The 63,532-nt window shown below is 41.8% G+C and overlaps 1 protein-coding gene and 1 pseudogene across 1 annotated transcript; one reads left to right on the top strand and one right to left on the bottom strand.

Annotated features, from left to right (window-relative positions):
* The first annotated feature begins 40,255 nt into the window (after positions 1–40,255).
* On the top strand, positions 40,256–40,837 carry LOC124077000 (DNA-directed RNA polymerases I, II, and III subunit RPABC4). The gene has a single exon (XM_046421195.1). The coding sequence runs from the start codon at positions 40,285–40,287 to the stop codon at positions 40,459–40,461; it is 177 nt and encodes a 58-aa protein (XP_046277151.1). The 5' UTR covers positions 40,256–40,284; the 3' UTR covers positions 40,462–40,837.
* Positions 40,838–61,910: 21,073 nt separating this feature from the next.
* On the bottom strand, positions 61,911–63,309 carry LOC124093432 (poly(rC)-binding protein 2-like; annotated as a pseudogene).
* Between the last annotated feature and the right edge of the window lie 223 nt (positions 63,310–63,532).

The raw sequence follows: 63,532 nt of genomic DNA, 5'->3' as shown, positions 1-63,532 counted from the left end.
TCTGAAATGCCCCTTCAGTTGCCCAGAACTTAGCCGAGTCAAGGGGACAATGAAGGCTGATGTGGACAATGAAGGCACTGTCTTTCAGGACATGGGCTTTCTCTCGCACATGTGGGGAATTCAGGCTGCTTTCCGGCACACACTGCAGGACAGATGCTCCATGGGATGCTGGTCATACAAGAAGCAAAGCAGACTAAGCAGACTAATGACGTCACTGCTTCTGCAGCCTCGCTTACGGAGTTCTCTCTGCAGAGACCAGTGAAGAAGTGCACAGTGTGGAGGCTAAGGGCTCATCCAGTCTGCTGCCAGGGACAGAGTGCCATGAAGGGGGGCGGTTCTGTTTTCTGGTGAACCGCCACAGCAGTGTGAGAAAGGAAGGTGCCACCTGTCATCCGTCACCACTTCACCTTCTGCAACATGGCCTCCCATCCCTGCCATAGCACAAGGGAACTCAGATGCCACATGTCAACACCCAGGATGGCCTTCTGCCTCCATGTGGGGGTACAGCAGTGATTATGGAAGTTAGGGACAACTGTGGGTATAGTGACACCATAACCCCCATATTGGGGAGGGTTACTGTCGCTCATTAGTTAGCAATGAGCTTTACAGGAAGGGAATGAGCTAAGATCACTGCAGCCACAGGCGGCCCCTTCCTGTAGCAGCACAGTGGGCTGAAGGAGGCTGAGCTGTAGGGAGCTGCACGCAGCACTCCGCCTCCCTCCCTCCCGCCTCCGTGGCTGACTCCTGGCGCAGGACTGGGTCAGGCCGGGCAGACTCCTGGGTGGGGTAAAGAGTCAAGGCTCCCCCTGCCACTTTCTCACCCTGCTTGGAATCCACAGCTGTGGCTGAGACAGTCAGCCCTGCCCAACTGTCCATCCCCGTGGATGCAAATCGGCTGTGGTGATGGTGGTAGTGGCAGAGAAATGAATGGGCCAGTGCCGGGTTTGCAGGGGCAGAGAAGAGGAGACCAATGGCCCATGCTGCCCCAGGCCTGGGCAGCAATCTCCATAAAGGCAGAGCTGTCTAAAGGGTTCTTACTGTTGGGCTTACCGTCCACCTCCATTCTGTATGGCCTTAAGAAAAGGCATCACTAACTACCACGCCCCCCAGGGGACATGTCAAGGAATCCAACTGGATCTTACAGGCCTTGCTATGTTGCTGTCTTGGTCTTCTCACCTAGAGAAAGCAGTTTAAATGCTGGTGACACATCCCCAAGAGAGAGGACAGCTCACCAATACCCCCAATTGCAAGGACCTGGGGTTCCTGCCAACCACACTGATTGGTTAAAGATAAGGCAGTGCCAGTTTCTGCTGTAGGTGAAGTCCAAGATTTCCCTCCCCTCCAGGACTACTCCCACACGGGTGCAGACCTCCCTATGGTAAGGTCCTGGCATCTCCCAGTTCCACACTCTGCAAGCAGAAGCTGGTGGGCCTGGGAGCCTGGGCACCTTGAGGCTTATTCCCAAATGCACACACCTAGAAAGCAATTGTGAGCCATGGACAAATTAATCAGTTCAAGAAGAATCTTGTGAATTGGGTGGTTCTAGCCACCCAATGGGTTTGGGTGGAGACCATGGCAGTGATATGGTAATAAATGAGCTATTCCCTTAGGATCAGGGTCACAGCTATGGAAGAGGCAGAGACATGATTCAGGGTCTTAGAAAAGCTGAGTGCTATATAGCTGGTGCTACAAGTTGAGACCACCACTAAGACTATTGCCAGCAGTGTGAGCACACATCTTCTATCTTTAGATGGTTGCTGGATTCTTTCAAAAAGCCTAATTCTGAATCACCACCAACAGGCACAGCTGCCCAATGGTGAGTGTATTTAAGCAGGCAGGGAAACCACACCAATATTCAGCCCTGTAAGTGCAAAGATATATAGTATAACACGCAGGTATACCAGTGCAAAAAAGGAGATGTTAGATGACACGCTGGAACCCACCCCCTTACCCAAGGTAAGAGAAAAGAGAGACCAGAACTTACCTGGTCTGTGGATGGTTGGACCAGAGGAATGGCTCTGAATTGTATGGCACTGGTGGTCTTCTACTGCCACCGTGTGGTTGAATTTGAAAAGTGCATGGAGTAGTCCTCTGTACAGAAGCAAGACTGCCAACCCAGCAGCTTGGCCAGGCCCTTGGCAATTTGGGATTGGGTTTTGTTTGTTTGTTTGTTTGTTTTAAGAGAATTATAGTTATACACAGCAGTTGGTTTCATTTTGACAAAATCACACATGCAAGAAATTTGGTTTCAGTCCCCATTCCCTCCCCATCCTCCTCTACTGATTTCCTTTGGTTCTTTTACTTAATCTTGCTTTTTACTGGTACTTTCTGCATATGCATAAAAGGTGAAATTCCACGTGGTATGTTTACGTATGCATGTAACGTGGTTTTATGAAATGCATTCTGTATCCTCCCCTTTCCCATCTCCCTCTGGTCTCCTCCTACTCCAATCATCTTTCCTACATTTTATATTTGAACCCCCACTATCTTCATTTCCTTATTTTGTTCTAACTTCTACATATGAAAGAAATGTTGAAGTCATATAATCCCTGCAGCAACCAGTGAAAGTAGGCAAGGAGCTGACCTTTAAAGGCTAATAAAAGAATGAAAATGAATATGAGCTTATGCCATGGTGCACACCTGACATCCCAGAGGCTCGGAGGCTGAGGCAGGAGGATCACAAGATCAAAACTAGTCTCAGCATAAGTGAGGTGCTAAGCAACTCAGTGTCACCCTGTCTCTAAATAAAATACAAAATAGGACTGGGGATGTGGCTCAGTGGTCAAGTGCCCTTGAGTTCAATCCCTAGTACACCACCTCCCCACACACATACACACAAAAGAAAATGAATACAAGAATTACTTGTTGAAGAATATTCATGGTCCTTTAGACATAATAACCCCATATAGCTAATAACCCAAATGCATATCAATAGGAAAATAGATAAAGAAAGATAAATGCATCATGCATCATGACTTCCTGATGTCAAAATCTATTTGGGATTAATATCATAGTTTTAAAAAATAGAAAGATAAAAATATTGCTACAACACAACACTATTTTTTCTCCTCCTGTCCTTTAGGGTACTGTTGCAAATCTGACATATACACAATAGAAATGTCCAATGCAGTGCAGAAAACATTTGTTTTTGTGGTTAGAGGTCTTCAAAGAAATTAAGAGGAGAAAAGCATCTATGAATGTTTAAGAGAAGACAATTCAAGGTTATAAATATTCACTGTTTCTCTCTTAAACTTCCCTACAGCTTTTGGAGTGGTGATTATTCCTCTGGGTCCCTATGGATATTGTCTATTTATGATCCACATACATTCATAACAGGGGAATTTTCTGTGGAGAGAACTTGTCCCTTCTTTACTGCCTCCTCCTCACTCTCTCTTTCCCTAAAGTATGTAATCTTTTTCTATCACAATGGTCTGGAGGACTTAGGGTTTATTCCCTGGGTTATCATCCAGAGATAATGTGATTCCATTTGGGGCTTGTGGAGGTCTTTCACTTGTCTCCTTTAGATTCCTCCAGTGTTTAATTCGTTCTGAGCCATTCTGCACCCCCCCACACACACACACACACTGTTACTTACTGCATGAACACATGATGGACATGTATGTGTGGTCTGTCATGTGGACCATGAATGACCATGGAAGGGTGGATGCTGAGTTCCCAGATGCTGAGTCAAGAGCGTAGGTAGAGAAATGAGGACGAGTCAGAGTCACTGCGGTGGCCAGACACAGGCACCCGTGGACCTGTCCTGCAGCTGTCAAGGCAGAGAGTCCACACACACGGCAGCCTCGGCTCCAGGTGTCAGCTTGGAGTGGGCCATGGTGGTCGTCATGGCAGAAGTTGTGTTCTTCCGAAGCCCAATGGGACTGGAAGTTGTAACACATAACATGGACACAGCTCATGGGGATGGCCAGGTGATGGGGCCAGGGAGCCATCATGTCCAGTTGGGGTACCCCTCCTGTTACACCTGAGGGGGCTGCTTCATTTGGTGTTCTGATGAGTTCATGGGCCTGGTGTTTCTTGTATGCGTTGGATACGCCCAAGCATCTCTGTGTTTCTGATTAACTTGGTATGTTCACAGTGATTATCTTTATTAGCATGGTTAATTTGTTCACTTCTTCCCTGTGGTTGGGCTAGGCAGATGGTGGCTGTTTATGTGGACAACAAACGGTGGCAATTTAGTTCTGAGGGAGGCAGGACCTCTGGGTCATCTAGAGCCAGATGTTTCATGTAGACGCTGCATTTGGGATAAAGGTAAGAGAACACACAGCGGGAAATGGAAGGGACGTGATCACGGCAAGAACAAGTGAAGGTGTGGAGCACTCAGACTCAAAATGCTTTGGCAAAATCCTGCTGTACAATGTAACAGGTTTGGGCACATCCTGGAAACTGCCATCACACCCACCACGGAGCACCTCAGAGGAGGCAGAACCTGTCCTTTAAGTTCTGTCCTTTGGGTTGATAAACAGCATGCTTGGGGGAGGGGGAGGTTGTCTTTCTTATCTTTTTTTTTTTTTAATTGAATCCTGGGGTAGTCTACCACTAAGTTATATCTCCAGCCATTTTTACTTTTTATTTTGAGAGAAGTCTCCCTAAATTGCTGAGGTTGGCTTCAAACTTGTGATCCTCCAGCTTTAGTCTCCAGAGTTGTTGGAATTACTGTCCACTAGCACTGAGCCCAGCAGGGTTGTGGTCTTCTTTTCCTTTGTCAGTCAAAACTTTTTTAAAAAATGAGAGAGGGTTCCCAAAGGTAAACAGCAGATTAGCATTGCAAAGGGAATACACCTGGCCATATTCAAAGATAATGAGCAAGGAGACGTTTTCAAAGGCAAACTGAACAGGATGATGCAAGTTGCTTAGAAATGATATCACTTGACTATAAAAAAAAAAGTGACAAATGTGGCATCTGTCCAAGGTTGTGCCCGCACTTGCTGAACAAAATCTTTAATTTTTAGAAAACAGTCTAAGCTTGTGGAAGACTGTGTGTAGGTTGTGTTCCTGGCAGGCTCATGACGTCCTTGTCACCAGGCATGAGTGTTCCAGGTCCCCTCTTTCACAGCCTCCTGATGCTGTTTATTAATTTATTTTTATTAATGACAATAACCCACACGTTTTAACAACAAATTTTGATTAGTTCCTTATAGTCATATGTGATACCAAGGTTCATTATGACATAATCACATAAGCATGGAATACAGTATGTTGTAATTCAGTCCCCAATACTTCCCTCTTCCCTCCTCTCCTCCCTCCTTGTTGCTTTTCCTCAACTCTATTGCTCTTTCTTCTATTTATAGATTTTTTAAAATTATTGCCTTTTGATATACATGAAGGAGAGATTCACTGTGGGACTAGGGTTGAGACAAGTGACTTCTTTTTTGTTTTTTGTTTTGGTACCAAGGATTGAAAACAGGGGTGTTTAACCACTGAGCCACATCCCTAGTCCCCCTGCCCTTTTTAAATTGTTATTTTAAAATTTTGGTTATGGTGAAACACATATAAAATAAAATTTACCACCTTGATCATTTTAAGTGCTCAGTGCAGTGTCATGAAGTCTATTTACATTGGGTTGCTACTATCACATACCATCCATCTACATCATTCTTTTCTCTTGCAAAATGAAGCTCTGTACCTACTAAGCAAGAACTTCCCATTCCCCTCAATCTCTGCAACCACCATTCCACTCTTTGTCTTTAATAAGAAAGACTCTAGGCATCTCATATTAAGTCAATCATATAATATTTGCCTTTTATTACTGGCTTATTTTCCATGCACAATGTCCTCAAGTTCATCCATGTTGTAACATGTGTCTGAATGTCTTTCATTTTTAAGACTGAATACCATTCCATTAAATGTGTTTACCAAAATTTGTTTACCAAAATTCATCAACTGATGGACACGTGGGTTGTGGTATGAGCCCAACCTTCTTTTATATTTTATTTTGAGACAGGGTCTCACTGAGTTGCTCAGGGCCTCGCTAAGTTGCTGAGGCTGGCTTTGAACTTGCAATCCTCTTGCTTCAGCCTCCCAAGCCACTGGGTTTACAAACATGGCTGCCATGCCCGGCAAGTGACTCCATTTTAAGGGAAAACATTCAGATATCCCCTCTTTGGTAAAGACCTTCTGCAAGATGGCTGCCCACCAGCTGGACTGCTGTTAGGTTTGACCAGGATGGACCTACCCAGATGCTGGTGTGGTCCCACATCAAAGGGAAGCAACTCATAATAGGCTTTGAAGGGGCTACTCACACTCTTCACCTGCAACCAACACGAGACTCAGCTCTGGCTCTTTGGAAGATACTGCCTGTCATCTCACAGAACTGGGCCAGCATGATAACTGCTGTTATCAGTTGAACTTTTGCAGAATTTTGATAGGGAACAAATACAAAGTTTAAAAGAAAAAAATATATACAATAAAACAAAAAGGAGTATACGAGACCAGTTTGTGTGATTGTTCTGAGTCAGGAATGTAACCCCAAATAACAGAACAAACATAAAGGTACAAGAGCAAAAAGTGAGACTTTTGATAACTACATGTTAGAGGAAATTAATAAATTTAGCAGCTGAATGAATTTTCAAAAAAGAAGCAGTGCTACAATCTAATATTAGGCATATTACAGTTTGTCTTTAGAAACATAACTTTTCTCTCTACCATCATCCTAATACTTTACAAAAGATAATCAGAAAAAAAAAAACAATTTGTTTGCAAAATCAGTTGTTTTGTCGGGTTTTACCTGATCATTTACATAACTGCTTGGAGAATACTGACTTACTGTATAATAACAACACATTAATGTTGAAAACATTTCTTCAGCCCAGAGAGCAATACCAAGGCACACGTCAGACTTATCCTCAGTATCTATAAAAAATATGACATCCCATTGAAGATGCTGGGAAAATAACCAATACTTTCTTTATTTTATCCAATTATATGACTTTCTTATATTTGTTAATAACTGCATTGTAAAAAATGTAAGACTACTTCTTAAATATTTTTTTGAATTTTAGAGACATCAAGTATGGTGGAAAAAATGCTTCCACTTTTGTTCACAATTATAGCTGCTGTGCTGGATGCTATAATAAAATGCCCCATGCAAGGTTACTTTACAGGAAAAAAGGTTTGTTCAGGTCCGTTTCTCAGGTCCAGAGGCAAGGCACTGGCATTGCTGAGTTCTGGTCAGGGCTCTTGGCTGCAGAACATCACAGTGGCTGGTGATGGTGGGACCACATGTGGAGCAAGAGCTCAGCTCAGACAGAAAGTGAGACAGGACAGAGCCCCGTCAGCCTTAATACCAACCTCTCAGGAGAACTCATGCAGGCATCAGAGTCACACCTGACTTCCTTCTGAGGACAGCACCCCAGGGACCTGTGGCCACCCATGGGAACCATCTCTTATAAATCCCAGCAACACCCACACTGCTGCACTGGAGAGCAAGCCTCATCAGCACTTGAGCTTTTGGGGATGCACTTGAACATACCCAAGCCATTACTCTCTGTCCCTCGCCCTGCAAGTCTCATGTCTGTGTCACAATTTCAAAAGTACAAGTCCAACATCTCCAGTGAGAATGAACGAATACCGCTTCAGGTATGAGCCCCCTTAAAAAAATCATCCCACACTTCCAAAGTACAGGGCACAGGACAAACGGTCCTATTGCAAAGGGGGAAGCAGAGCAGCAGAGGGGAGGAATCAGCTCCATGCAAGACAAAACCCAGCAGGGAGGACTTCAACCCAAACTCTTCTTGTCCAGCCTCCTGTGCACACTGTGGGGTTCACCCTCCCAAGGCCTGGGCAGCTCCATCCCTGTGGCTTTCCTGGTCCTTGGCTGCTAGCAAGGCTGCATGCTAATGCCAGTGGCTTTCTTACCCTACCAAATCCAGTTGGTGGGGAGTTGATTTCCTGGGGACCTCTCTGCACCTCCACACCCACAGCTCCAGGAGGAACTTTCCATCAGGGGCTCCCTGCAGCAAACTTTCAATGTAAGTCAAGCAGCAGCTGCCCTAAGGGCTCTGCACTCTGCACCTGCAGGCTCTGTGCTGTGAGTGCCCAGGTGTGCCCCTCGCACAGCATGCACCTGGTCTGCTTAGGAGACCTGCAGCTGTGTGGGACCACCGAGCAGTGCACTGAGATCAGGGCCCCCAGTGCAGAGGTGACCCTGAGTGAGGAGCCTGTGGAAGATGCCCCTGGGCTGTGACGGGAGGAGTGACGTGGCATCAGACTTCCGAGGCTCCCTGGAGGCCCGTTCCTCCTTGTCTTGCCACGTGGCACAGGGCTCTTAGCTGCACTGATCTCTTGGGCAAGTGGTTTCTCCACCACAAGCTTTCATTTTCCTTGCCCCTGGTCAGGCCATGAATTTTCCAGAGGACTCTGTTCTGCTCTCCTTTGTTCCTGCATCTCACAGTAAACACAACGAATGGTGCCCAGGCTGTGGCCAGAATGCTTTCCTGCTCTGACCTCTCCTTTGATGCCTTAGTGTCTCAGGCCACAGGCACAATGCAGGCGATTCTCTGCCATGGTGAAACCAGGGGGTCTTTGGCTCAGTTTCCAGCAGAGCCCTCACTCCCGTCACAATCTGCTCTCCTCCCCTCCTCCAAACTCTAAGGTCTTGGACCTGGTCTGCTCATCTTCTGAGCCCTCCCCAGGGCCACCTATAACCATCTGCTTGGAACACACCAGGGTTTTTCTACCTGCATCTCCAGACTCTTGTAACCTCTGCCTGGTCCCTAACTCCAAAGCTGCCTCCCGCCCTCAGGTAGTCTGATTGAGGAGCCTCCTCCTTGGCACTATGTTCTCTATTCACTCTCCATATGTCAGAGAAGTTTATTAGTTCATAGTTGAGAGAGTTTGAGAGCATGCTGCTTGCTCTGGCCCAGCCATGTGGGCTGCATTGCACCCTGGTAAATGGCAATGTTGGGAGCTCTTGTGGGAAACAGGTCACCTCACCAACCAGGAAGCCAGATGAGCCGGGGGGGAGCCAGGCTCTAGCTCCTGTACCAATCCCCTCATGAGCATGAATCAGGGTCCCTCATGAAAGGCCTAATCCCTGCAAGGGCACAGCACCAAACGTCTAAGCACCTCTAACCAGTAAAGGTATCACCACCTCCCATGTCACGACACTGGGACCCTCTAAAGGTTTTACCACCTCCAGTGTCACGACACTGGGACCAAAAAGGCCAAACTAGGACCTTTAGAGACACACCTACTCCACACCCAGATCACAGTACTCAGAAAATTGCTGCAGACTCCAGACAGCCTGAAAAAATGTTTTCCTAAATCTTGAAAACAAACACATTTAAATAAGGAACTAATAACACGTCACATAAAACTCCTGTGGATACATGGATCAGTTAATTTGGTCTCATGTAATTAATGTTGGTCTCTTGTAATTAACTCTTGTTCTGTTTTCTTATTTAAAAATTTCAGTATCTCATCAGGGTTTAAAGCAGTTTATTAAAGTTATAAAAATTTTTGTTCAGTCCATTGGTCTTAAGATGATCAAAAATCTGAGTTCAAGGGTCTATGCCATTTCCATGAATCTGACTGTGAAGCTTCTAGAGAAAGGAAAAAAGCAACTACTTATGTATAAAATCACTAGAACATGTACGGTTAAAAATCTGATGAAATTTCAGCAATTGATGAAGAATTTGGTTATATCTTCTGCACACATCATTTAAAAAAAAAACTCAGTCATGGCTGATAGCGTCATGCCAAGTCCAACAGACATTTTTAAACTTCATGTACTCTCTAACATATTCCTATTGACACCTCAGCTACATAACCTTTAAAAACACTTGCAATTACTACATTATTTGAACTTGTTCCCATAAAATTTAACTTAACACACTTGCCTGAATAGCTAACATCTCCTTTTTGTGAAATAAACCTCTGTGAATTTCTGGGGTTCTCTAAAATGCCCCAAGTTTACTTTTAGTTAAAATAAAAACTAATACTAAAACCAAACAAATTTTAAAAACCTCTGAGTTTAAATGTTGACACCAGGGAAACCTGTCAAAGATGTTGCAACTGGTTTGAAACATGAGATTCAACCAACAATAAAATAATATTTGATGTTTTTCAGCATTGAAAGATTTTTAAAGCTAATAGATAAGCTTAACCCTTTCACACTCAGTTTTCTACAAAATAGGAAATCTAATACAATCTCCAGAGTACAAAAGAAATTATCTTGACAAAACATAAAACTTGGTTTTCTTAGGCAATTGCCCAAATGAGAACAAAATTTTTCTATAGAGTGATTTTTTTTTATGTAAGGCCCACTGAGGTAGACTGGAAGTTTTATTAGATGAAGTTATTTTCATTTAAATAGACACTGGGAAATTGTGTGTCCCAGCTTATCAGTTATATTATAGAAAAATGGGAAAATCAATACTTTGAACAGGGCACACATGATTATACAGTTATGCTGAAAAATACAAACACATCAAGAAAATCTAACCATACAGAAAAAAGCTGAATTGAAGAAAAACACTGTGCTAAGTGCCGGAGGGTTACTGCCAACGTGCCAGCTTCCACTGTGATAGTAGGAGCAAATGTGACTCCATTTTGTTTTATGACTTCATCCTGTAAAACAACCATGCCAAGTAGAAGAGTCATGACTGGGGCAAGATGTTCTTTTCCTTTTGCTATAGAAACCTTTAAGAACACAGAACTACCTAATGGGGCATTGTTTCTGTAAGTAGGGTAACAGGGCTCTGTTTCTGTAACTGGGGTGACTGGGATAACTGTGATTGGTTAGGCTTCCCTCCGCTTGACTGCACTGTTCCGCTTCTGTAACCTGGCTTGCTTGCATTGGCTAGACCCCCTGAACATCCCTTTTGCGGTTTTCAGGCTTATAAGGGGTGCCCTTGGAATTGTTCGGGGCTGATCAGGGGAACAGCTTTATGTTCTGGTCAGCTGCCACAGGTGTGCTTCAATAAAGGCTTGATTCAATTATACGTGAGTGGTCTGGAAGTCAGTTTATGAAACCCTGGGATGAAGCTTTAACTATAACACCACCTGGCAGCCTCGGGCCTCTGCCCCCGTACTTTGCCCTCCCTCTCTTCACCTCCTTCAGGAGACAGAAGCTTGGCCAGTGGCTCTTGGGGCTGGTCTTCCTTTTGTTTCCACATTAGTGTTTCGTGAGAAAGGGGAGAGCTGGGGTGGCACAGAACAGCTGGAGAGCCATCTGCACCTGACACGGGGATCGGGACACTTTTCAGACAGAGACACAGGCAGCAGTGGCAGAACAACACAGCCATCAGGGGCTGTGTTCCTGCTCGGTGCACGTGACAGCTTTCCTCTTCTTTACCAACAGTGGTTTAGAATGTTTTGGGTTTCCACTGATCAGCTTGCAGGTTTCACCAGTCCTGTGTCTCCACCTGATCACTGGTAGTAAGGGGAAGACACCACCTCGGCCTTCAGGATCAACCTTGCTCAGGTTGATTCCATAGGCACTGTCACCTTGTCTTTCAAAGCTGAAAAACATTGGATGAATATTATTTTACTGTTGATCGAATCTCATGTTTCAAACCAGTTTCAACATCTTTGACAGGTTTCCCTGGGCTTCTCCCAAGAGTTTCCAGTAAAAACCTTCACAACTCTACACAAAGCAACCAGGAGGGTGCCCAGATGAAATGCAGTGACCACAGAGACGCAGGCTGACCCTGGCAGTCAGGACTGAGCACTGGTGCAGTAAGGTGTTCTGTTTGCACTGTCTTGATGAGGTACCGGGGATCGTTTTCACAGTCAATGAAGCATTTCTGTAGGTATGAGAGTGTTCACATGTGGGTGGACTCGGTCACACCAGGTAGAAATCACAAGGTGTGTGCAAACCAAAGACAAAAACGTCAACTGAAGTTGGTTCTGACCCAGGTGACTTTCAAGGAAATATGAAACCTGTCATCCAGGAGTAATGCCATTCGATTTGTGTGGTCAGAGGTTCAATGGTCTCCACTCCCTCACTGATGAGAAGGAGATCAGCACTTCAGGGTGACTGGGAAACTTAACACTTCACCTCCACCACTGGACAGGTAGGTTGACAGCCATTGAACACACACACTCACAGTCAGGGCCACGAGGGCCCTGCAAGCTTTCCACAGAGGGACTTTCCTTGATCGCGGAGAGAACTGTATACAAGGACTGAAGAACTTGTTGGGTAGCTGTTGTTTTCACTGCCTTGAGGGAGGAAGGCATTCTGTGGGCAAAGTCAGAGAACCACTATGTGTAGGGGATGTGAGTACTCATGTGAGGGGAGAAATGGCAACACCAGGTACAAATCAGTAACTGTGAGCCGACCAAAGCCAACCCCATCAAAAAAGATGGGTGCTACTCAGGTGGTTTCTCTGTACCATGGAACCAGTCACCAAGAGCAATTAGTAAAAGCTGAGCAGCTGTTTTCATTCATGTTCACTCCATTCTGTTTATGCTGCAAAGGTTTCTAACAGCCTCCCATTCACACCACTAGCTACAAATGAATTAGCACCCAGGGTGACTTGGACAAACACGTAACACCCCCACTGGACACATAAGAAAAATGGAAATATATTACATACACACAGAGTTATGCAGAGGATAGCACAGTAAGCCATCCAGGCCCACAGAGGGATTGTCATTGGATGCAGAGAGAAGAGTGGGCAAGGGGCAAAGACTTTGTAGTGTGATAGCAAAAGCAAATGTGACTCCATTTTGTTTTGTGACTTCATCCTGTAAAACAACCATGCCAAGTAGAAGAGTCATGACTGGGGCAAGATGTTCTTTTCCTTTTGCTATAGAATCCTTTAAGAACACGGAACTACCTAATGGGGCATTGTTTCTGTAAGTAGGGTAACAGGGCTCTGTTTCTGTAACTGGGGTGACTGGGCTAACTGTGATTGGTTAGGCTTCCCTCCGCTTGACTGCACTGTCCCGCTTCTGTAACCTGGCTTGCTTGCATTGGCTAGACCCCCTGAACATCCCTTTTGCGGTTTTCAGGTTTATAAGGAGTGCCCTTGCAATTGTTTGGGGCTGATCAGGGGAAGAGCTTTATGTTCTGGTCAGCTGCCACCGGGGTGTGCTTCAATAAAGGCTTGATTAGATTATTCATGAGTGGTCTGGAAGTCAGTTTATGAAACCCTGGGATGAAGCTTTAATTATAACCTCTGGGGGCTCACCCAGGATCCATTTCTTTTCTACCCTCATGCCAAATTTGCCTCCAAAGATGGGCCTTTGGACCTTGCCCCAGAGTAGAGGGGAGCTCCTGAGAGACGTTCCTCAGCCTCACTCCGAGGGTGACTCCAATCGGTCCTAGGATGCTCTGAAAAGCTTCCTGCCAGCCTGTCAGATCTGGTGACTCGACTCTTCTGGGGAAAAGGTCAGATTGGATGCAGTCGCTTACACCTTTCCCGGGACAGGACTGGACGTTGTCACTGTCTCCCTGGAGGCCTTCCAGTGGGGCCTCACCTGTGCCTGGGGGCAGGACGAGACGTCTCTGTCCCACTGGAGGCCTCATCTGTCTGGGGGCAGGACAAGTTGTGGTCTCTGCCCCATTAGAGGTCTCCCTGTGTGACCTCAGTGATTGTTGCTTGTCCTGTGTCTGTTCTGCTGTTTGTCGTTTCTCCAGCGTCTTCTTGCTGTTTGTCATTTGTCCCGTGTCTGTTCTCCGGCCGTATGTCTTGTGTTTGTCTGTCCGTGTGTTGTGCGTGGGCCCCTTTTCTTGTTCTCATAACCGCTCTTCTTTCATCAGGACTCCTTCGTTCCACTGACATCATGGGACAAGGAAACACTACAGAGATATCCACCTGGACCCCTTTAACTTGTTTTCTTAACAATTTTCAGGACTTTTGTCTGTTGGTTTGTTTTTGTTTGCTCCCTTTGTGTTCTGTGTTAATTTCTACCTCAGTTTGTTTTTAATGGGAAAAAATGGTTAAAATGGTTTTAACTGTGCTCACTACAGCTTGCATTAAAATGTAAAGTGCTGCCAACAGGACTAAAAGAATTGTCAAAAGTTAAAGCTAAAGATTAAAAAAAAAAAAAAGCATTCTGGAGATGCCTTCATTTAGGAACTGGGCCAGGTGGCCAACTGGGTAAATCATGTCAGTTCCTATAGAGGACAGATTAAAACTAAAGTGTTTTATAAAATTATTTTTCCTGAATTGTATAACAAAAAGCATAATTTTGTCTAGAAATTTGGCTTTTGTCTCTCAGTATTTGTAGGCAAGAATAATTCCAACTATTAAAAAATGGTCTAAAAATTTTTCAATGTCAGGCTAAAAGTTGGTGGCTGCTATCCAAGAAACCAGAAAAACCAGTTTAGAATGGGACCCCAACCTGGGGACTCTCCCAAGGAGACCAATATAGCTGCGCCTTTGGGAAGTTCCTCTAGGGAAAAATAAGCCCCCTTCATTTGTCTATGTTCCCTCAACTCTTTTCAGCTTTGATGAGCAGAACCACCTCAGGAAAAAGGTCAGAAGACTTTTAAAATTCTGTATTTGTTAAATTCATGATTTTGATCTGACATGCGTAGGTTAATATGTTTTTTCTAATTACACTCTGCTTTGCTCTAAGGTCAATTTACAACACTTAACTTTCAATCTAATAGTTTTTTTTTTTAAAAAAATAATGACCTATAAGGCTTTTGTCCATTTGTGTTGTGTGGGTGCTCCGGTGTACTGTCTGTCTGCATGTATTGCCATGTCTACATATATTTGGTACCAAAATTGACATATGAGCTCATAAATTAAAATTTTAAAAAATGAATCCAAATACATTTGGTTAATGTGATTTAAAAGGTTCAATTTAAATTGGGAAAATAAATAAAAGTAAAAATATCTTCAAAGTTACTAATGAGCAGTTTTGTTTTTAGGTGGTTAAAAAGTTGTTAAAATGTTAATGTCTATAAAGTGTCTAATATCCATTGTCTCTAGTATTTTTCTTAAACAGGAAAAAATTACTAATGTTATTCAGTACACTTGTCTAATACCTTGTTTTTTTAAAAATACATAAATTAGATCTGATGTATGAAATTCATCATAGATGTTTGTTAGAGATATCTAATTGGTTTACAGAGTTAAAATGCTAACTGTTAAATATAATATCAAGTACTCTTAACTCCTTAACTTCCATAAAATGAAATAATTAAACACTGTTGGTGTTTTCTTAAATTGGGAAATTAAAAAGAAACTTGAAATTATTTTGTGTTATCATAAAAACAATGTTACTATAAATTGAAAAGTCCCAAAAGGTATAATTCTACATACAAGAAGTCAAGAGGTTTCAACTGCATTTCAATTAAAGTACTATAAATAACAAAATATTTCATCTTAATTTGACCCTCTTAATTTCTAAAAAGGAACTCCAAACTGCTTACCCACTGAACGTAGCCCCCTCTCAGCTCGAAGCAGCAATAATGGTCATCATCCTTTTTCCTTATAGCAGTAGGAGGTCCCTATAATTAGAGGGGAAATTATGGTCAATTTATAGATGTTTACCAATATGTCTACCTCAGGAAGATATACCTGGAGAAATACTCCCAAGATCACCCTGGGTGATCACCCAGAAAGAGACACTTGCTTTCACAACCCAAATTATAAGTGGGACAACTCCCCATTCACTAAAAATTGTGCTTCCCAGGTCCTACTTCAAACTCCTTGCCTAAATCTCCAAACTTTCAATAACTCTGAACTATGTAACCTACTATTTTGATGGAGTAAAAGGAAAAAAAAACACCTGGACTTATTAGAAGGCCAGGGCCCACTGATTTATCAACATAGATGGGCTGCCCCCATTTTAGTTCCCCTCCTAGCTGGTTTGGAAACAGCTGGATCTACTGCTTTAGGAACTGCAACTCTTATCACAGACTCTAAAAATTTTAAGTCCCTCAGCTTTCAAATAGATATAGATTTAGGAAAACTAAGAAGGTCAATCTCCAAACTAGAGGTTTCACTAGACCCTCTGACAGAAATAGTCTTACAAAACAGACAGGGTCTAGATATCTCTTTCTAAAACAAAGAGGACTTCTTTGTATGGCCCTAGGAGAAATTTGTTGTTTCTATGCAAATCATTTTGGGATAATAAAGGACAGTTTGTTGCTAGTGAGAAACAGGTTAAAGAAAAGAGAAAAAAAAACATAATCAGCTTCAGGAAATTAGTTCCAAAACCTGTTCTCATGGTCCCCTTTGTTGACTACCATCATCTCAGCCATAGTTAGGCTCTAGTCCTTCTGACTGGGACTACTGTAGGGCCCTGCCTCTTACACAAGAGTGTAGGTGATGTACAACTTATGGTCTTGTGAGCCTAGTATGTCCCTTAGAAACAGAAGGATAAAAAAGAAACTGAGGCCTAATGATGTGCAAGATTGACATCAAACCTACTAAAACCAGTGGGCAGAATGTAATAGGAAAAGCAAAAGTGACTCCATTTTGTTTTGTGACTCCATTCTGTAAAACAACCATGCCAAGTAGAAGGGTCATGACCAGGCAAGATGTTCTTTTCCTTTTGCTATAGAAACCTTTAAGAACACGGAACTACATAATGGAGCATTGTTTCTGTAACTAGGGTAACGGGGCTCTGTTTCTGTAACTCGGGTGACTGGGCTAATTGTGATTGGCTAAGGGTCCCGCCACCTAACTGCACTCTCCCACTTCTGTAACCTGGCTTGCTTGCATTGGCTGGACCCCCAAATGTCCCTTTTGTGGTTTTCAGGCTTATAAGGAGCGCCCTTGCAATTATTCAGGGTTGATTGGGGAACAGCTTTATGTTCAGTCAGTCACCACTGGTGTGCTTCAATAAAGACTTGATTTGATTATATGTGAGTGGTCTGGAAGTCAGTTTAGGAAACCCCAGGACGATGCTTTAACTATAACAGTAGTACCATCAAAGTGACATGCTCTTGGTTCCCTCAAAATTATGTGATTTGGGGGTAGGGCTGGTTTGTAGTAAACAGAAACATCTTATATTACAGATTGATAAGAATTTAATACTATACTATGATGCTGTAAAATACTATATACTATATTAATTACATAGTGCTTAGTTACATTTTCTTATAAATTAGTTTTTTATAACACACACTATTTACTTAAAACTGTACTGTATCCTATATATTATTTACACACAGATATATGCACATATGTACACTATGTGTACTAGATAATACTGTTCTATATATCAGTGTACACAAATCTCTTTGCAATAGATACAAAAATCCTCAACAAAACAATAGAAAACAAACTATGAATAGAAAGACTTACACTACAAGTTCAATGCAGTAACAAAATATGAAGAAAATCAATGTGTTTTCACACCTTAAAGTCGAGCTAATACATACATCTTCTGGGTGCATCATCCTGCACCTCTGAATGTCGCAGGGAAATGAAGGCATTCCCACTTTCCATGCACTCCTCGTCTTTCTCTCACTAATGAGTTCTGTCATGTGTCTGAATGGACCTAGAACAACTGAAGGCATTGTGGCATTTCTTACATTCATTTACCACATTTCTCCAATGTAAATCCTTCCTTCTTTTCAAAGAAAACTGGAAAACTGAAAGAATTACCAAATTTCTTAGTCATCAGGCATTTCTCTAATGTGTATTTGAAGATAATCGAATCTAGCAAAACTTTCCAAACTGCCAACATTCATAGGGCTTTTCTCCAGTATGTGTTTTCTGGTGTTTTCAAATGGAACTGAAGTAAGCAAAGGCTTTTCCACATAGCTTATATTCTTGCCACTCTAATTCAGTGTGAGATGGTCCATGTTTTTGAAAACTCCTGGAACAACTGAACCCTTTTCCACATTTACACTCATAAGGTCCATTTCCAGTGTGCTTTATCACTTCCTTTGAATACTTGGGAGAGAAATGAAGGGTTTCCTATACTGCTGAAGGTCATATGTCTTCCCAACACACTTCTCATGTTCATCTGGTTTGTTTGCAGAGTGAACTCTGATGTGCCTATTAAGAAAGAAAAGGAAATATGAAGATATTTCCACATATACTGCAGTCATATTGATTTACTCAATTACGGATGTCTTCTTTTAAATTAAGATTTGGAATCTCATTAAAGGTTTTTCCACAATGAATAATTTTTTTTTAAATTTTGGGACATCCTATCATAGGATTTCTGTGAGAAAAGACAAGCACATATTTATTATTAGTTCTTTAATTGTTTTTTTAATAAATCTTAGACTGTCATTATTAGTAATACCAGAGAAAGCACAGGTTTTTGTCATGTCTAAATCATTTTCAAGTAAATTAACTAATTATTTTGAAAAACTACTTCAGCATAGCTATCATCAAAACTGTGGGTCAGGCAAAGTGGTGCATGCCTATAATACCAAAGGCTTGGGAGACTGAGGAAGGAGGATTGTGAGTTCTATGCAGTAACAAAAAAAGTGAGTTTCTAAGCAATTCAGCAAGAATAGAGCTGGGGATGTGGCTCAGTGGTTGAGTGCCCCTGAGTTAAATCCCTGGCACCCCTGCCAAAAAAAACCTATAGTAACAAAAATGTGGTATCAGTATAAGGCTGGAGTTGTGGCTCAGTGGTTCAGTGCTTGCCTAGCATGTCTATGGCACTGGGTCTGATTCTCAACACCACATATAAACAAATAAATAAATAAAGGTCCCTCAATAACTAATAAACATTAAAAAGTAGTATAATTAATGTCAGCAAATCAATTATTATGAAAACATTAAACATGTATATCTTCATTAAATCTTACATTCCTGGTGAAAAATTGTCAAGAATAAGCATGTTTTATATTGTACTTATTTCGTCTGTTTGGTTGTTTGTAAGCTTACAGGATTTGCTAGAATTCAAGGGACTTTGCTTCTTCTTGTGATTATAATCACCTTAGATTTCTCCCTGGATTTTTGTTCTCATCTTCAATGTTCCATTTGCTTCCTAAAAGAAAACCATAAAATCATCATGGTTAGTGAATTATGAAAAAATGAGATTTCTGCTGCACTGTACAGTCACACAAGGTTTGATTAATTCCTCAAATATTCCCTTTACACATTCTAAGTTCATGAGGGGAAATAAATCAGGAAAAACAAACAAATACAACAAAACCAACTAGTTATCCATTTGATTAAGTAAAGAAACATCATCTTTTTTTTTAAATTTTTTATTGTTGGTTGTTCAAAACATTACAAATTTCTTGACATATCATATTCCACACTTTGATTCAAGTGGGTTATGAACTCCCACCTTCACCCCATACACAGATTGCAGAATCACATCAGTTACACATCCATTGATTTACATATTGCCATACTAGTGTCTGTTGTGCTCCGCTGCCTTTCCCATCCTCCACCATACCCCCTACCCTCCTCTCCCCTCCTCTCCCCTCCCCTCCCCTCCTCTCTCTCTACCCCCTCCACTGTATAACCCTGAGGGTCTCCTTCCATTTCCATGCAATTTCCCTTCTCTCTCCCCTTCCCTCCCACCTATCATCCCTGTTAAATGTTAATCTTCTTCTCATGCTCTTCCTCCCTACTCTGTTCTTAGTTACTCTCCTTATATCAAAGAAGACATTTGGCATTTGTTTTTTAGGGATTGGCTAGCTTCACTTAGCATAATCTGCTCTAATGCCATCCATTTCCCTGCAAATTCTATGATTTTGTCATTTTTTAATGCAGAGTAATACTCCATTGTGTATAAATGCCACATTTTTTTTTATCCATTTGTCTATTGAAGGGCATCTAGGTTGGTTCCACAGTCTTGCTATTGTGAATTGTGCTGCTATGAACATCGACGTAGCAGTGTCCCTGTAGCATGCTCTTTTTAGGTCTTTAGGGAATAGACCAAGAAGGGGAATAGCTGGGTCAAATGGCGGCTCCATTCCCAGCTTTCCAAGAAATCTCCATACTGCTTTCCAAGTTGGCTGCACCAATTTGCAGTCCCACTAGCAATGTACAAGTGTACCCTTTTCCCCACATCCTCGCCAGCACTTGTTGTTTGACTTCATAATGGCTGCCAATCTTACTGGAGTGAGATGGTATCTTAGGGTGGTTTTGATTTGCATTTCTCTGACAGCTAGAGATGGTGAGCATTTTTTCATGTACTTGTTGATTGACTGTATGTCCTCCTCTGAGAAGTGTCTGTTCAGGTCCTTGGTCCATTTGTTGATTGGGTTGTTTGTTATCTTATTGTTTAATTTTTTGAGTTCTTTGTATACTCTGGATATTAGGGCTCTATCTGAAGTGTGAGGAGTAAAGATTTGTTCCCAGGGTGTAGGCTCCCTATTTACCTCTCTTATTGTTTCTTTTGCTGAGAAAAAACTTTTTAGTTTGAGTAAGTCCCATTTGTTGATTCTAGTTATTAACTTTTGTGCTATGGGTGTCCTATTGAGGAATTTGGAGCCCGACCCCACCGAATGTAGATCGTAGCCAACTTTTTCTTCTATCAGACGGCGTGTCTCTGATTTGATATCAAGCTCCTTGATCCATTTTGAATTCACTTTTGTGCATGGCGAGAGAAAGGGATTCAGTTTCATTTTGTTGCATATGGATTTCCAGTTTTCCCAGCACCATTTGTTGAAGATGCTATCCTTCCTCCATTGCATGCTTTTAGCCCCTTTATCAAATATAAGATAGTTGTAGTTTTGTGGATTGGTTTCTGTGTCCTCTATTCTGTACCATTGGTCCACCCACCTATTTTGGTACCAGTACCATGTTGTTTTTGTTACTATTGCTCTGTAGTATAGTTTGAAGTCTGGTATAGCTATACGGCCTGATTCACACTTCCTGCTTAGCATTGTTTTTGCTATTCTGGGTCTTTTATTTTTCCATATGAATTTCATGATTGCTTTCTCTATTTCTACAAGAAATGCCGTTGGGATTTTGAATGGCATTGCATTAAACCTATAGAGAACTTTTGGTAATATTGCCATTTTGATGATGTTAGTTCTGCCTATCCATGAACAGGGTATATTTTTCCATCTTCTAAGATCTTCTTCTATTTCTCTCTTTAGGGTTCTGTAGTTTTCATTGTATAAGTCTTTCACCTCTTTTGTTAGGTTGATTCCCAAGTATTTTATTTTTTTTTGAAGATATTGTGAATGGAGTGGTTGTCCTCATTTCCATTTCAGAGGATTTGTTGCTGATATACAGGAATGCCTTTGATTTATGCGTGTTGATTTTATATCCTGCCACTTTGCTGAATTCATTTATTAGCTCTAATAGTTCTTTGTAGACCCTTTTGGGTCTGCTAGGTATAGAATCATGTCACCTGCAAATAGTGATAATTTAAGTTCTTCTTTTCCTATTTTTATGCTTTTAATTTCTTTCATCTGTCTAATTGCTCTGGCCAGTGTTTCGAGAACTATGTTGAACATATTGGTGAGAGAGGGCATCCCTGTCTTGTTCCAGATTTTAGAGGGAATGCCTTCAGTTTTTCTCCATTCAGAATGATGCTAGCCTGAGGCTTAGCATAGATTGCTTTTACAATATTGAGGTATGTTCCTGTTATCCCTAGTTTTTCTAGAGTTTTGAACATAAAGGGATGCTGTACTTTGTCGAATGCTTTTTCCGCATCTATCGAGATGATCATATGGTTCTTATTTTTAAGTCTATTGATGTGGTGAATAACATTTATTGATTTCCGTATATTGAACCAGCCTTGCATCCCAGGGATGAATCCTACTTGATCATGGTGCACAATTTTTTTGATATGTTTTTGTATCCGATTCGCCAGAATTTTATTGAGGATTTTTGCATCTAGGTTCATTAGAGATATTGGTCTGTAGTTTTCTTTCTTTGAAGTGTCTTTGTCTGGTTTAGGTATCAGGGTGATGTTGGCCTCATAGAATGAATTTGGAAGTTCTCCCTCCTTTTCTATTTCCTGAAGTAGCTTGAAAAGTATTGGCATTAGTTCTTCTTTAAAGGTTTTGTAAAACTCTGCTGTATACCCATCCGGTCCTGGGCTTTTCTTAGTTGGTAGCCTTTGATGGTTTCTTCTATCTCCTCAATTGATATTGGTCTGCTTAGGTTGTCTATATCCTCCTGACTCAATCTGGGCAGATCATGTGACTTAAGAAATTTATCTATGCCTTCACTATCTTCTAATTTATTGGAGTATAAGGATTCAAAATACTTTTTGATTATCTTCTGTATTTCTGAAGTGTCTGTTGTGATATAGCCTTTTTCATCCCGTATGCTAGTAATTTGAGTTCTCTCTCTTCTTCTCTTCGCTAGCATCGCTAAGGGTCTGTCGATTTTATTTATTTTTTCAAAGAACCAACTTTTAGTTTTGTCAATTTTTTCAATTGTTTCTTTTGTTTCGATTTCATTAATTTCAGCTCTGATTTTAATTATTTCTTGCCTTCTACTTCTTTTGCTGTTGTTTTGCCCTTCTTTTTCTAGGATTTTGAGATGAAGTATGAGATCATTTATTTGTTGGTTTTTTCTTTTTTTAAGGAATGAACTCCAAGCAATGAATTTTCCTCTTAGAACTGCTTTCAATGTGTCCCATAGATTCCGATATGTTGTGTCTGTGTTTTCATTTATCTCTAAGAATTTTTTAATTTCCTCCTTGATGTCTTCTATAACCCATTGATCATTCAGTAACCTATTGTTCATTCTCCAAGTGATGTATGCTTTTTCCTTCCTTCTTTTATCGTTGATTTTCAGTTTCATTCCATTATGATCAGATAAGATGCATGGTATTATCTCTACTCCTTTATATTGTCTAAGAGTTGCCCTGTGACATAATATATGATCAATTTTTGAGAAGGATCCATGTACTGCTGAGAAAAAAGTGTAACTGCTTGATGTTGGGTGGTATATTCTATATATGTCAATTAAGTCTAGGTTATTAATTGTGTTATTGAGTTCTATAGTTTCCTTATTCAACTTTTGTTTGGAAGATCTGTCCAGTGGTGAGAGAGGTGTGTTGAAGTCTCCCATGATTATTGTATGGTGGTCTATTAGACTCTTGAACTTGAGAAGAGTTTGTTTGATGAACATAGCTGCAACATTGTTTAGGGCATAAATATTTATGATTGTTATGTCATGTTGGTGTATGGTTCCCTTAAGCAGTATGTAGTGTCCCTCTTTATCCCTTTTGATTAACTTTGGCTTGAAATCTATTTTATTTGATATGAGTATGGACACTCCTGCTTGTTTCCGAAGTCCATATGAGTGATATGATTTTTCCCAACCTTTCACCTTCAGCCTATGTATGTCTTTTCCTATCAAATGCGTCTCCTGTAGGCAGCATATTGTTGGGTCTTGTTTTGTGATCCATTCTACTAGCCTGTGTCTCTTAATTGGTGAGTTTAAGCCATTAACATTTAGGGTTATTATTGAGATATGGGTTGTTCTTCCAGCCATATTTGTTTATTTCTGTTACTAAACATTGTTTGTTTTCCTCTTTGATTATTCCCCCCCCCCTTTACTGTCCTACCTCCCACTGTTGGTTTTCATTGTTATTTTCCATTTCCTCTTCCTGTAATGCTTTGGCGAGGATGTTTTGAAGAGATGGTTTTCTAGCTGCGAATTCTTTAAACTTTTGTTTATCGTGGAAGGTTTTAATTTCATCTTCCATCCTGAAGCTTAATTTCGCTGGATACACAATTCTTGGTTGGAACCCATTTTCTTTCAGTGTTTGAAATATGTTATTCCAGGATCTTCTAGCTTTCAGAGTCTGTGTTGAAAGATCAGCTGTTATCCTGATTGGCTTACCCCTAAATGTAATCTGCTTCCTTTCTCTTGTAGCTTTTAAAATTCTCTCCTTATTCTGTATGTTGGGCATCTTCATTATAATGTGTCTAGGTGTGGATCTCTTATGATTTTGCACATTCGGCGTCCTGTAGGCTTCTAGGATTTGGGATTCTGTCTCATTCTTCAAGTCTGGGAAGTTTTCTCGTATTATTTCATTGAATAGACTGCTCATTCCTTTGGTTTGGAGTTCTGTACCTTCCTGTATCCCAATGACTCTTTTGGTCTCTTAATGTTATCCCATATTTCTTGGATGTTCTGCTCATGGTTTCTTAACAGTCTTGCTGAGCTGTCTATGTTCTTTTCCAGTTGAAATACTTTGTCTTCATTGTCTGATGTTCTATCTTCTAAGTGTTCTACTCTGCTGGTAGTATTCTCCATTGAGTTTTTAAGTTGGTTTATTGCTTCCTGCATTTCTAGGATTTCTGTTTGTTTGTTTTTCATAACCTCTATCTCCCTGTATCGTTGATCCTTTGCTTCCTGGATTTGTTTGTGTAATTCATTGTCGAAGTGATCTTTCATTGTCTGATTTTGCTGTCTAATGTCTTCCTTGATACTCCAGATCATCTGAAGCATGTATATCCTGAATTCTTTATCTGACATTCCATCTGCTGCAGCTGTTACCTCTTCTAAAGTTGCGTTGACCTGCATTGCTTGTGGTCCTTTCTTTCCTTGTCTTTTCATACTGCTTGCATTTCTTTCCTGCAGGCGCGGGCGGCGGCTCTGCTCTCTCCTTATTCCAATTGGGGTGTCGTGACTACCACGCCGGCAGGTCACTGGGCCTGTTCTGGGCGCTGGCGGCGGCTCTGTTCTGCCCCTACTCCAATTGGGGTGACGAGTGTACCACGCTGGCAGGCCACCGGGCCTGATCCGCCGGTCGGTTGCAGGTTTGCCTACCCTGCAGGTGCGGGCGGCGGCTCTGCTCTGCCCCTACTCCAAATGGGGTGACGTGTCTGTCGTACTGGCAGGCCACTGGGCCTGTCCCGCTGGTCGGTCGCAGGTCTGCCCACCTTTCGGGCACGGGTGGTGGCTCTGCTCTGCCCCTACTCCAATTGGGGTGTCGTGACTACCCCGCCGGCAGGTCGCTGGACCTGTTCCTGGCACAGGCGGCGACTCTGCTCTGCCCCTACTCCAATTAGGGTGATGTGTGTACCACGCCGGCAGGCTCCTGGGCCTGATCCGCCAGTCTGTCACAGGTCTGCCTACCTTGCAGGTGTGGGCGGCGGCTCTGCCCTGCCCCTCCTACCACGCCTGCGGACCGCTGGGCCTGATATGCAGGTTGGTCACAGGTCTGCTCACCCTGCGGGCACGGGTGGCGGTTCCACTCCGCCCCCACTCCAATTGGGGTCACGTGACCACCACACCGGCAGGGCCTGATCCTGGCGTGGGCGAAGGATCTGCTCTGCCCCTACTCCAGTTGGGGTGACGTGTGTACCACGCTGGCAGGCCGCTGGGCCTGACCCGCCAGTCTTTCGCAGGTCTGCTTACCTTGTCGGCGCAGGCGGCAGCTCTGCCCTGCCCCTCCTACCACGCCCGTGTACCACTGGGTCGCGGATCTGCCCACCTTGCGGGCACGGGTGGCAGCTCCGCTCCGCCCCCTCTCCAATTGGGGTCACGCGATCACCACGCCGGTGAGCCGCTGGGCCTGCTCCGGGCGCTGGCAGCGGCCCGGCTCCTCCCCTCTGGCTCGACGACAAATCAAGAGAGACTCAGGTGTCTGTGCCTCACCCCCCCTACCAGGAGACCAACTGTTTCTGTCACCGCTGGTATTGATGAAGTTCTCTCCTCCGCCGCTTTCTGATGACATCAGATCTCTGCCATGTTGGTATCCTATGCGAATGGCAGCATTTCGTTCCCCTTGCTGGGCAACCAAAGCAACGGGTGAGTCCTGACCAGCCCTCAGCAGGACCCGGACCGAGAAGCAGTTTCCGCGGGCTCCTAGCCCTGGGCCAGGGCAGTTCCGGGAGCCGGAACTCGGCCGCTCCTTGCTCGGTGTATGCTCTGATAAGATCAGGCTCCAAGAAGCAGCCTCCGCAGGCTCCCCAGCCCTGGGCTAGGGCAGTTCCGGGAGCCGGAACTCTGCCGCCCCGCGCTCGGTGCTCGCTCGGATAAGAGCAGGCTCTAAGAAGCACCCAGGCACTGAGCCTGAGCAATCTGTCCACAAGCCGCAGGCGAATGGCAGCCTGAAATTACCTGTTCTATGGCTGAATGAGCTGCGGTCAGTCGAAAACAGGGATGGTGACATCAGCTCTCTAACATGGTGGCCGCTGGCCTCCTCTGTGGTCTGACCGGTGTGGAGAACCGAGATGGACCGCTTCCTTCTCCCGTCTCGAACCCAGAATTCAGCCCTGAGTATGATGCTTGCACGGCTGGCAGAAACTGCAGCACTGTATCCCTGCGTCGCTATCTCCTCGTTTCCCAGCGCGTGCTGCAGACTCTAGCCGCGGGGCGATTTGCTGAATAAGCAGTGTTACCCTCCGTGCGACAAATCTCTCATGTTTGAGTCCCCGTAGCCGATCCTCGTGCGATGGAAATCCTTCCTCCAGGTTCCGGAGCACCCCACTATTGCTGGAAATTCCTAACAAGATAGCCTTTAGCCATCCTGACTTGTCATACTCCCACACAGTGACGCAGCACACGGGGGCAATGCACTCCCCTCGCCGCCATCTTCCTGATCTCCGATAAAACCTCAAGAAACATCATCTTTATCTATAGAAGCCAGGATTCTGAGGACTTCATGCATGAAATCTCTGTAGAGATTCTTTAGGTAAAGATGCAGGAAAACCCACTTTTCCTGGTGAAATTCACACCCACATCCTCAAAGAACACTGAGTTCTAAATTATCACACAAATGTGTGGTGGACATTTTGCATATAGAGAAGAGATCTCTCATGCTTTCAGGAAAGATTGAAAGCATGAGAGATCTCTTCTCTATATGCAAGATGTTCACATGATTCTGGGGTCTCCAATATTTATTCCATGATTTGTTCAGCAAAACTCAAACTGCTGGAATTCACTTCCTCAAATATATCCATTCTAATATTAGAAATAAACTACTCAGAAAAGAAATAGAAAATCCAAAACACCCTTCTCGTGAAGCCGAGGAAGTAAGGCATGCTCCTGAGTCATCCCTAACATCTTTGTAGGTGCATGTCTAATATATGGAATAATGAAGCCCTGCTACCTCATGTGCAGAAGACAGCTAAGATTAATCTTCCTGACAGAACTCTCTTAGAAAGGCCTGCTGACAAAGCTGCACATTTGCTTGTAGGGGGAGCTAAGGATTTAGGAGGGATCCCACCAAACTAAGCATTAACACTAGTAATAGTGTTGAGAGTGCAGGGAAACAACACGCTATATACTAAATTCTGCTTTCTTTCAGAAAGCCTATAATTTAGTTGTACTCTTAGGGTAAGACCATAAAGGATCAGGACCCCCACCTCCTGCCAACCAAAAAAGATTAATAAGCCCTCTGAGCAGGAAAAGAGTCTCTGATGAGCTTTCCTGGTACGTAATACTTCATCCAGGTGGTCACAATGTGTTAACTGGGGATTGAGCTCATCCTGTGGGACTACACCAAGAGAACCATTGGGTGTTTGAACAGATTTCCACAGGCCAAATGATCAACAAATAGAACAAGTTGATTATTTCTATTGGTTAACATCAAAACAGAATTGGGTAATAGAAAGATAACATAAATATTAAAGAAAATTCAATGTCCCCAAGATGTCATTCTTCAACATGATGCCCATATAAAACTTGATATATCTCAAAAACACTAAGTAGTAGTCAGTAGAAGCTACTTTTCCAAGCCTAATAGGAATAATGAATGTGTAAACGCAGCAGACTGTTGGCTTATCTAGTCTACAGTCATGTGCCTCATAACAATGTTTTGCTCAAAGATGTTTTGGGTTAATAATAGGTCATTATATACTAAAGTTGTCTATGGTAAAGGGACTCCATGTGTGTGCACAGTGCTTCTGGTATAAACAAACCTAATGCACTGTCAACTGCAGGATTTGGTAAAGCAATATGCTGGGGAGGTTTGTAGCCCAGGAACCACAGACACCATAGAGCCTAAGTGTGCAAGAGGCTGTGCCATCCAGGATTTGGGGAAAACAGAACGATGTTTGTGCAATGGTGAGGCAGCCTAAAAATGCTCCTCCAGAATGTATCCCTGTATTTATGTGACATATGATGTATATAAAGGACTTTCCAATTATGATACTCCAAATAGCACAGAATCAGCAGAGAGAGTAAGAATGAATGAAGACAGAGGAAATTTTTTGGTGGGCTAGCATTTATAGGAAAAGCTGATTAATGACATAACAGGTATTATAGAGGGAAAAAATCACAAGCAATATGAAACAGGGGCTATATCTAATTGCAAACAGGCACTGTTTCCCTCTCTATTCCATAGACTATGGTTCATTTGAGATTCTCATATGAAAGATAAAACTAAACACTTTCAGATGTTTATAAAAAACAATGTCTTACAGGATACAAAAACCTTTTTCACATAAAAAGAGTACACAATATTGTGGAAAAATGAGAAACTCAAATACATTAAAATAAAGGGAATAAAAGATAAAAATGGAGGAGAAACCTGCAATATGTGAGACATCACAGAGCAAAGTCACAGAATGAGAGGAATAAATGCACAAGTGAAATGGAACACAGCCAGGAAGAGGAGCAGAAGTTGAAAGCTGCGTGTGGAGAGAGGACCACCTCAGTGAAGAGGAAAGCCCAGGAGAACGGCAAGCACATGGGCGTTGACACCCACTGCAGGCCCAGGACCCCTGGGTCAGGACAGAGGACTGGGGAGAGCAGGAGGCTCCCCCTGCAGCAGTATTGCCTCTTGTGAAACTTACCACAACCTGCAGCCCAGGGGTTTTCCTGACTATTCCTACAAATTCATAATGTTTTTCCTCCAGAAACACTGCCAGTATATCACATGAAGATTCTCTCTCCCTCCCTCCCTCCCTCCCTCACTAGCTCCTTCATGACCCTGCACACATGCATGCGTACATACTTCACCACATCAAGCTCACTGGTTAAGGCATGGGGATAAGAAAGATGGCATTTTCCAGTTTGCCAAGAGAACCCCATCCTTCCTGAGCCCTTCATTCATAAGAAGCTCTTTCCAAAGGCTCACTCACCTGAGACGTTCTGAGCCAACACGTTTGGGAAAAGAGAACCACCCAGCCCATCTTCTCCTACTCTCCCTGCATAGACCAGGAGGAGGAAGAGCTGAGAAGTGCTCATGAAGAATGGCCCTGGGAGGCCTGAGTGTCCTGAAGACCAGGGCAAGGCCCAGTCAAGAGAATGCCCCCCACAAGACACCGCACCACCAGCAGAATACCTCCATCACAACAGCATGGCTGAAGGAACTGTAGGTCACACCTCAGTTAACAAGTCCCCAGGTTCAACAGATGGAGTGACACAGAGGAAGTGGACAGAAGTCGAGAAACACATCATGTATGGAAGAAAGAGAAAATATGAACAGTTCTAGACATGGACAGAGTGAATTAACCTCAGTGAATGAAAACCCAGAAGCAGCAGTTTACTGTTGAAATCTCGCAAATGTTCATAACCATTACTACATATCTCCTTCAAATCCTTTCTAAAAACTGAAGAGGAAGAACCATTTCGAGTCTCACTCTTTGAGGCTAAAATTGTGCTGATTATGAACAAAAAATAATTCAGATAAAGTCTTTCATGAGTGCTATTATGCAAAAATTCTCAAATAAATACCAAGATACAATCACAGGAGGTTTATATAAAGAATATATATGTAGACAAAGAAACTGAACTGCAAGATGGTCTGACACTTGAATATCAACTGATGTGACACAGGATTAGCAACATGCCTAAAACACACAACCATCTTAGTTGCTGCAGAAAAAACATTTGAAAAAGATGACATGCTTCTACAATAAAAAGTATACAATAAATGAGGTCTAGAAGGGGATACTTCAACATAATTAGGTAATACCTGGAAAGCAGAGAGGACCATCATGACCTATGGTGAAAAAAAGAAATGCTTTCCCCTAGAATTAGAACATAAAATGTAAATCTCACCAATTCTTAGAAGAACATGCAGAGCACAAGTCTCACAACACTAGATTTGGGAATGGTTTCTGGGATGTTGTACCATCCATGAGATTAATGAAAGCATAACAGACCAATTTGATTTCACCAAAAATAGCTTTCAGTCCTGTCATTTGCAGCAATGAGGCTGGGACTATGGCACCAAGTTCAGTGAAAGAATGCAGCACACAAGGCTACTTGTGTGTTCCACTCACAGAGTGAGCTACAAGGTGATTTCACAGAAAGTACACGAGTAGTCACCAGAGGGAGGAAGAGAGGGGAGGGAGGACAGGGTGGGTCTGAGGAAGGAGGCTGGGTATCAGGTACAAGAATACCACAGGAGGGCCAGCAGTACTGCCCACCAGCACAGGAGGTGACCACGGTGCACAGCATGTCCCTGTGTATTTCATAATGAAGCTGGGAGCAGTCCACAGACACCAAGAAATGATAAATGTTAACAGATGGAAGAGCTAATGCCCTGATCTGATCATGACACACTGGAACAGGTGTGCAACTGGCTCACTGCTCCTCATCAACATGTGCAACTTAAATGTGAATCAACATTAAAAAGGAAAATGTTGTCCTTTATAGGACATAATCAGAGTGAAGTGGCCCCCAAGGAACTGTAGAAAACACCTGCACATTGAGCATCTGGAAAGGTGAAAACACATGGAAAGAATGAAGAAAAGGCAGCTGACAAAGCTCAAGCCATCGGCACGACACAAACATGCACATACCTGAAAAGAATGAAAACCCCTAATGGGCCATAGGTCTACAATACATGAACCTAACACAATAGTTGAGGCTGAAGGACAAAAGGCTCCCTCCATCATGATAAAAACAAGTGAAGGATGCATGCTCTCACCACTTCCAGACAACCCAGCAAGAGGAGTGCTACCAGGGAAAACAGGAAGAAAATCCTTGTGTTCCAGACTTTAGCCAACTCACATAGCCCCAGACAGTGGGACAAAATCAAGGATTTTACCATTCAGATACAGGTGGGTGCAGGTGACTCAGACTCAGACTGACCCACAGAGACAGCATCCACAGGCCCCAAGATGGGAGGAGACAGAGCAGCCTCTGCACCCATCACCTCTTTCCATCATCCACAGCAACTAGCTCACACAGTGTGCATTTGACTTATTTCTGGCTTCCTGCTCCCTAGAGTCTCTACTGCAAAAGAACAGGGACATCTGAGGTTGCTCCTTCACTGCTGCTCCTACCAGTAAGCCTGCTCACAGCGGGAGATCAGAACCTGAGAAGTCATGGGGCTCCAGTACACCTACACATACACAGAGACCTCACACAAATCTCCTCACAGGGCCATGACCACTCAACTTTCAAAGGCTGAAGTGACCATCTCCATGTCATATGTCACAGCAGTGGCTCCTGGACCCCAAGCCATTTCCCAAAATTGATATAACCCAAATGAGTCCACATGTAGGTCCACATTCAACACCCCACTGCAAGTTTATACCAGTAGGACAAGTGGTGCTCAAAACCTGGAAGCACCCAATAAATAGGAAGATGTGTGCCCAAGGCCAGCAGTGAAAAAGTAAGACACAAAACTCAATAAAAATCAATTAAAATGGGCTGGGGATATAGCTCAGTTGGTAGAGTGCTTGCCTGTCATGCACAAAGCCCTGGGTTTGATCCCCAGCACCAAAAAAATCAATATATACATAACAATATGTAAAACAGCAGATTGAGTATTACAGTTTGGATGTGATGTGTCCCCCAAAAGCTCATGTGTGAGAAAATGCAACACAGTTTGGAGGAGAACTGATTGTGTGGTAGCCTTAAAATAATGGGTGAATTAGTCCCTGATGGGATTAACTACAGGGTAACTGGAGGCAGGTGGCCTGTGGCTGGAGAAAGTGCTTCATTGAGGGAGTGGCTGTAGGGTAAATATTTGTTTCTGGTGAGTGGAGACCTCTTTGCTTCATCACCATGTGAACTGCTTAGCTCTGCCACACTTTCCCCCATGATGTGCTGCCTGAGAGTGTCGCTCTTGCTGTTCTACCTCCTCCAGAGCCATGAAGAATGGAGCCTGCCTTCTATGGACTAAGACCTCTGAAACTGTGGCCCTCAAATAAACTTTTCCTTCTCTACAATTGTTTCATTGGGTCCTTTAGTCACAGTAGCAAAAAAAGATGACTGAAATGCTGAGTACACTGTGTGGGGTACTGGTCACAGACCCCAGAAGGAACAGGGAAGGGCTTACCTGTGAATTACTGATAAACCCAGCCTAATTCCCTCTTAATATTGGGAGCCATCTCACCACAAAGGCATGAAAAGTTAACTTTGGCTTTACTATAAATTACTGTGATTTCTAAACTTGCTTGGAATGCCTGCCCATGCCTTGAACTCACCCATGCCTGGCTTTCCCTGACCAGATAACAACCCTCTCTGAAACCCTAATGGCACCTCACAAATTGTGGCTTTCCCTGGCCAGATAACGACCCTCTCTGAAACTCTGGCAGCGCCTCACAAATTCTGATGTTAGGATCTAAATTTACTCCCTAAGTTCTGGACTACCTGCCTTTGGGTTATGCTTGTCAAAATCCTGTTATCTGTAACTTCTCAAGACACTTCACCTTTTTTCAACTTTCTGTGCTATAAAGCTGTGCTCTTAGAGAGCTGGGGTGCTGTTTTCTATTCCCACAGGTTTCAGGAGAGACAGGCCCGGCTCATTGGAATTACAAGCTTGCTTTAATTTGATTTAAATTGGAGTTGGTGGTCTTTTTTTACATCATGGTTTAACATTTGGAGGCCCCAGAGAGCTAAGACTGCCAAAATTCTGAAGCCAAACATTCGCTCCAGAACTCTGGGCTGGAGACTCACTCTAGGGGGTGCCCACCTTGAGACATCTCAAGACATGCTTTTGATTTATCAGGTTGCTGGAGTGAACTACCACATTAAAATAATTCACAAGCATTTGATGGAGGAGGCCTCCATAAGTAAGTGGTGCCCTTATAACATCTGGTATTCAGTTAAGGGAGATCTCTTCTGAAGACAGAGAGGTTGTCTGGTGAGGCACATATACTCCTGTCCAGGACAGTAATAAACATTCTGACATCTGGTACTGGTTTGGTAAGGAATTCCTCTGGAAGGATAGAGAGGTACCTGATGGGGTACTATGCACTCCTGTCCTGGAGCATTAGCAAGACATTGAACTGCTCCTTGGTTTTGGTGCATGGGCCTCATTTTTGTATGACTTGTTCTATGTTCTATATGTTTTTTCTGCCTTTTGTTGTGTGTCCTCTCTAATAGAAACTTAAGACAATTGAACATCAAAACGAGTAATAAAGCAAATAAGCCTGACACCCCTTTAAGCTGTGTTTTAAAGAACTTTGATAAACTTTACCCCTCCTTTGTTAAGCAGGATTAGGGAAGCAATGTTTTCTTCCCCTAGTTGGTCGCCTTGAGTACATCCACTGCAAAGGAAAATGCCTGCTGGGGATCTAAGAACTATCTCCCAAATTAACAAGTGAATATAACCTGCTATCAGGCACCCTGGGAAATCCTACCAAATTAACTCTTGAATATTCCTTTAAAACCCCTTGTCCCTCCAGATCAAGAGAGTCACAACCTTAGGGACGGGAGTCCCTTGTGTTTATCCTTTGTTAGCAAAGCAATAAACCTCCCTTTTCCTTTTTCTCAAAACCCTGTCCTCATTATTAAATTGGCTTTGAGAATAGGAAACTTACTTTCAGTTACAAATTTTGACACCCCAGGGGTACTCCAGAGGAGCCCCCACTCCACTTTCTTGGGGAAGCCTAACACTCCAAACAACTGCATGCCAAGAATATAAGATAAACTTTTTGAGAGCTAACTGCTGGAAAGTTAGGAGATATTGAGCGTGCCTGAGGTCGAACCTAACAACAGGAGCTAATCCTGTAAGTAAAAGGAGGGACCATGGGACTCCCAGCAGCTGCCAAAGCCCCTTTTGCTTCAGGAAACTCCCACCTTCCTTCCCTGCACTGTAAGGATTGCTCCACCTACTTTAAAAAAAAGTGTGTGTGTGTGTGGGGGGGGGGACTGAATGCAGTAAAGTCGCCACACTGAGACCCTTGATTTTACACTTCTGGTTGCCCCTCTGTGAGAACATCTGGTCCACTCATGGGGACATCTGTGGTACCACTGATTTTTAGGAGTCATAATTAAATGGGCATTGGAAACTTGGGGAGATTTTTCCCCTTATCTGGTCTGCCTGTTTTAAAGGTTCCTGTGTGTCGGGATTAGTCTGGAGCTCCTATCTGTCTGTCTGCCATTGTGTCTTTGATTGTATCTGTTTCTGTCCCTTTAAGACATGGGCAATAATGTGTTGATATTATTGACTGTTTCTTGGGAATGATCTTGGCTGAAAAAATGCTACCTCTAATGCATGAACACAGCAGGACTCTCAGGAAGCCCTCCCCTTCCTTCAGCTCCTCTTTATCCTCTCACTGCAGTGTTGCCATGCCACTTTCTTCTTTCTTTCTGGAGGATGATATGAGCACCCAACAGCTACTTAAATGCTTCTAATGCATCTGTAACTCTTCAAAATTTGGGTGAAAGGTTTCCCAGGCTAGGAAGCTCTCAATCACTGTTCAATACAGAGCAGGCATGTTGGGCTCTACCTGCTGAGGCCGTTTCCTACTTTTCTGTCTAGGCCTAGAGAACCTAAGTACACAGTGTCCCAAATTCTGATCTGCCTTAGATGTGTGGAGGTAACCTTAGCCAAACTTTAGCCTCAAATGCCCCTAGTATGCTTCTCCTGCTTCTCTGTAAGGGACCAAAAGTCAATTTCCCCTTGAATAGAAACATCAGCTTTTCTGTTCTCACCTCTTACCTTAGACCTCTAAAATATCTAAACAGCCTCTTACTAAAAGGTCTACTCCCCCTGAGTTATGAGCAGGCTTTAGAGCAAGATTTATCCTGTTTGTCACTCAGAGAGAAAGACAAAACCTAGGAATGGCCACACAAAGAAGTGAACCTGCTCCACAGCAAATGGCTTATCTTAGTAAGGAACTTATCATCACAGCTTTGTTCCCAAAGTTAATAGAAAGTAAGTATCATAATTATAGACATCTAAACCTGTCCAACTTGGCTCCAGAAATTTCCTTCAACAAGGAAAATGGCTAATACTGTTCAATTTACTTGTCTGATATTTTGGTAAAATAAGTAAAGTAGATTTAACATGGGATTACTCATATTTATCAGTAATTTTGTTTGTTAGACATCTGATTAATTTACAAGGTTAAAATGCTAACTGTTAAATATACTATCAAGTACTCTTAACTCCTTCAATTCTATCGGGTAACATTATTGAAGTTTTCATAAAATGATAAATGAAAGAAAGGGTTTAAAGTTACTTTGTCAACACTAAAAAAGGTTTTACTAAAAATTTAAAGTCCCAATGGACATAATTCTATATACTTAAACATTGTGTTTTCATAAAATGGTTAACAAATGTAATTCTATATACAAAGGTTTATTAAATATTTTTATATGCAAAGGTGCAAAAGTTTCAACTGATTCAATTAAGAGTTATGTAAACAACATAAAGTATTTCTTTTTATTAAAATGAAATAATTTGTCTAAACTCAAAAATTTACAATGAGTGTTTCATATTGTGAACAAAAGGGGGATAACAGATAAAAAAGAAAAATTAAAAGTTCTATGAGTTTGGTTTTATATATGTAAAATGATTTAATCAAGGCTATTTGAAGTTTTTCCTTAAGGTCAAATGTTAATATACTGATATCAATCAAAGTTTAATCTGTATGTTAAAAACTAGGATTTCTTAAACCCTTGATTTACTCATAACATTGTGTTTATTAAGTCTTGTATTTTTTTGAGCAAGTAATCTTAAAGAAATTAAGGATTATACAATTGTGGTTAAAAAACAACTATTATTTTAAAATATTATAATATGTTATTTCCTTAAGAGCTAAGTTTAATTAATATAAAAACATCATGGTAATTATGATGCTATTGCTATTTTTTGTATATTAAATATGTTCATATCTTCCAGGTATACAAGTTTTTAAGGTATAAACTTTAAAAGAACATTATATCAAGATGGTGTTCTCTGAACTAAAGTTTTATGGTAATTTGGGGCTTATAAAGATGATAAACTTTATTGGAGATTTATTTATACTCTTTAATATTCTATAACTGGAACTGTTATCAATAAGATCTAGAGTTTTATGTTACCTTTTATACTGGGGTGCAATTTAAATGTATTTTAAGTTAAGGAGAGCCTAATGTATGTAAAGGTTAATATTGTAGAACACAAACATTTTGCAACTTTTCCACAAAGGTTAAAAGTTCTCAGTCTTTCTGTAATTCATGTTGAAATGTAATATCATATTATGTTAGCTAATATTCATGTGACCTCAAGCAACAATATTTGTAAACTTTATAAAATGATATTTAAGAAACAAAAATCAGCTTCAAAACTAGAAAAGTTTACTTAAGATTTATAAAGATTTATGAAGAACCCTGCCTTACCTGAGATAAGGCTCTGCCTCCCATTTTAATACATGTCAGAAAGACTCCACAGCAGGCCAGACTTCAGTTCATTTAAAGTTGTATTGAAAAGATTGATTTTTATTGCTAAGATTAGTAGTATCTCAAATGGGGGTTATAATATAACTCAGTCAAAATTGAAGGTAGATATTACACAAACTAAGTACGTTTTTACTCTAGTTAATTTTTTTCTAAAGAGAGAGAGAGAATCTTTTTTTTTTTTTTGTAGATGGACACAACATAATGTCTTTATTTTTATGTGGTGCTGAGAATTGAACCCAGGTCCCGCCCATGCTAGGCACGCACTCTACCGCTGAGCCACAATCCCAGCCCTACTCTAGTTAATTTTATTTTGTATTTTTTTATAAACTGTCTAAATGTTGCCTGTTAATGATTTACAGAGGTATTGCTTCAAGAACACACAACCTGGGTTAATTTAAGATAATAAGCCATCACTTAAAGGACAGATAGGATAGCACAGATCCCAATTGATTTGAGGTTATAGACATTAAAGTTAAAGCCCTGTATTCTTAATTTGAGACTGGAGACACTGACTTACTAGGTGTTCAAGATCAAGTCTTAAAAATTAAAGTTAAATTAAAAGGGACCAAGAACCAATATTTGGCTCTTGCCCTCTGAGTCAGTGTAAACCCAGGGGACAGGGAACTTCTCTAAAGAGCTTTGCAACTCTGGACCACATAACCTCCTGATCAGAGAGATTAATGAGACCACTGGAGAACAGAAAGCCAATTGATGCACTTGCCATGAAGAGGAGGGTTTTTGGAGAAGGAAGACATCCCTGGTGCTTCCAAGGGAAGCCACATGGTCAGCAAGACCTGGACCCCTCCTAGACCAAATGGCACTGGCAGAACTAAGAAATTGCTCTCAAGTTCCCCAAGAGTGACTCCCATGGAAACTCAGCTGACCCTTAATAATAGAAACAAAAGTCAGTTTGACTTGTTTTATCTTAAACACCTAGCAAAAACAGTTAAAACCCAAACAGCCAATATGGGCATTTAAAAATAGATAATCATAGTTAAATATTAAGATATACACTTATGTTAGCCCCCAAATAAGTAAGACTGGAGGCTACAAAGTAGGATTCTCAGGCAGGAATGCCTGATAACTATCAAAAGAGACTATCGAGAGGAACTTCCAGAGTCAGAAGTTTTTAATTAATTTAATGCCTACAGATATTCCTAACTTACACAGGTAGGTTTTGTTGAAAGCCACAGCCGAAGGGGCCCCAGCAAACTTCCAGCTGCCAGCAAACTTCCAGCTGCCGGCTGACGATTGGCTCACAGCAGCCCCAGCAACATCTAGCTGATTGGCTCCTCTGCGGTGATGCTCATTGGACTGTTTCCCTGCCCTTTCAGACCACGGAGCTGCTCATTGGGGGACTTTTTTGGCTCCGCCCACGTGACCCAGCCAATCGGCCTCAAGAGCAGGAGGATTGTGGGAGAGGGAGAGAAGCTTGTGTGGGAGAGAGAGGCTTGTAAAAAGCTGGTGGTGGCAGTTGAGGCTCTGAGGGTTTTTCCTGAGAGACTATTTTGTTTGTCGTGTGTGGTTCTAAAAATAAAGTTAGTTTCTTTTGACAAGTGGCTCCTGATTGTGCCCAGTCAGACTGCGGCATTCATTAGCCCAATGTCTCCCTCTACGGCATCATGGGCAAATACCTGGTATTCTACTCCTTTGATACCTAGTTTTGTTAAACCCTCCTCCAATGGGGCAATTCCTTTTAAAATGTCCTGTTTGTTCACAATTGTAGCATGTTCTTGGCCTGGCATCTAAAGCCTGTTTTACTGCAGCTGCCACAATTTGCCCTTGTTCATTAATGTCTCGGGCATCTAAAGCCTGTTTTACTGCAGCTGCCATGACTTGCTCTTGTTCATTAATGTCTCTACATAATTTAATATATGTGTTTAAATCTTCATGTTTCCATGGTCTAATGATATCTCTGCACCAACGATTCGCTTGCTCATAAGCCAGGTGTTTTAGTAATGGCATTGCTTGTTCTGTATTCCCAAAAACTCTGGTAGCTGTTTGAATAAGCCTATCTACAAATTCAGCATAAGGTTCATTAGCTCCTTGTATTACCTTAGATAATTGACCTTGTAAACCTCCATGTCCTTGTAAAGTCTTCCATGCCTTAATTGCATCTGCAGCAATTTGTGCGTATACGCCAGGATCATATGCAATTTGTTGCTGCTGATCCTCATAAGGTCCCTTTCCTAACAACATATCTAGATTTCTCTGAGGATAACCAGCTGCTGCATTTTGCCTAGCCGTCTCCTTGCAAAATTCCTCATTGGCAACCTTCCATAACAGGTATTGTCCTCCATTTAGCACAGCTTTACACATATTAGCCCAATCTGCTGGCGTCATGTTCAAGTTGTTAATGGATTCGACCATGCTTACAGTGAAGGGTGCTTGAGGACCATAGGTTGTTACAGCCTCTTTTAGCTGCTTCACTGTTTTGAAATTTAAAACTTGGTAAAATCGCTGCCCTCCTGCCTCAAATACAGGGCATGTTAGTATTTGAGATCTTGTCTCAGGATCCCAACTATCAACTGCGGGGGTTGGGGGCCTCCCAGCATATGGAGGTGGCGCTGTTGGTTGGACACTTACGCCCTCTGGTGATAGAAAGGTGTTAGTAACAGTCTCCTGTAGAGGTGGTGCTGTTGGTTGGACACTTACACCCTCTGGTGATAGAAAGGTGTTAGTAGCAGTCTCCTGTTGTAACTTTCCCCCTGATGGCTTTTTCTGTTTTACACTTTCTTTCTCTGTCTGACTAGCTTGAGAGGCCTTCTCTTTTACTTGAATCTTTTCCTCTGTCTGACTAACTTGAGAGACCTTCTCTTTTACTTAAATCATTATGTCTTCTCCTTCCTCTACCATTGTCTGAACTGAAGGCTTTGGACTAAGCAAACAAGATACGAATGTCCACAATGGCAATGTGCCAACTGGCAGAGTCCCTGGGCTTTTCTTTTCTATTCTTTTTAAATATTCACCATGATGGTTCCATTGTGATATATTTAACAACTCCTCCTTAAAAAGCCATGGGCTACATTTTTGTATTGTATCAACGTATGCCCTGACTGCTCTTGATTTTACTGGGATGCCTCCTTCCTCTAACAATTTACTTAACACTCTTTCAGTTTGTTTTTTACTAATTTCTGATCCCATATTTCTACTATAATACAACCCAACAAGATGACGCCAAACAAAACCGAGACAGAATGAAATAAAAAGGGAACAACAAAAAGTCATTATAGCCTTTCTATCCTCCTGACATGTGCATCCGTCCTTTCTCCCTATCTGTTCCTCAGACGTAAATAGTTTTTCCTCAGATGTGAGCGGTTTTTCTTCCGTCTCACTCATCTCCAGGGACAGGCAACTTAAAACAAAAGTGAAGCAAAATAAAAGAGGAATCTTAAAATGGCTACCCATCCTCTCGCCCTGCCCTCAGGGGCGAGCAGTTTCACTTACCCTCAGTCGCTCCCCGTGCGAGCCACCAAATGCCGCAGTCTGGCTGGGCACAATCAGGAGCCACTTGTCAAAAGAAACTAACTTTATTTTTAGAACCACACACGACAAACAAAATAGTCTCTCAGGAAAAACCCTCAGAGCCTCAACTGCCACCAACTTTTTACAAGCCTCTCTCTCCCACACAAGCTTCTCTCCCTCTCCCACAATCCTCCTGCTCTTGAGGCCGATTGGCTGGGTCACGTGGGCGGAGCCAAAAAAGTCCCCCAATGAGCAGCTCCGTGGTCTGAAAGGGCAGGGAAACAGTCCAATGAGCATCACCGCAGAGGAGCCAATCAGCTAGATGTTGCTGGGGCTGCTGTGAGCCAATCGTCAGCCGGCAGCTGGAAGTTTGCTGGCAGCTGGAAGTTTGCTGGGGCCCCTTCGGCTGTGGCTCTCAACAGCCGTACGGGCCACCAAAGGGAAACGCGGGGAAAAGTCTGCGTGGTGTGTAGGAATGGACACTCAGAAGGACGTTCAACCCCCAAAGCAGCAGCCAATGATCTATATCTGTGGAGAATGTCACACAGAAAATGAAATAAAATCCAGGGATCCAATCAGATGCAGAGAATGTGGATACAGAATAATGTACAAGAAAAGAACTAAAAGATTGGTGGTTTTTGATGCTCGATGAAACATGGGAATTCAGAGGAGTGTCTTCCTTTGTATCTGGATTTGACCCTTGAATGTTTCTCGTTATTATACAGCTTTTCATTTAGCACACTTATCTTATGAATACAACTGTATACATATAATTTCATTTTATTTCATTTTCCAAGTCAAATTGTGTTTAGGTATCAGTAATTTGTGTAAAGATTGTGTAAATTAAATGACTTAATTTTATTTTATTGTATTATGTGATCAGACACAAAATGAAAAATTAAAATTGCTTCCCCAAATCACACTTTTAATTAAACACTTTTAGAAATGCAAGTTTCTAAAGTCCTGTAAAATTCTGATGAAAGAAGTTCCTTGGAAACCATAATTATATGTTGTGAACTGTTGGTAAACTCTCTAGCATTATTTGGTACAGATTAAATTAGTCTACTTGCTCTCAGTATAAAGATATAAAAAAATTCAAAACTAGTAGGTAAAATCAGAAATGAATAGACATAAAGGAATAGCTGAGAATATGTAAAAACAAGTTGCTTCTTCACATATACAGGGTCATATGCATGCCTACCCTTCTGAAATAAGTTCTGTATAGAAAATTAGTCAAAGTGGAATAGATACTTGAGTAGAAGACTGAAAGATTAGAAGGAGCATTCCTGGAATAGGGGAAAGAGCCAGTGTAAAAGCTATGGGGCAAACTGTGAACTTACTTTGTTCCCACTTCAAAATGAAGCACATGTGACTTACACTTCATGAACAGTGAGATAGTGGAAAAAGGTGAGGTTGCGTTTTTGTCACTGGATGCCACCAAGAAAGCATTGTTAGAGTCTTCCTACTACCATCATCTCTAAATCAGAGTCCCCAGAGCATCTGAACATCTGCAGAAGCTATTCATCAAAGGACTGAGCTTTGAAACAACTGATGAGAGTCTGAGATGCTATTTTGAGTAATCAGGAACACTCACGGACTGTGTGGTAATGAGAGACCCAAACATCAAGACTGTGGTAATGAGAGACCCAAACATCAAGTGCTCCAGGAGCTTTGGGTTTGTCACTTATGCCACTGTGGAGGAAGTGGACACAGCCATGAGTGCAGGACCACACAAGATACATGAAAGAGATGTGGAACCAAAGAGAGCTGTCCCAAGAGAAGATTTTCAAAGACCATGGGCATACTTAACTGTGTAAAAGACCTTTGTTGGTGGCATTAAAGAAGTCACTGAAGAACATCACATGAGATTATTGTGAACAGTTTGAGAAAACTGAAGTTATTGAAATCACGACTGACTGAGACAGTGAAAAGACGAGGGCCTTTGCTTTTGTACCTTTGGATGACCTCTGTGGATAAGATTGTCGTTCAGAAATACCATACTGTTAATGGCCACAACTGAAGTGATGAAAGCCCTGTCAAAGCAAAAGATGGCTAGTGTTTAATTTAGCCAAAGAAGTCCAAGTCTTGGAAACTTTGGTGGTTATAGAGGTGTAGAAATGACAGTTTTGGTCTTGGAGAAAACTTGAGTGGTTGTGTTGATTTTGGTAGCAGAGGATGGTTTCGATCCATCGACCTCTGGGTTATGGGCCCCGGAGCATTGGGCCCCCCTGTCCATTTTTTGGCAATGGAGCCCAATGCCTTTCTCCACGATATCGTGGATAAACACCTGGTCCTTGTTCGTTTTTTGATAATGGAGTACCCTCTATGGTGGTTGAGAACTATCTGTTGGTGCAGCGACTTGTGGTAGTGTTGGGGTATTTTTGCTGATGATGTCACCGGTGGTACAATTTTTCAAAGGAGCCCTCAATTGGCTTAATGTCATGGCATTTTGCATCCTCCTCTACTAGTGATGGTCTAAAATTTGGGGGCCAACAGAGGTGAGGCAAAGAACCTCACCCCCCCACAGGTGCAAAGGCCTATCCACAAGTATGGCTGTATGCTGGACCGGTAGTCAGTGACGGGTATGATCCAATTGCAGTGGTACCAACCTAAGACAGGAGGCTGACGCCTAGAGGTCAGTTCAACCGATGACGGGTAAGGACCATATGTTGAATTGGACTGCCTAACAGGCACGGTCCCTAAGCCACATGCTTGTTGTTTAAACAGAGAGGGGGAGATGTTGAGAGCCACAGCCGAAGGGGCCCCAGCAAACTTCCAGCTGCCAGCAAACTTCCAGCTGCCGGCTGACGATTGGCTCACAGCAGCCCCAGCAACATCTAGCTGATTGGCTCCTCTGTGGTGATGCTCATTGGACTGTTTCCCTGCCCTTTCAGACCACGGAGCTGCTCATTGGGGGACTTTTTTGGCTCCGCCCACGTGACCCAGCCAATCGGCCTCAAGAGCAGGAGGATTGTGGGAGAGGGAGAGAAGCTTGTGTGGGAGAGAGAGGCTTGTAAAAAGCCGGTGGTGGCAGTTGAGGCTCTGAGGGTTTTTCCTGAGAGACTATTTTGTTTGTCGTGTGTGGTTCTAAAAATAAAGTTAGTTTCTTTTGACAAGTGGCTCCTGATTGTGCCCAGCCAGACTGCGGCAAGGTTTGATGTTTGCTAGTATAATTATCCAGCCTAAATAACAGAAATAAAGGGATCTCTACTGGACACGGAGGTCATACCAGCAACATATAAGATAAGATGACATTGAATAACTTAACTACATCTCATGAAGATGGATATCTGCAATGTTAAAATTAAATGTTGTGTTTACATTCCTAATAACTCTAAAGATGTTAAAGATTTACATTCCTATATAAAGGTCTTGTCCACTCTGGCCTTATTATGGGGACAGCATCTCAATCTTCACACCTCCTGGAGAAAAAAATATTAACTTCTGCCACCTTCATGATATTCATTGTCATGTTCCAGAGGTGGCAATATTTGTTCAATACTCATGTTTTCTGTTTCTTTCATAGAAAATACCCATCTGCACAGGACTTTACAACCTGTTCTTCCCCAATCAGACTTCAATCTGACCTGAACTGCCACATCACCATTCTCAGCTCAGAGGAAGCCAGAATGAGCGTCGCCCCTTTTCTTACAACAATGCTGCCAGAAATACATAGACAGTCAATATAAAAGGGTAAATTGAGTCAGATCAGATCAGGGAGACTTGTTTTGGGTGAGTTTGAGAAGTTGGGAACTGTTACCTGAAGGATTAAAATTCCTTCAGAGTTCTTCCCCTACCCTATCAAAGATTTGAAAGTGACACATAAGAAAAGAGGGGAATGATAGACCCAGCCTAATTCCCTCTTAAGATTGGGAGCCGGGCTGGGGATGTGGCTCAAGCGATAGCGCGCTCGCCTGGCATGCGTGCGGCCCAGGTTCAATCCTCAGCACCACATACAGCAAAGATGTTGTGTCCGCCAAAAACTAAAAAATCAATATTAAAAATTCAAAAAAAAAAAAAAGATTGGGAGCCATCTCATCACAAAGGCATGAAAAGTTAATTTCAGCTTTACTATAAATTACTGCGACTTCTAAACTTGCTTGGAATGCCTGCCTGTGTCTTGAACTCACCTTTGCCTGGCTTTTCCTGACCAGATAACAACCCTCTCTGAAACTTTAAGTTCTGCTATAGGGATCTAAATTTACCCCCTAAGTGCTGGACTATTAACCTACTATCTGCCTTTGTGTTATGTTTGTCAAAATCCTGTTATCTGTAAGTTCTCAAGACACACCCCCCCCCCATTTTTCAACTTTCTGTGCTATAAAGCTGTGCTCCTAGAGAGCTGGGGTGCTGCCTTCTATTCCCACAGGTTTCAGGAGAGACAGCCCTGGCTGGTCAGAATTACAAGCTTGCTTTAATTGGGTTTAAATTGGAGTTGGTAGTCTTTTCTTTCTGTAGTGGTTTAACATTACTGCATTTGCACATCACATTGGAACTAGTGTGATCTGAGGTCTGAAAAAAGCCTCTCACAGCTTTGCCTAATGAGAAGACAACTGTTGAGAAAATTAGTGAAAAGTGATTAAGCACATTTTAAGGAAACAAAATCCTGCATCTGGCTGAAGGTTTATACAAAAAAATCACAATGTGGAGTGTGTAAGAGAAAAAGGTATAATAAAAACTATCTAGGATCCAAGATGATGGGCCAGAGGGAGGCAGCATTCTGTGTCACTCCGTAAACTGGGATTCAAGTAGTGAGAGTACTGCTTCTCTTTGAGTGATATTCCTGATCCCAAGCAGGAATCACCGCCCACCATGCCTATCCACGGCTCCAGGCCTCAGCATCAGAGGGAGGTCTCCTGACTACTCATCCATGCAGGACTAACAGGTACCCAGTGGGACCACCATCACCTGCACAGAACATTCGGCCACCCACCCAAGTAGAAATCACCAATGCCACTCCCATGCAGGACACTCAGAATTCCCACAAGCAGGAATTCTGGCTGCCACTCCCAGGTGGACCCCCATCAATCAATGTGGGGCTCCCCCATCACCACCATCTTGGAACTCTGCAGCAGCAGAGATAGTTCCCTACATGCAGTAGCCTTCCTGAACCCAAGAACTTCACAGAGGCTCTGAAATCAGCCAACAGCCACAGAGCTCATCTCTGAATTCATCGTCCAACATCATCAGTCGGCTCCCCCAACCCGACCTGACACCCTACCACTGAAAGCAGGCACCTCCCTCTTGGGTCACCTTCATCACCATCTTCAGTGGGGGACAACTCCAAGTTTGGAATTCTGGCTGGCCAGATATCCAGTTTCTAACTCCCCCCTCTCCTCAGCAGCCACTATCCCGGCACAGTGACACCCTGGTAACCTTCACCATCCTGAAGGAGGAGATAACACCTAACAACAGACAACCCCACCTACTGGATGAGAAGGGAAGCAAGAAAGATACTGATCTCCACCAAAACAATACCTCTTTCTTTCTTCAAGATATATATATTTTTTCTTCTCCCTCTCTATTCCCTCGCCCTCACATCCTCAACATATGAAAAAGCAAGTACTTTGCATGAATTAGAATTTTGGGATGTCTGAATAGTATATTACAGTTGTGATGTAATATACTATTATATAATATCCTTCTTTTTTCTTTTTTTCCACCAATTTCTATTATTTTAACATTTTTTTATTTTTCTTAATATATATGTGTGTTTGTTTTATGTACTCTACTGTCATCCCACTTACTTGTCTACCCAAATTTACTTCCTCTCCCTTCTCCTGCTACTAATATTCCTCTCCCTTCTCCTGCTACTAATCTTCCTCTTTAGATTTCTCTTTCATATTTCCTAAGATACAACAACTCTATCTCCTCACCCCCTACCTCCTCAGCATATCATCCTATTCCTCGCCCTTGGTTTTTTGTCCATCAGAAACTGTAAACCCTTTTACAAATCTACTGAGTATATTGTAGATAACAATTGAATTCACCATTTCTGTACATTGTGACCAAACTGTAAATGTCTTAATAGCAAACATCAGTTTTCAGGGTGTATATTTTTTATACTAGGATCTGATAACATTGTCCTTCACCTCAAAGGAGTAGTATCCCTACAGAGGATAAGCCTATAGGGTAAAAGAATAACATCTAAGATCCACAGAGCTAGAAGGAAGACACACAGCAACATGAAAAGACAAGAGAAGAGAAAACAAATCAAGATGCCACGTGATTTGAACCCATGGCCAGCACAGCAGAAGGAATGACAGAGAAGGAGTTCAGGAATACATAATTAAAATGTTCTGTGAATTAAAGCTTGATATAAGAGAGAAAATACAGGCAGCAAAAGATGATTTTGACAAAGATCTACACAAACAAATAGAGGAAGCAAAAGATAACTTTAATAGGGAGACAAAGGTTCTAAAAACAAAACAAAACAGAAATCCTTGAAATGAAAAAAAACAATAAATCAAATTAAAAGTTCAATTGAAAACATCACCAACAGATTAGACCACTTGGAAGACAGGACCTCAGACAATGAAGACAAAACATACAATCTTGAAAACAATGTAGACCACACAGGGAAAATGGTAAGAGACCATGAGCAGAACATTCAAGAAATATGGTATAGCATAAAGAGACCAAAATTAAGAGTTATTGGGATACAGGAAGGCATAGAGTTCCAAACCAAAGGAATGAAAAATTTATTCAACAAAATAATATCAAGAAGAAGCCATCAAAAGACTACCAACCAAGAAAAGCCCAGGACAGGATGGGTATACAGCAGAGTTTTACAAAACCTTTAAAGAAAAATTAATACCAATACTTTTCAAGTTATTTCAGGAAATAGAAAAAGAAGGAGCTCTTCCAAATTCATTCTATGAGGCCAACATCACCCTGATCCCGAAACCAGACAAAGACACTTCAAAGAAAGAAAACTACAGACCAATATCTCTAATGAACTTAGATGCAAAAATTCTCAATAAAATCCTGGCAAAATGAATACAAAAGCATATCAAAAAAATTGTGCACCATGATCAAGTAGGATTCATCCCTGGGATGCAAGGCTGGTTCAATATACGGAAATCAATAAATGTTATTCACCACATCAATAGACTTAAAAATAAGAACCATATGATCATCTTGATAGATGCGGAAAAAGCATTCGACAAAGTACAGCATCCCTTTATGTTCAAAACTCTAGAAAAACTAGGGATAACAGGAACATACCTCAATATTGTAAAAGCAATCTATGCTAAGCCTCAGGCTAGCATCATTCTGAATGGAGAAAAATTGAAGGCATTCCCTCTAAAATCTGGAACAAGACAGGGATGCCCTCTCTCACCACTTCTATTCAATTTAGTTCTTCAAATACTAGCCAGAGCAATTAGACAGACAAAAGAAATTAAAGGCATAAAAATAGGAAAAGAAGAACTTAAATTATCACTATTTTCAGATGACATGATTCTATACCTAGAAGTCCAAAAGGGTCTACAAAGAAATTACTAGAACTAATAAATGAATTCAGCAAAGTGGCAGGATATAAAATCAACACGCATAAATCAAAGGCATTCCTGTATATCAGCAACAAAACTTCTGAAATGGAAATGAGGAAAACCACCCCATTCACAATATCCTCAAAAAAAAAATAAAATACTTGGGAATAAACCTAACAAAAGAGGTGAAAGATTTATACAATGAAAACTACAGAACCCTAAAGAGAGAAATAGAAGAATATCTTAGAAGATGGAAAAATATACCCTGTTCATGGATAGGCAGAACTAACATCATCAAAATGGTGATATTACCCAAAGTTCTCTACAGGTTTAATGCAATGCCAATCAAAATCCCAATGGCATTTCTTGTAGAAATAGATAAAGCAATCATGAAATTCATATGGAAAAACAAAAGACCCAGAATAGCAAAAGCAATTCTAAGCAGGAAGTGTGAATCTGGAGGTATAGCGATACCAGATTTCAAACTGTACTACAGAGCAATAGTAACAAAAACAGCATGGTACTGGTACCAAAACAGGCAGATGGACCAATGGTACAGAATAGAGGACACAGAGACCAATCCACAAAATTACAACTTTCTTATATTTGATAAAGGGGCTAAAAGCATGCAATGGAGGAATGATAGCATCTTCAACAAATGGTGCTGGGAAAACTGGAAATCCATATGCAACAAAATGAAGCTGAATCCCTTTCTCTCGCCATGCACAAAAGTTAACTCAAAATGGATCAAAGAGCTTGATATCAAATCAGAGACTCTGCGCCTGATAGAAGAAAAAGTTGGCTCCGATCTACATATTGTGGGGTCGGGCTCCAAATTCCTTAATTGGACGCCCATAGCACAAGAGTTAATAACAAGAATCAACAAATGGGACTTACTTAAACTAAAAAGTTTTTTCTCAGCAAAAGAAACAATAAGAGAGGTAAACCTACATCCTGGGAACAAATTTTTACTCTCACACTTCAGATAGAGCCCTAATATCCAGAATATACAAAAAACTCAAAAAATTAAACAATAAGATAACAAATAACCCAATCAACAAATGGGCCAAGGACCTGAACAGACACTTCTCAGAGGAGGACATACAATCAATCAATAAGTACATGAAAAAATGCTCACCATCCCTAGCAGTCAGAGAAATGCAAATCAAAACCACCCTAAGTTACCATCTCACTCCAGTAAGATTGGCAGCCATTATGAAGTCAAACAACAAGTGCTGGCGAGGATGTGGGGAAAAGGGTACACTTGTACATTGCTGGTGGGACTGCAAGTTGGTGCGGCCAATATGGAAAGCAGTATGGAGATTCCTGGGAAAGCTGGGAATGGAACCACCATTTGACCCAGCTATTGCCCTTCTCGGACTATTCCCTGAGGACCTTAAAAGAGTGTACTATAGGGATACTGCCACATCAATGATCATAGCAGCACAATTCACAATAGCTAGACTGTGGAACCAACCTAGATGCCCTTCAATAGATGAATGGATAAAAAACATGTGGCATTTATATGCAATGGAGTATTACGCAGCAATAAAAAATGACAAAATCATGGAATTTGCAGGGAAATGGATGGCATTAGAGAAGATTATGCTAAGTGAAGCTAGCCAATCCTTAAAAAACAAATGCCAAATGTCTTATTTGATATAAGGAGAGCAACTAAGAACAGAGCAGGGAGGAAGAGCATGAGGAAAAGATTAACATTAAACAGAGATGAGTGGTGGGAGGGAAAGGGAGAGAGAAGGGAAACTGTATGGAAATGGAAGGAGACCCTCAATGTTACACAAAATTACATATAAGAGATTGTGAGGGGAAAGGGGGGGAAATCAAGGGAGAGAACTGAACAACAGCAGATGAGGTAGAGAGGGAAGATGGGAGGGGAGGGGAGGGGGGATAGTAGGGGATAGGAAAGGTGGCAGAATACAACAGTCACTAATATGGCATTATGTAGAAATGTGAATGTGTAACCGATGTGATTCTGCAATTTGTATTTGGGGTAAAAATGGGAGTTCATAACCCACTTGAATCAAATGAATGAAAGATGATATGTCATGAGCTTTGTAATGTTTTGAACAACCAATAAAAAAAAAGAAAATGTAAAAAAAAATCAATAAATGGGATGGAATCAAACTAAAAAAAAATCCCAAATATAAAGAATGAGTTAAAAAAAACCAAATCCAAGAGGCTTACAGGTAGCCAAAGGTACAAAATCACAACAGATCCACATCAAGACACATTATAATGAAAATGCCAAACATAAAGAATAAGGAGAGAATATTAAAAGTCCTGAAGAAAGAAATAAGATTATATATAGGAAGAAACCAATTAGATTTTGTGCAGATTTTTCATCCCAGACCCTGGAAGCTAGAAGATCCTAGAACAACATATATCAAGCTCTGAAAAAAAATGATGCCAAGCAAGAATCTTATATCCAGCAAACTTAAGCTTTAATTTGGCAATGAAATAAAAACCTTCCATGATAAACAAAAGTTAAAAGAATTTACAACTCAAAAGCCTATACAACACAACATCCTCAGCAAAATATTCCATGAAGAGAAATTGAAAAACAACAACAAAAATGAACAAAGGGAGGTATCACACTAAAGAAAAAACTAATCAAAGAAGAAACCAAGTCAACTTATATAACAAAAATGGCTGGGAATACAAATCATGTCTCAATAATAACCCTGAATGTTAATGGCCTAAACTCACCAATCAAAAGACATAGACTGGCAGATTGGATTAAATTAAAAGACCCAACAATATGCTGCCTCCAAGATAGCTGGGGTTGTGGCTCAGTGGTAGAGTGCGTGCCTGACATGTGTGAGGCACTGGGTTTGGTTCTCAGCACCACATATAAATAAATTAACAAAATAAAGGTCCATCAATGTCTAAAAACTATTTTAAAAAATATTCTGCCTCCAAGAGACTCATCTTATAGGAAAAGAAATCCACAGACTGAAGGTGAAGGGTTGGTAAAAATCATACCACTCACATGGACTGCGGAAACAAGCAGGGGTTTCCATCTTCATATCAAATAAGGTAGACTTCAAGCCAAAGTTAAGCAAAAGGGATAAAAAAGGATATTTCATACTGCTTAAGGGAACCATTCATCAACAAGACATAACAATAATAAATGTATATGCCCCAACAATGGAGCTTCTACGTTTATCAAACAAACTCTCTCAAGTTCAAATAGACCACAACACAATAATTATGGGTGACTTTAACACATCTCTTTAACAACTGGATCTTCCAAACAAAAGCAAAAGAAGCTATAGAACTCAAAAACATAATCAATCACTTAGATTTAACTGACATATATAGAATATTTCATCCTTCAATGAAAGAATTCACTTCCTTTTCAGCAGCACATGGATCCTTCTCTACAATAGACCTTACATTATGCCACAAAGCAACTCTAAGCAAATATAAAATAGTAGAGATACTACCTTGCATTCTATCAGATCATAATGGAATGAAATTAGAAATCAATGATAAAATAAAAAATAAAAGCTACTCTAACACCTGGAGACTAAATAATATGCTACTGAATGAACTATGGGTTGCATAAGACATAAAGGAGAATTTAAAAAGTTTTTAGAAGTAAATGAGAACCCAGATACAAAGTATCGAAATTTCTGGGACACCATGAAGGCAGTACACCATGAGGAAAGTTCATTGCATGGAGTTCATTCCTTCAAAGAGTCTTCAAAAAGTCTACAAATAAATGACTTAAATGACTACAAATAAATGACTATATAACTTATAAACATATAACATTATATATCCATATATAGAAAAAGAACAAATCAACATCAAAAGTTGTAGAAGACAGAAAATAATTAAAATCAGAGCTAAAAATCAATTAAATTGAAACAAAAGAAACAATTGCAAACACTGACAAAACAAAAAGTTGATTCTTTGAAAAAATAAATGAAACTGATAGACCATTAGCCATGCGAATGACAAGAAGGAAAGAGAAAACTAAAATTATTAACATATGTGATTAAAAAAGGAACTATCACAAAAGACACTAAAAATAACCTACACAAATACAGAAGATAATCAGAAATTATTTTGAAAACTTGAACTCAATAAAATAGAAAATATTTTATCAAAGGCATTGACAAATTTCTAGAGTCCTATGATTTGCCCTTATTGAATCAGGATAATATACACAATTTAAACAGATCAATTTCAAGCAATGAAATAGAAGATGCCATCAGAAGCCTACCAACTAAAAAAAGCCCAAGACTGGATGGATACAGAGCCGAGTTCTACAAGACCTTTAAAGAAGAACTAATACTGATACTTTTCAATTTATTTCAGGAAATAGAAAAAGAGGGAGCACTTCCAAACTCATTCTATGAGGCCAATATCACCCTGATTCCAAATCCAGGCCAAGGTACATCAAAATAAGAAAACTTCAGACAAATATCTTTAATGAACATAGATGCAAAAATTCTCAATAAAATTCTGAAAAATCAAATACAAAATCATATAAAAAAGATAGTGCACCACAATCAAGTGGGGTTCATCCCAGGGATGCAACATTCGGAAATAATAAAGTGTAATTCATCACATCAATAGACTTAGAGATAAGAATCATATGATCATATCTCAATAGATGCATAAAAAGCATTCAACAAAATACAGCACCACTTCATGTTCAAAACACTAGAAAAACTAGAGATAACAGGAGCATATCTCAACACTGTAAAAGCTATCTATGCTAAGCTCCAGGCCAACATCATTCTAAATGGAGACAAATTGAAAGCATTTTCTCTAAAAACTAGAACAAGACAGGGATGCCCTCTTGCACCACTTCTGTTTAACATAGTTCTTGAAACACTGGCCAGAGCAATTAGACAGATGAAAGAAATTAAAGGGATACACATAGAAAAAGAAGAACTTAAATTAGCACAATTTGCCAAAGATATGATTCTATACCTAGAAGACCCAAAAATCTCCACCAGAAAACTTCTATAACTAGTAAGGGAATTCAGCAAAGTAGCAGGATACAAAATGAACACCCTTAAATCAAAGGCATTTCTATATATCAGTGACAAATTCTCTGAAAGAGAAACTAGGAAAACCACCGCATTTACAATAGTCTCAAAAAAAAATGAAATAGTTGGGAGTCAACCTAACAAAATGGGGAAGACCTGAAAACTACAGAACACTAAAGAAAGATATTAAAGAAAACCTTAGAATATGGAAGTATCTCCCATGTTCTTGAATAGGCAGAATTAATATTGTCAAAATGACCATACTACCAAAAACATTATACAATTTAATGTAATTCCAATCAAAATCCCAATGACATTTCTCATAGAAATAGAAAAAGCAGTCATGACTTTCATCTGGAAAAATAAGAGACCCAGAATAGCCAAAGCAACCCTTAGCAGGAAGAGTGAAGCAGGAGGTATCACAATACCAGATCTTAAACTATACTACAGAGTAGTAGGGAAAAAACAGGCATGGTACTGGCAACAAAATAGACTTGTAGACCAGTGGTACAGAAGAGAGGACACAGAGACTAACCCACATAATTACAGTTATCTTATTTTAGACAAAGGTATATAAAGGACTAAAAGAGCTAAACACCAAGAATAACTAATAACCCAATCAGTACATGGGCCAAGAAACTGAACAAACACCTCTCAGAAGAGGATATGCAATCAATCAACAAACACATGAAAAAATATTCATCATCTCTAGCAATTAGAGAAATGCAAATCAAAACTACTCTAAGATTTCATCTCACTCCAGTCAGAATGGTAGCTATTAAGAACACAAACAACAATAAGTGTTGGCGAAGATGTGGGGAAAAAGGCACACTCATACATTGCTAGTGGGACTGAAAATTGATGCAGCCAATATGGAAAGCAGTATAGAGATTCCTTAAAAAACTGGGAATGTAACCACCTTTAGACCCAGCTATCCCTCTCCTCGGTCTATAACCAAAGGACTTAAAAATAGCATACTACAGGGACACAGCCACATCAATGTTTACAGCAGCACAATTCACAATAGCTAAACTGTAGAACCAACTTAGATGCCCTTCAATAGATGAAAGGATAAAAAAATGTGGCATATATACACAATGGAATATTACTCAGCAATAAAAGAGAATAAAATCATGGCATTTTCAGGTAAATGGATGGAGTTAGAGAACATAATGCTAAGTGAAGTTAGCCAATCTCAAAAAACCAAATGCTGAATGTTTTCTCTGATACAAGGAGGCAGATTCACAATGGGGTTGGGAGGGGGAGCAAGGGAGGAAAAGACAAACTCTAGATAGGGCAAAGGGGAGTGAGGGGAAGGGAGGGGGCGAGGGGGTAAAAACGATGGTGGAATGAGATGGACATCATTACCCTAAGTACATGTATGAAGACATGAATGGTGTGAATATACATTGAATACAACCAGAGATATTAAAAATTGTGCTCTATATGTGTAATATGAATTGTAATGCATTCTGCTAGAATGCATTACAAATTAGAATAAAAACTTAAAAACTATTCTCAGAAATTAGAGTATTCAGGGCTGGGGATATAGCTCAGTTGATAGAATGCTTGCCTCACATGCACAAGACCCTTGGTTCAAAAACCAGCACCACCAAAATGAAAGAAAAATATTAGAGTATTCAGGTTGGGCATGAGGGCACATGGCTCCAATTCCAGTGATTTGGCAGGCTCATGTAGGAGGATCACAAGTTCAAAGCCAGTCTCAGAAATTAGATACTTCTTAAGCAACTTAGTGAGAATTTGTCTCTAGAAAAATAAAAAGCTGTGGTTGTAGTTTAGTGATTAAGCACCACCAGGTTCAATCTCTGATATTAAAAAAAAAGTATTCAGGTGGGCACAGTGGTACATGGCTCAAATCCCAGGTATTTGGGAGACTGAGGTGCAAGGAGTATATGTTGCATTCTAACCTGAGCTACATAGTGAGAACCTGCCTCAAAATAAAAAATAAAAAGACCTAGGGATATAGCTCATGGAGGAGCATCAATGAGTTTAATTCCTACTACAGAAAAAAAAGGAGTGTTCACCAGCACCCAAGTGTACCAGGGAACTGAGGAAGCCCACCCAGGCCAAGAGAAATCCTTTCAGACAGGACCAAGACCCAATGCTCAGCACTGCCTTCTCTCCAGGCTCAGGTCTGCAGAGAACTGAGGCTGAAGGAGATTTAAACAGCACGACCATGTGTTAAAGCAGCAGCCTCAGCACAAATGTCCACAGAAACAGGAGGAGATGAGCCCTTGTTACTTCTTCTGTTTTCTTTCCAGCTATTTCCTCACGGAACTCCATCAAAACTCAGGCTCAACACAAGCTAATAGAGACCCTCTGAGTACATTGAATAATGAAACTACTGTCTCCAAAAACTATCTACAAGTCACTACACACAGTGGCTATAGCTTTCATCAAACAAAAGAAACTCTGAATAGAGGGAGGAACTGATTTAAGAGAAGAAATCATTATAATATTCAAATAACCACTTTTCAAAAGCAGCAAAATAAGGAATACACAGAAATAGAAAAATACATCTCATGAATGGAAAAAATGCTTGAGTTAAACCACTACTGAGAAAACATGGACACTAGACTCACTAACAAGACTTAAAACCAACTGCCTGAATCTTTAAGATGCACCACCTACAAAAGGTCAAAACACCTGATGAATAACTGAGAGACTCACATGGACACGCCCTGAAATCCAGTGACAGGAGGAGTCAGCGGCAGTCGTCTGATAGTGAGTGACAGCTGGAGCACACAGAAGAGCTATCGTGGTGTCAGTCTAGCTCAACAGCACACCCACCACAGGTACCTCTAGGGCACTTAGCCAACAGTAGCCCAGCACACATCCTTCTCAACATCGCAGGGAAGTCTCCACGACCAGCCACCTTCAGCCACAACAGGTGTTAGTGCATAAGGCTACCAAATCCCAACATGGCACCAGGAACACTGGAATTACCATGGCGTTAGTAACAGAAACACAGCTGGGTGACCTCCAGATATCTGCAGGTCAAATCCCAAAGTTCTAAACAGCACATGGGTCAAGGGTGTCTCAGGATCAGTCTGAATATTTCAAAGGAAAAGAACTGAAACTGCATCTTAGGAAACTTTGTGGAAGAGAGCACAGGCAGGGCTTAGGGGGAATTAGAGGAGCTGAAGGCTTACATTACAAAAGAAGAACTAAAATCAACCCTTCATCCCTCCACTTCAGGAACTAAAGAACGAACAGAAATGAGAACCTACATCTGATGCTATCATATAATTAAAGACATCAATGAAACTGTGATGAGGAAATCAATAGAGAATCAAAATCAAAACCAGGTTCTTCATTAACATGCTTGTAACAGATACACTTAAGAAAAAAGACACTCTCTAGCAATTAGAGAAATATATATCAAACTTACTCTAAGATTTCATCTCACTCCAGTCAGAATGGCAGCTATCAAGAATACAAACAACAATAAGTGTTGGTGTGGATGTGGGGGAAAAGGCACACACATACATTGCTGGTGGGACTGCAAATTGTTGTAACCACTCTGGAAAGCAGTATGGAGATTCTTGGGAAAACTTGGAATGAGACCACTCTTTGACCCAGCTGTCCCACTCCTTGGTTTATACCCAAAGGACTTAAAAACAGTATACTACTGGGACACATCAATGTTGATAGCAGCACAATTCATAATAGCTAAATTATGGAGCCATCCCAGATGCCCTTCAGTAGATGAATGGATAGGGAAAGTCTGTATACATACACAACGGAACATTAATCAGCATTAAAAGAGAATAAAATCATGGCATTTGCAGGTAAATGGATGGAGCTGGGATAATATAATGCTAAGTGAAGCAAGCCAATCCCAAAAAAAACCAAAGGCTGAATGTTTTCTTTGCTATGAGGATGCTGACTCATAATGGCATTGGGGGTGGGGGGAGCATGTGAAGAATGGAGGAACTTAGGGGAAAGGGGAGGGAGGGGAAGGGAGGGAGAAAGGGAGGAGGAATGATGATGGAATGAGTTAGACAACATTACCCTAAGTACATGTATGAATACACAAGTGGTGTGAATATACTTTGTATATAATCAGTGACTTGAAAAATTGTGCTCTATATGTGTAACATGAAATGAATTGCATTCTGCCATCATGTATAACAAATTAGAATAAATAATTTAATTTTAAAAAAAGAAAAGAAAAAAGAAACTTAGAAATGAAAGACACCATTATTAATCCTACAGGGAGTAAAAGAACTATCCAGGAATATTATGAATAACTGTCTGAACACAATTTGTGAACTCAGATATAGTGGACCAACTCCTGGAGGAAAACAGTCTACCACAACTCACACACAATGGGAACAGTGAACAGGCTAATGAAGTGATACTGACCATCATCAGAGGAAAGGCATGGCCCAGGGGTGTCATGGTGGATTCTGCACCACACTAAGGAGGAAATGAAAACTGTCCTTAATCCCCTCTAAAAGGAAACACGCAACACTTCCAACTCATTCCTTGAGGTGAAGCCTATATGATATGCCATGATGTGAACAGTTTCTGGCAGCCGGGCCAGGGAACCTGCCTGGACCACAGATGGCTGGATCGAGCACCCTGGCTAAATAGGAAATAAGCGACAATGAAAAAAGCAGAAATAAATTGCATACATTTTGATTAAATTGTGGAAAAGTAGCTCAATTGTTTTTCTAGCTTAATTTCTTAAATTCTGTGAAATCCAAGACCAGGTTGGCTTTGTTGAGGAAATTCAGATAAGTATTTCTACAAGTGGAAATAGTAGACAAATATCTAAGAGTAGCCAAAATGTCCAGGCGTCTCAAACAGCTTGTAGAGAACAGTATCAAGAAGTATAGACTGAGGTCCATGTAAACCCCCAGATTCACAAGGTACAAGGTCAACTCCCAGTGGGATGCTATTAGGAGGGGGCATATGAGAGAGAATTGGAATTAGATGAGATCATGAAAGATACCTGAATGTTTTATTAGAATGTTATTAATGTTCTCATAAAAACCTGTTCAGACAACAGAGAGGTGATTTAATATCAAAGATAGAGAATCAATAAATTCTATGATACTGAATCAATTCTAAACAAATAATCATATTTTGATATTGCTATGTTTGTCACATAGAATTTAGTGTTAATCTTCCAAGTTCAGAAAACAGGAAGCAAAATAGACTTATTCACCATCAGGAGGAGTTCTTCACTGCACAAAGCAACCAATACTCTCATGGATCTTTGTAGTCTGAACTTACTACCAACCTTTTGTGGATATATAATCACTTTCTTCAGCAACAATGACAGATGGGCTTTTTTCTCTTTTCTCTAGTAGCATTCCTGAGTAAAGACCTGCAATTTCATTTGAAATCAAATTATAAAAAGGGGTGAGGTCTCAGAAACTTTCTACACATGCTCAGAGGAAGCAAAATGGTACGTAAGAATTTGTATCAAATAGAAAAAAAATAAGTATTTTTTTGAAATCTACATTTTTTTACTCCTTTAGAATATTTTACCTTGCTCATTTCACATTTAAGGAAAATATGTGTCTCTAAGAAGTGAGCATGTTAATTTCAAAGTGATAAACAGAAAAGGCTGGGGCTGAGGGAGCACCAACATGTCAGACTCAAAGGCAGGTAAGGTCCCTGCCAGCTGGACATCCTTCCACCTGGTCCTGCTCACTGAAACACTCCTTGATCACCCTCCCAGGAGACCTGGACCATGACTCCAGTCTATGAGGCTTTCAGGTTTGCACAGCACTGCACTGGGGTGGGTGGTCCTTATGCTCTGGGAGAATTTTCCTCCTACACAACTGTGAGAGAATGCAAGGGCAGGAATCACTGCTGACCTGGCCCCTCAGCACCAGCATCCACAGGCTCACTGTCCACCTGTCTCCAAGGAATGGGGACAGGGCTTGGGGAAACAATGTTTCAAGGAGGGATATGTCTAGATGAGTCTTGCTCCTGGAGATTCCTCAGGCCCAGGGACCCCAACTTCTCCCCTAAGAGTTGGCACCCCATACCTCAGACTGTCTTCTAGGAGGAGCTGACCCAGGAAGTGAAATTCCCTGTAACCTAGAGGACACAAGGCATCTGTGGGCACCTTTGGGCAGCCCTAGGAAAGAATAGGAAAGTGGCTGAGGAGACAGGACCCTCTGAATTATCAAAGGAAATTTCTACCCAAAGACATTACATCACGTATGCCTGGAGAAGATAATGGAAGAGAGGCACAAACTCTTTCAACAGTGGAGTTCCAGGTAAGTGTTCTCTGCTCTCACCACAGGGCACATTCGCCAAAGAAAATCATCTTTGATGCTGTGCCCAGGTGAATGAAGTGTGAAGAGCAAAGAATTGGTGATTCTGGGGAGGTGGATTCTGTAAAGGTGAGGACAGAGCAAGAATTTTAAGGACTTACTGACAGCCACAGCAAGGGCTAGGTTGGTGAAAGCAGGGGGACTACTGGAAAGAAAGAGGAGCATGGACCCCGTGGGTCAGCACCCTCCACACAGGAGCCCACACCTGAGGCAGGATCCCCTGAGGCCCTCTGTCTTCAATGCTCACTGAGGTGCTGGGCTGGCATCAAGCTGCACAGAGCAGGTTCTGCCAAAGGGGCTGCAGACCAGGCAGCACACTAGGAACCCACCTGCACCAGCCTACACCATGGCCTGAAGGCACCAAGACTGAGCTGTAGCAGCATCTGACTCAGGTCTGGCTTGGCTGACTCTGGAGCTGACAGTGGAAGGCCAGAGTCCAGCCACAGCTGGTTCCCACCAGTTGTAATCAGCCCACCTCCCTGAGCAGTCCTGGCCCCACACACTCATCATTTCCTGCCTTCTGGGGAGTTCTGACATCCTTCCTAAGGATCTCATTAGCACCTGCAAGTCACAGGGAGACCTGAGCCAGAGCCACTTGGGCCTCATGCAACAGAGAAGACACAGTCCTGGAGATGGATTCTGAGCTGCAGAGGATGAGAGATGAAGGACTCTGAGACTGTGTATATCTACCATCTCTCACCAGCTGCCTACAGAGTGGCCAGGGCTCCACATGACCCCTTTCTCACCCCAGCTCACATATGCACACTCTGGAACCTGAGAGTCAGAAGATGTATCAGCCTCCTGGATAAATAAGCCAGAAGGACAGGGTCTTTGCAAAATCTCTTTTTCAGGCACTATTTCCACCCTGCAAAGGGATCTGCCCCACTGGGGGGACATTTCCACTTAGGTAGCGCTGAGCTTTCCTTACCAAAGCAGGCCTGGTTGGCTTCCTGCTCTTCTAGGCACAGAGTTACAAGCATGTTGAGAAATTTCAGCCTTGGTGTCCAAGGCAGCCAATGCTGACATCAGAGAAGGTGGGTGCCAGGTCTGGCCAGAATGGAAAGGAGAGAGCCAGGCATCCAATACTTGGGAATTCGTGACTGGGGCTGCATGGCCAAGTCCTCCTCACACTTTAACTCTGTCAACACATTTCCAGTCAAGAAAATAAAAAGATATCAGGAAATATAATTATTAAGTGCATGAAAAGTAATTATATGGCAATAATAAAAAGAAGTCAGTGAAAAAAATGCAAGCACTTGAACAGGCTTAGGTAAGGAGCTTGCTTCTCCCACTGTTCAGAATAAAAACCAACTTGCAGAGGAGTAAACACATTCCAAATTTGGCTCCAGAATCTGACTGCTGAAATGTGGCCTCAGAAGGGCTCATTCCCCAGTGGCCAGGAGAGGACACTTAATGATTTATCTCTCAGAACCCACCATGTCCCTTGTCCTATAGGTTTCTTAATAAGAAGATTAAAGAATTCCAAAAGAAGTGAGTGATACACTCACATCTATTAAAAATGAGGTCCCTCCATCAAACTGCAATTCGGTACAAGAAGGCTGCCTTACCTTAGGGGAAATGTCTGAAGTCTTTACAAAGAAAAATGAAATCATATGCAGGGAATATTAAATGGAAAAAGAAATAACCTCACAAATAAATTAGACATGAGAAAATTATTTAAAAAATTTCCAAGAACAAAGAAGTACTTGGAAAAATGCTCATGCAAATGGTATTCAGTAAAAAGCAATATATAGGCACATGGAAATAAACAAGGATAGACAGTATAAAATGTTGGAATAACTTTCGGTTTGCAGCTAGCCGCTACGAGCAGCTCAGAATGCTAGGAAAACCTCCACTCCAACAGGCCTGACAGGAACACCTGCAGGATGGGGCACTCTGCCCTAGTGAGCCGTCTGTGAAACCACATCCTCAGTGCTTGAGGTCAGCGTTGCCAGGCTACAAGGCCAGGAAACCAAGAGTTGGGTGCTTCAGGGCATGAAACCCCAACTCATAAGGCCCCCTCTCAAAGGGACAAAGACCCTACCAATCTGCCTTCCACTGCATAGCAATATTTAGCGCTTCCTCATAGTGCAGCTACGTTAGACATAAGATGATTGGTTTCTAGATGTTGCATAACCTGCTTGCTTATGTATGATTGGAAGATGCATTCTATATCAATTGCAATCAGTTCCGCATTAAACGAGCCGCTAGAGGTCACTGAGGTTGCCACCTGCCAGCTCTCTCACCAGCTCCCGGTGTCTGTGTGTTGACTCTGCGTCTCTACCCCCCACGACTGAGGTAGCCAAGTGACCAAGTGAACCATACCAGTGACCAGACAAACCACAATAAGGGATAAACACACATGTATTAACAGTAAGATGTACTGTACTGTACTGGAATTTTCTAGTAATTTGAATTTATCCATAATCTATAACCTGACAATGTTTTTTCAATGTGTACATTCATGAAGTGTGTGCACTTGGGGACAAAATTTTTAAAAGAATGAAATGGTTAAGAAATTAAAAATTAAACTGGAAACAAAGTTAGGTTCCCGAAGCAGGAACGTGGGAGGGAACTGAGACTCACCAACTCAGACAGTAATAGGAGTCTTATCAACTGAGGCAGAGAAACCACACAATACACGTTACAGCATTACAGTAACAGAGCATTAATGGTAACACTAAGTTGCTGAAAACTCAATGACAGAAACAAGTAAAATTCTGGTTCACCAAGATGGTCAAACTATAAGGAATGACAGAAATATTTGGTAGTGCACTCCCTTCCAGGCAGAGGTAGGGGAGAGCAGGGAGAGAGGGCACCTGCCCAGGGCCCATTCACCTCTATTTGGATGAGACATACAGGTGTCAGCTGGATGCAGTGGTATATGCCTCTAATCGCAGTGGCTAAGTACCCTGAAGCAGGAGGATTGAGAGTTCAAAGCCAGTCTCAGCAACTTAGCTAGGCCCTAATTAACTCAGACCCTGTCTTTAAATAAAATGTAAAAAAGGGCTGAGGATGTGGCTCAGTGGTTAAGCACCCTTGGGTTCAAACCCTGGATTGAGCAAAAGGGAGGGAGAAGAGGGGAGGGGGAAAGGGGATAGAAAAGATAGTGGAATGGGATGGACATTATTACCCTAGCTACATATGATTGCGTGAATGGGTGATTCTACATCATGTACAACCAGGGAAATGGTAAGTTGTGCTCCATCTGTGTACAGTGAGTTAAAAACATTCTGCTGTCATGCATGACTAATTAGAACAAATAAAATAAATCATGAGTGATTGATAAAGTGTATAGAAACTGAAGATTTACAAACTATAAATCCTGGAATTGCTGACTGTTCAGAAACTACACTGGATCATGGGTGGTGGTGAACAACTGAAAAGGATTAGGGGTCAATCTACATTGTTCAAGCAGCTCCCCATACAACTTCCTCTCTGAGGAAAGCCTGAGGTTGATGAGATACTGAGCTGGGCTAATGCTGGCAGCAGATACAGTGATGGATGTTAACCTGCCAATCAGCAGATCCTTCCACTGGGCTCAGAATTTTCATCTGTGCTCCAGACATCTGAAGGATCTCAAATATTTTGGCACCTTGCAACCTGATTGTGCAGCCAATCAAGTTGTTTGGGACACTGAGTTTATGAGTAACCTGAACAAGTGCATGCAAACCTGCCTGATAGCCTTTCATCTCTGGAGAGCTGGATTCAATGCCGCTGAATCTGGTGTTGCCACACATCAGAGGACAATGAGACTCTTGCATTGCCAACTGGTACAGCTTAGCTGCCTCTGGAATGGCAGACTGTCCTTGAATGGCACAGGTCTCTACAAGGGTCCCTCCATATCAGGGTTGAAGCACATAAACAGGGTACTGTGGGGAAAGCTCACACTGTCACTGCCTGTGCTGTATCTGTCCTGACCCCCTGCAAAGAGGACTGCAGAAGGTGGCAGCTTGGGCATATGAGATTACCAATGCCGTGGGGGTACTCCAACATGATGGTACACATCTGTTTGACACTCATTGATGGATTGCAGGATGCCCACCCTGCTGCATTGGGGGAGCATATCCTTGTCACCTGGGCTTGAGCCCCTGTGTTCTCTCGAATCTCCTTCATCTCACAACCACCTTTTCCAATGAGGGAGCCACACTGACTAGCAGGGACCACCACCAGGGTCTATGGGCAGCTGTGCTACTTGTCACAAAACTGCTAATGTCTAGTTGGTCAATGATCATAGCAAAGCTTTGAAGGTGACATTCATGTGTCCAGCCATAGTGACCATTCTCTCAGGACAGTTCCCTCAGCAAAGTTCATACGTGCAGTACTCTCCTCCCACATCTTAACTGATTCTCCTTCCTTTCCAATGATAATGCATCTTCCTTTCCACACATAAGTAACTGAATTCTGAGAGTGACATTTAATCCTCCTTCCATCACACTGGTGTCCATGTTGAGCAGAGTTATAGGGAGGTGGACTTTGAGTGTTCAAGTCTTTGGCCACTGGTGGGGGTGAAAGGAAACCCTGCAGGAATGAGGCTACCTAGGGAAAAGACAGTGGGCAGGAAGGGGTAGGGGGAAGCTGGGATCCAAGGATAGGGCAATGCAGAGGAAAATTGGGGTACAGGAGAAGGAGGGGGTGAAGAAGAAATAGGGAGGAGGAGGAAGGAGGTGGAAGAGGAGGAAGAAGGGGAGAAGAAAGGGAGTGGAGAAGGAGGAACTGAGTGGAGAAGGGGAAGAAGGGGGAGGAGGAGGGGTGGAGGAGGAAAAGGTGGGGAGAGTGGAGGTGGAGGAAGGGGAGGAGGAATTGGAGGAGGATGGAAAAGGGGGAAGAAAAGGGTAGAGGAGGGGAGAGGGAGGGGTTGGGAGGAGGAGTTGGAAGAGGGG

Source organism: Marmota monax, unplaced genomic scaffold (genome assembly GCF_021218885.2).
Source record: "Marmota monax isolate L192 unplaced genomic scaffold, Marmota_monax_Labrador192_F-V1.1 WCK01_AAM20220418_F8-fsc00035, whole genome shotgun sequence".
Lineage (NCBI taxonomy): Eukaryota > Metazoa > Chordata > Mammalia > Rodentia > Sciuridae > Marmota > Marmota monax.
Note: the sequence above shows the minus strand (reverse complement) of the source record. Positions and strands in the feature narration are given on the sequence as shown.

Excerpts from the sequence above, each read along its gene's own strand:
- LOC124077000 (XM_046421195.1), top strand. The coding sequence starts at position 40,285 with ATGGACACTCAGAAGGACGTTCAACCCCCAAAGCAGCAGCCAATGATC.